The 72,089-nt window shown below is 40.3% G+C and overlaps 1 protein-coding gene across 1 annotated transcript; it reads left to right on the plus strand.

Annotated features, from left to right (window-relative positions):
* The first annotated feature begins 14,899 nt into the window (after positions 1 to 14,899).
* cimip2c (ciliary microtubule inner protein 2C) lies at positions 14,900 to 40,810 on the plus strand. Its single transcript, XM_063071064.1, has 4 exons — positions 14,900 to 15,038; positions 22,739 to 23,012; positions 27,909 to 28,021; positions 40,159 to 40,810. Exons 1-4 carry the CDS (start codon positions 14,965 to 14,967, stop codon positions 40,160 to 40,162), a joined length of 465 nt encoding a protein of 154 aa, XP_062927134.1. The 5' UTR covers positions 14,900 to 14,964; the 3' UTR covers positions 40,163 to 40,810.
* Positions 40,811 to 72,089: the final 31,279 nt, after the last annotated feature.

Raw genomic sequence — 72,089 nt, forward strand, 5'->3', positions numbered from 1 at the left:
TCCTGGGCAGGGTGCGGATCACCACCCGATGGAGGTAAGGGACAGAACCAACTGTAGGTAATGGTAATTCGGCCTGGCTTACCCAACGGAGGCTAGGGACAGGAAGGGACAGAACCAGCCGCAGGGTAATGGCAAGACAGCCTGACTTACCCGGCGAAGGCAAGGGAGAGGAAGGGAGCTAGGTACAGGGTGGCTCCAGGACAAGACTGAAGGCGAGACGAGGCGAGAGTTACCAGCAAGACCAGGCAAGGCTTCAAGCAATGCAAGGCGAAACGAGAACTTCAGGCGAGGCGAGAGTTACCGGCAAGACAAGGCAGGGCTTCAGGCGAGGAAACAGAAGGCGGAGGAAGGGATACAAGGAGTAAGGACAAGAACAATCCAGCAGCCACACCCTGGTCTCTGAAGGTATTTATGCAGCCAGCCCCAATGAACATCAGCTGACTCAATTAGAGCTCAACAAGAACAGAAACAGGGTAGACAGGAAACCCTGGAGCAAGGGTCGATGGACCGGACCGTGAACCGCAATACGGACTTTACAGACCGGACCATGACAATATTTACCCTGGAGATTGTCTCTTCTCTTCCCTCCCACAAAGTAGAAGATATAAAAGCCTGAAAGCACATACCATTGGTTCCTTAAGGTTGTTATAGGCGAGGGTGGTAATGGGGACAAGCTCCCACTACCTATTAAATGCTCCCAATGGCTTGTGACTCAAATAGCCTCTGACAACCAAGTGCAGCTCCTGGCCTTCACGTGTGGTTTAGCTACTAAGCCTGTCAGAACTGTTTCTACTGACAGGAGAAAGGGCAAAGGTGGGCTACTGGCGCCTTAAAATCAGTTGCTTCAGGTAGATGGGCCTTGTCATCTGTGGTTGACAGCTCACCAAGGAGAAGGAGAACTCTGATCTCAAACCTCTGCTGCCTTGCGGCTATACCGACTCATGGGGAAGGTTTTGGAATTAAGACCAAGGGAAAGATTTGGAGCTGGAATCCCTAAAGCAGTCCAACATTGAGTTCAATGTTGACTGGCAGCTCCTGCGACGCTACTGGTACCAAACTGTATCGGTCTCTGCCGTTCCTTTGGGTTCATCAGATGCATGGAGAGGGGGAGCTTGCTACACAGGCAACAGCTTTCTCTCCAGTTTGCGTATCTAGACAGCTAGGATACCCCATCGGTGGTCGACCCTGACTGATGGAAATCTCATTGCATTACATACCACCAGACTCGAGAGCAGCTTCTGCCCTGCTTTTACAAGGCTATTAAATGGTTTCTTAGTATGATTAGATGGACTCTTGATCTCACAATCTACCTTGTTCTGACCTTGCATCTTAATGTCTACCTGCATTGCACTCTCTCTAACTATAACACTTTATTTTGCACTCTGTTATTGCTTTGCCTTGTACTGTCTCAATACACCGTTGTAATGAATTGATCGGTGTACAGCCCAAGTTTTTCTCACTGTACATGAGTACATGTAACAATAATAAATCAATTTATCTATTTTCTCACTGCATGTGTTGGTTGTTTTATTCTGAGCATTCTTCTGCACATTCAGCTTTCAATGATTTTTTAAAATATAAAGTTCTCTTGGCAGTGTGGAGGATCAGCGAGATCTTGGGGTTCATGTCTATATACACTCGAAGCTGCTGTTCCAGTTGACAGTGTTGTTGAGAAGGCGTATGGTGTGTTGGCATTCATCAATCATGGGAATGAGTTCAAGAGCCGTGAGGTAATGTTACAGCTATATAAGGCCTTGGTCAGACCCCTCTTGGAGTACTGTGTTCAGTTCTGGTCACCACACTACAGGAAGGATGTGGATACTATTGAGAGAGTGCAGACGAGATTTACAAGGATGTTGCCTGGATTGGAGGGCGTACCTTATGAGAATAGGCTGAGTGAACTTGGCCTTTTCTTCTTGGAGTAACGGATGATGAAAGATGACCTGATAGAGGTGTATAAGATGATGAGGGGCATTGATTGTTGGATAGCCAGAGGCTTTTTCCCATGGTTGAAATTGTTAACCTGAGGGGGCATAGTTTTAAGGTGCTTGGAAATAGATACGGAGAGGATGTCTGGGGTAAGTTTTTCCCACAGAGAGTGGTGAGTGCGTAGAATGCACTGCCGGTGGTGGTGATGGAAGTGGATACAATAGGGTCTTTTAAGAGTCTCTTAGATAGGTACATGGAGCTTAGAAAAATAGAGGGCCATGTGGTAGGGAAATTCTAGGCAGTTTCTAGAGTAGGTTACATGGTCAGCACAACAATGTGGGCTGAAGGGCCTGTAATGTGCTGTAGATTTCTATGTTCTATGTTCTCAATTGAGTTCATGATGGAGTTCAGAAAACATAGTATGCCAATATCAAATACCCAAACTTCCGTAGAATATGTTTGAAGCTGCACCATTATGGAATTGCCTATCTTGCTTTGCAAATAGCGTGTATTGCTCATCTACCTGCTCAGGGTTTCAAAAACATGCAATGTTGGATTCAAGTGCCTGGTGATATTGTGCTACAGAAGAACATGATCATGATTGTTAACATGAGTGTGAGCTGGTGGAATGTCTATTTATTTCATTGCTGCATTTGGACAGCCTGAGGATTCAGCCACACCAAGGAGATAGAGTTTCCATCAGCCTCTCATATTAAAAGCAAAATCAGAACCTTCTCCACCCATCTTCTGCTGGGGCTACTCTTTCACTTTCCCTACATAAGGCTACTGAAGGCAGGTGACAATGAGGAATTGAGGTTGCTTTCAAGCAACACACATCAAAGTTGCTGGTGAACGCAGCAGGCCAGGCAGCATCTCTAGGAAGAGGTGCAGTCGACGTTTCAGGCCGAGACCCTTCGTGATCAGCCATGACTGCAATCTCAACTCCACATTCCACCATGATGAATGATGGAACAGATTTGAAGGGCCTGAGAGTAATTTGTATGTTCATATTCTTCTGTACTACTCTGTATAATTATCATAAGGAAGGCACTTGCTGGCTGTTGGCTTCATCCTGCCCATCTCAATCCCTTTCTCAGCATCATCAAAGCATTACCCCAGCAACCTCTCTGCCTTCTATTCAACAGAACACTGAGACTCTGCTCACTATTTTATGTTAAAAAATAACAGGTACTTTGGACTGTAATAATTTTTTGTGAGGTTTATGTACTAGCTTGTTTTAAATCAATCTTCAATAACTCATTAAGACATTTTTGTTAATTTGCACTCCACGTGGCTTAGATTCCGGGGCGCCTAGATGCGACTAGGTAACCCTAGGTAATTTCTCAGGTAAGGACATGCTCGGCACAGCTTTGTGGGCCGAAGGGCCTGTACTGCGCTGTAGGTTTTCTACGTTTCTATGACTCGAGTAGCAGCAGTACTCTCAATGGATACGATTAAATATTCCCATTTCAGCCTGATACAGTTAAAAAGCACAACTGCTTCTAAAGTCAGTACAGTTAACAAAGATGTCTTAATGCGTTTAAACGAACTATCGCTGCTTAAAGCCGACGGGAACAACATCGACTGCCCACGGAAAGCACCTCCGAGGAAGCGCGGATTACAAGTGCGTTTAAGGAAACGGGGTTTTAAACTCCCAATACCGACTATCCTGTTGGCGAACGTGCAGTCCCTGGTGAATAAAATCGATTATTTCAGAGCCAAGGGGGCTGAATCAGAGGGACATTAGGACTTCATGTGCCCTTTGTTTCACAGAATCCTGGTTAACCCCTTCCATATTGGATGCAGCGATTCAGATCAGCGGGTTTACTATACACCGTCAGGATAGATCCAGAGTCTCTCAAAAGCAGAGGAGAAGGAGTATATCTCATGATTAACTTTTCTTGGTGCACAAATATATCAGTGCTGTCCCAATTCTGCTCACCAGACCTGGAATATCTAATAGTACTTTTTACCTACCACGGGAGTTCTCTGGGGTTATTTTGGTAGCAGTTTACATTCCACCTCAGGCCAAAGTCAAGCAGGCTTTAGATGATCTGAGTAGTGGGATCAACATGCACGAAACAGTGCACCCTAATGCCTTCACCATCGTTTTGGGATATTTTAACCAGACCAGTCTGAAAAAAATCACTAAGCAACAGCATCAACAGATCACTTGCAATACCAGAGGAAACAACACACTGGACCATTGCTACACCACCATCAGGAATGCCTACTGTGCTATTCCACGTCCTCACTTCGGGAAGCCTGATCACCTGGCTGTACTTCTACTCCCTGAGTATAGGCAGAGACGGTGGGCTTCACAGCTGAACAGGTGAGAAGCACAGCTGAAACGTCTCAACCCAAGCAAGGCTGCAGGACCAGATGGTGTCAGTACCAGGGTGCTCAAAGCCTGTGCCCCTCAGCTATGTGGAGTACTTCGCCATATATTCAACCTGAGCCTGAGGCTCTGGAGGGTTCTTGTACTGTGGAAAATGTCCTGCCTCGTCCCTGTGCCGAAGACGCCGCGCCCCAGCAGCCTCAATGACTACAGACTGGTGGCATTGACCTCCCACATCATGAAGACCCTGGAGAGACTTGTTCTGGAGCTGCTCCGGCCTATGGTCAGGCCACACTCAGATCCCCTCCAGTTCGCCTACCAGCCCTGACTAGGAGTTGAGGATGCCATCGTCTTCCTGCTGAACTGTGTCTATGCCCACCTGGACAAGCCAGCGAGCACTGTGAGGGTCATGTTTTTTGACTTCTCCAGTGCATTCAACACTATCCGCCCTGCTCTGCTGGGGGAGAAGCTGACAGCGATGCAGGTGGATGCTTCCCTGGTATCATGGATTCTTGATTACCTGACTGGCAGACCACAGTACGTGTGCTTGCAACACTGTGTGTCCGACAGAGTGATCAGCAGCACTGGGGTTCCACAGGGGACTGTCTTGTCTCCCTCTCTCTTCACGATTTACACCTCGGACTTCAACTACTGCACAGAGTCTTGTCATCTTCAGAAGTTTTCTGATGACTCTGCCATAGTTGGATGCATCAGCAAGGGAGATGAGGCTGAGTACAGGGCTGTGGTAGGAAACTTTGTCACATGCTGTGAGCAGAATTATCTGCAGCTTAACGTGAAAAAGACTAAGGAGCTGGTGGTAGACCTGAGGAGAGCTGAGGTACCGGTGACCCCTGTTTCCATCCAGGGGTTCAGTGTGGACATGGTGGAGGATTACAAATACCTGGGGATACGAATTGACAATAAACTGGACTGGTCAAAGAACACTGAGGCTGTCAACAAGAAGGGTCAGAGCCATCTCTATTTCCTGAGGAGACTGAGGTCCTTTAATATCTGCCGGACATTGCCGAGGATGTTTTACGAGTCTCTGGTGGCCAGTGTGATCATGTTTGCTGTTGTGTGCTGGGGCAGCAGGCTGAGGGTAGCAGACACCAACAGAATCAACAAACTCATTCGTAAGGCCAGTGATGTTGTGGGGATGGAACTGGACTCTCTGACGGTGGTGTCTGAAAAGAGGATGCTGTCCAAGTTGCATGCCATCTTGGTCAATGTCTCCCATCCACTACACAATGTACTGGTTGGGCACAGGAGTACATTCCGCCAGAGACTCATTCCACCGAGATGCAACACAGAGCGTCACAGGAAGTCATTCCTGCCTGTGGCCATCAAACTTTACAACTCCTCCCTTGGAGGGTCAGACACCCTGAGCCAATAGGCTGGTCCTGGACTTATTTCATAATTTACTGTCATAATTTACATATTACTATTTAACTGTTTATGGTTCTATTACTATTTATGGCGCAACTGTAACGAAAACCAATTTCCCCCGTGATCAATAAAGTATGACTATGATTATGAGACTGAAGTCTGCAGCACCAGCAGTGAGGACCAAGAAGGTATGGACAAGGAAGCACAGGAGTGCCTACTGGACTGATTTGAATCGGTGGGCTGGGCTGTATTCAGGGATTCATCTTTGAAACTGGATGAGTATGCTGCAGTTGTTACCAACTTCACTAAAACCTGTGTGGGTGAGTGTGTGCCCACAAAGACTTACTGCATATTCCCAAACCAAAAGCTGTGGATGAACCAGGATGTAGGTCGTCTGCTGAAGGCTAGATCGGTGGCAACCCAGGCCTGCACCAGAAAACCAGGCATGATTTGCGGAGGGCTATTTCAAGAGTGAAGAGACAATTTCGAATGAGCTTGGAGGTGACATCAGATGCACGGCAACTCTGGCAGGGTCTGCAAGACATTACTTCCTACAAAGCAAAACCCCATAGTATGAATGGCAGTGATGCTTCACTACCAGATGAACTCAACACCTTCTTTGCACACTTTGAAAGGGAGAACACAACTACAGCTGTGAAGATCCCTGCTGCACCTGATGACCCTGTGATCTCCATCTCAGAGGCTAATGTTAGACTGTCTTTAAAGAGAGTGAACCCTTGCGAGGCAGAAGGTCCCAATGGAATACCTGGTAAGGCTCTGAAAACCTGTGCCAACCAACTGGCGGGAGTATTCAAGGACATTTTCAACCTCTCACTGCTACAGATGGAAATTCCCATTTGCTTCAAAAAGGCAACAATTATACCTGCGCCTAAGAAGAATAATGTCGGCTGCCTTAATAACTATCGCCCGGTAGCACTCACATAGATAGTGATGAAATGTTTTGAGATTGGTCACGACTAGACTGAACTCCTGCCTCAGCAAGGACCTGGACCCATTGCAATTTGCCTATTGCCACAATAGGTCAACAGCAGATGCAATCTCAATGGCTTTCCACACAGCTTTAGACCACCTGGACAATACAAACACCTACGTCAGGATGCTGTTCATCGATTATAGTTCAGCATTTAACACCATCATTCCCACAATCCTGATTGAGAAGTTGTAGAACCTGGGCCTCTGTACATCCCTCTGCAATTGGATCCATGACTTCCTAACTGGAAGACCACAGTCTGTGTGGATTGGTGATAACATATCCTCCTTGCTGACGATCAACACTGGCACACCTCAGGGGTGTGTGCTTGGCCCACTGCTCTACTCTCTGTATACACATGACTGTGTGTCTAGGCATAGCTCAAATACTATCTATAAATTTGCTGACGATACAACCATTGTTGGTAGAATCTCAGGTGGTGACAAGAGGGTGTACAGGAGCGAGATGTGCCAACTAGTGGAGTGGTGTCGCAGCAACAACCTGGCACTTAATGTCAGTAAGATGAAAGAGCTGATTGTGGACTTCAGGAAGGATAAAACAAAGGAACACATACCAATCCTCATAGAGGGATCAGAAGTAGAGAGAGTGAGCAGCTTCAAGTTCCTGGGTGTCAAGATCTCTGAGGACCTAACCTCGTCCCAGCATATCAATGTAGTTATAAAGAAGACAAGACAGCGGCTATACTTTATTAGGATTTTGAAGAGATTTGGCATGTCAACAAATACACTCAAAAACTTCTATAGTTGTACCATGGAGAGCACTCTGACAGGCTGCATCACTGTCTGGTATGGAGGGGCTACTGCACAGGACCCAAAGAAGCTGCAGAAGGTTGTAAATCTAGTCAGCTCCATCTTGGGCACTAGCCTGGAAAGTACCCAGGATATCTTTAGGGAGCGGTGTCCATTATTAAGGACCTCCAGCAGCCAGGACTTTGCCCTTTTCTCACTGTTACCATCAGTTAGGAGGTACAGAAGCCTGAAGGCACACACTTAGCGAATCAGGAACAGCTTCTTCCCCTCTGCCATCCGATTCCTAAATGGATATTGAAGCTTTGGACACTACCTCACCTTTTTTTCAGTATACGGTATTTCTGTTTTTGCACATTTTAAAATATCTATTAAATATATGTAATTATTTATTTGTTTACTTATTATTATGTTTTTATTTTATTTATTATTATTTCTTTTCTCTGCTAGATTATGTATTATATTGAACTGCTGCTGCTAAGTTAACAAATTTCACGTCACATGCCGGTGATAATAAACCTGATTCTGACTGAGATGATCTATTGCCGCCAGACTAATCCAGCCCCACCCTCCCTATCAGACATGTCACATGAGAGATCTAATGCACAGAGTCTATTTCCTTACCTTTTCCACCAGAGCCACACTCTACATGCAAGATTTTCAGACTACTAGTTTTAGAGCTCTTCACTCAACACCTAAGGCCTGATTGAGGTGGAGCCAGTTGCTTGCTGATTATACCTGTTCATGCAGACACCAGAGATCATGATCAATTCAGACCACCAGATATTGGAATTTCTATCTGCATCACCATGATGCCATTAATGCCTGCTCGGGAATCTGAGTTAAATGCTTGAAAATAAGAAGCAAGTTACTGTGCCTCCCCTTCTACTATGGTAGAGATCAGAGACAATGGCTTCAATCTTCCTCCAATTTCATTGAGGGAAACTTAGTCAGAAACAGTACCAAATGTTGGAAAAGCAGTTACAATATTCAGAAGCAGTTGAAAGGGCCAAACAACTTGATGGTGAAATTGGTAAAATCCAATTCTTTCTAGAACATACTGGAGCAATTCTACATTGCTGTCATCGGGAGCATGCTCACATTAATTATTACTATTTGGTTTGACTTAGCATCCTCTCACAATATATGTAAAGTACAATGAACTGTTGGGTCAGCAGAAAGGTCATTAGCTGTAGTCTACTATCACTGCAGGACTTGTAAGTGGCCAGGCCAAAGAAAATGGCAGAAAAAAAATCATTATGGACACTGCTGGGTGGGTAGCTTTCTATAATGGTTTTTTTTTCTGCCCATTCCAAAAGCTGCCTTTTGGAAAGCACTCGTCGTGGCCATCCCTCGAGGTTGAGGATGATGGTCTTCATTCTGTTGATCTACTTATGGGCTCTCAAGTGGCTTATGAGTCCAATCTTGGCTTTGAAAGTTCTTCTGCATTCAAGACAGGTAGTTCCAGATGGCAGATTGGGCTTCGGTCGTTGCTGCCTCTCTTTCCATTTTCTTCTCTTTTCTTCTAATTCCGCACATCTGTTGGCTTCGAAAGTTGCTGTTCCTTCTCAGATGATGGCTTGCCAGAGTTTCCTGTCCTTGGCACTGGTTTCCCAATTGTTGATGTCGATGTTACATTTCTTCATGTAATGGAAAGCATTACAGGGCTAATAAAACAAAAGAAAAACTTCATACCATTTTAAAAGCTTCTTCTCCTGGGCTGTTAACCTGATCAACCATTCTAGTTAGCTTCCACCCTTCTTTGTCCATGATCATAGTCAATGCAATGCATTGTAAACACCTTAAATCACTTTTCATAATGCTGGTCTTATATATTTACGCATATTACATGTCATATCTGCACTTTGACCTCTAACTTCACTTTAATATAATTTTTTATTCTTTATAATTGTTGAATTTTTTTTGCTGCATGACGTGCCAACACACCACAACAAATTTACAGAGTATGGCGAATATATTTAATCCTTGATCCTTGAGGAGCATTATCAGCAACATGTAGACACTAATAATAAACAGCAAGAAATTCTGCAGATGCTGGAAATCCAAAGGAACATGCACAAAACGCTGGAGGCCCTCAGCAGGACAGGCAGAATCTATGGAAGTCAATAAACAATAGATGTTGTTGGCCAAGATTCTTCTTTGAAACTGGAAAGGATGTGAGAAGACACCAAAATATAAAGGTGAGGGGAAGGGACAGAGGATAGCTAGAGGGTGATAGATGAAGATGGGTGGGTGGGAAAGGTAAAGGGCTGGTGAGGAAGGAAGAAGGAGGGGCAATGGGGGGGCGCAGTGATAGGCAGGTGAGAAGAGGTAAGAAACTAATGTTATCTTCGCAGACAATATCTCAGGCAGAAAGAATTCAAAGTGAATTCTTGGAAAAGAATGGAACCAGAGAATGCAGTGTCACTCAGCTGGATTATTCTGGTAAGGTGGTGAAGGTGGATATTTAACTCAACCAGATCGAAGTCTGCAGACAGTCAGGAAAGATAAAGGCGATTACCTTTATTGCAATCTTAATGGATATTGTCACTAACTGTGATGGGACTTCTTTCAGTACTTTGGCAGTGATAAAACCCCAGTACAGGCATCAATTGCAGTAAAGAAATAGTTTAGCTCTTTATTCCAAAAGAGTAACATCTTTTATTAATTGACTAAGCTTAGGGACGCAAAATCAAAAAGGGTAGCAAATACAGTTCTCATAGTGTTATATCTCAATGCACAGAGATTAAGAAATAAAGTGGACGATCTTGTAATTCTACAGGTTGTCAGGTGTGATGTTGTGGCCATCACTGAATCATGGCTGAAGGATGGTTATAGTTGGGAGCTGAGTGTCCAAGGTTACACATTTTATCGGAGGGATAGGAAGGTAGGTAAAAGGGATGGCGTGGCTCTGCTGGAAGGAATGGCATCAAATCAGAAGAAAGTTGTGACATAGGATCAGAAGATGTTGAATCCTTGTGGGTTGAGTTAAGAAACTGCCAGGGTAAAAGGACCCTGATGGCAGTTATATACAGACCTCCAATCAGTAGCTGGGATGTGGATTACAGATTGCAACAGGAAATAGAAAAGGCGTGTCAAAAGGGCAATGTAATGATAGTCATGGGAGATTTTAACATGCAGGTCGATTGGGAAAATCAGGTTGGTAATGGATCTCAGGAGAGTGAATTTGCTGAATGCATGTGAGATGGCTTTTTAGAGCAATTTGTTGCTGAGCCTACTAGGGGATTAGCTATAATGGATTGGGTGTTATGCAATGAACCAGAGGTGATTAGGGAGTAAGGTATTGCACCTTTAGAAGGCAGTGATCATGATAATTGGAGTTCAACTTGAAATTTGATAGGGAGAAAATGAGAAAAGGAGTAAAGGAAATTACAGTGTTATAAGAGAGGAGTTGGCCAAAGTAAATTGGAAGGAGATGCTGGCAGAGCAGCAATGACGTGAGTTTCTGGGAAAAATGAGGAAGGAGCAGGATAGATGTATTCTAAAAACAAAAAAATACTCAAACAGCAAAATAGTACAACCATGGCTGACAAGGGAAGTCAAAGCTGATGTAAAAGCAAAAGAGATGGCATACATCAAAGCAAAAATAAGCAAAAATTAGCGGGGGAGAGAGAGGATTGGGAAGCTTTTAAAAACCTACAGAGAGCAACTAAAAGAATGATTAGGAGGGAAAAGATGAAATATGAAAGCAAGCTAGCAAACAACATCAAAGTGAATAATAAAAGCTTTTTCAAGTATGGAAAAAATAAAAGAGAAAAGAGAGTGGATATAGGACCGCTAGAAAATGAGGTCGGAGAAATAATAACCGGGACCAAGGAGTTGACAGATGAACTAAATGAGTATTTTGCATCAGATTTCACTGTGGAAAAGACAAGCAGTGTGCCAGATGTTGAAGGGTGTGAGGAAAGAGAAGTAAGTGCAGTTACTATTACAAGGGAGAAGGTGCTCAAAAAGCTGAAAGACCTGAGGATACATAAGTTACGTAGACCAGATGAACTGCACCCTAGGGTTCTGAAAGAGGTAGTGGTAAAGATTGTAGAGGCATTAGTAAAGATCTTTCAAAAAATCATTGGGCTCTAGCATGGTGCCAGATGACTGGAACATTGCAAATGTCACTCCACTCTTTAAGAAAGGAGGAAGGCAGCAGAAAGGAAATTGTAGACCACTTAGTCTGACCTCAGTGGTTCTGAAGATGTTAGAGTCAAGTGATAAGGTTGAGGTTATGGAGTACTTAGTGACACAGGAATCTGCTGGAATTCTTCGAGGAGAGTACAAGTAGGATAGGTGAAGGGGATGCAGTGGATGTTGTATATTTGGACTTTTGGAAAGACTTTGACAAGGTCCCACACATGTGGCTGCTTACTAAGTTAAGAGCCCATAGTTTTACAGGAAAGTTACTGGCATGATTAGAGCATTGGCTGATTGGTAGGTGGCAGCGAGGAAGAATAAAAGGATCCTTTTCTGTTTGGCTGCCAGTGACAAGTGGTGTTCAGCAGGGGTCAGTGTTGGGACTGCTTCCTTTTACACTGTAGATAAATGATTTAGATGACTTAATAGATGACTTTGTTGCCAAGTTTACAGATGATATGAAGATTGGTGGAGGGGCATGTAGTGTTGAGGAAACAGGTAGGCAGCGGAAGGACTTAGATTAGGAAAATAGGCAAGAAATTGGCAAATGAAATACAATGTTGGAAAATGCATGGTCATGCACTTTGGTATTAGAAATAAATGTGCAGGCTTCTTTCTACACAGCCAAAATATCTAAAAATCTGAGATGCAGAGGGACTTGGGAGTCCTTGTGCAGAACACCCTGAAGGTTGTCTTGCAGGTAGAGTCGGTGGTGAGGAAGGCAAATGCAATGTGAGCATTCATTTCAACAGGTTCTGAATATAAGAACTGGGATGTGATGCTGAGGCTTTATAAGGCACTGGTGAGGCCTCACCCTGAATATTGTGAACAGATTTGGGCCCCTCATCCAAGAAAAGGTATGCTGGCATTGGAGAATGTTCAGAGGAGGCTCACAAGGATGATCCTGGGAATGAAAGGCTTATCATATGAGGCATATTTGATGGCTCTGGGCCTGTACTTGCTGAAATTTGAAAGGTTTGGGGGGGGGGGGATTTTTATTGAAACCTTTCGAATGTTGGAAGGCTTATTCAGAGTAGATGTGGAAAGAATGTTTCCCATGGTGGGAGAGTCTTGGACAAGAGGGCACAGCCTCAGGATAGAGGGGCATCCATTTAAAACAGAAATGCAGAGAAATTTCTTTAGCCTGAGAATGGTGAATTTGTGGAATTTGTTACCATGTGATGTTAGCATTCATTCTGAGAGGACTGGAACATATAAGATGATAGGTTCTTGATTAGTCTGGGCATGAAGGGTTATGGGGAAAAGGCAGGATGAGGCTGAGAAGGAAATGGATCAGCCATGATGAAATGGTGATGCAGACTTGATGGGCCAAATGGCCTAATTTTGCTCCTATATATTATGGTCTTATGGTTCTGGTCTTCTAAATAGATGTCCCTCTATTCTGAGGCTGTGGTCTCCCATTATAGGAAACATTCCCTTCACATCCACTCTATCTTGGCCTTTCAATATTTGATAGGTTTCAATTAGATTCCCACCTCATTCTTCTAAACTCCAGTGACTAGGTCCAGAGCCATCAAATGCTCCTCATATGGTAAGGCTTTCAATCCCGAATTCATTTTCATGAATTTTCTCTGGACCCTCTCCAATGCCAGTGAATCTTTTCTTAAATAAGAGCTGCAAAACTGCTCAAAATACTCAAAGAGTAATCTGAACAATGCCTTATAAAGTCTCAGCATTACATCCTTGTTTTTGTATTCAAGTCCTCACAAAATGGATGCTAACATTGCATTTGCCTTCCTTATCACTGATTCAACCTTCAAGTTAACCTCTAGGGAACCTTGCATGAGGATTCCCAAGTCCTTTTGCACCTCAGATTTTTGAATTTTCGATCCACTTAGAAAATAGCCCACATCTTTATTCTTTCTAGCAAAGTAAATTAAGGAAAACATTATAAGTAGGTGGGACAAACAAGTAACTAAATATAAAATACATTTTGTTAGTAAATGAAATGAAGGAAAATAACCATGAGAAAGGCACACAGGCAAGGACAAACATATCACTGAATGATAAAAATTAGTAATGATTCTCAGAGCGCATGTTGGTTGAACCTATAAATAACAAAATATTGTCATTTCTATATTTCTTCTGAAAGTATTGAGTTACATTTTGCAAATTATGTTGAATACATTGAAAAACATATGTGCAGTTCGAGTAAACAAAAAAGTTTGAATAGTTCTGTGGTCTAGAGATCATTGGCACCCTTGTAAATAATCTGTAGTGCAACTGCAAGGCACACTAATAAACTTTTTTGTTTATTGGCTTCTTTGCAAACTTTAATAGCACCCAAGCTACATCAAATCAGATAAAGAAGGACAAATCTGAACCCAGATGGACTTTCACTCCCAGTGCTTTTCATCTAGAAATGGTTGCAATTGCATCATATTTCAGATAACAAATGAATCTCAGACATACAGCAAAAAAAATTAGTACTGGATATCCAAGTTTCTAGGTAGAGTATTTTTAATCCAAGCCAACAGATGGTATGTATACTGTGGTGCTGCATTAATATTATTGTACTAAAGGAAGTACAACATATTTGATAACTTTCTAATTTCTAAAATTAGCATTACACCTACTGGCAACTGGTAACTTGGAGGCTGGATTTACAATGTAACTTGGTACTCCAGTAGAGTTTTCACAGTAGGGTTATCCAAGAACTTGGTGTCTGGCAAAATGCTACCAACCAGGTTTATATTTGCCTCATTTTATATACTGTTCAAGAATTGTATTTGAGCAAATAACTTTCATTGGAAACACAAGGCGATTCTACTGAAGCATACAAAATCGCGTATTTGGAATAAAATGAGATCTGATTTCCCCCCAACTCTCAAAATAAAATAAAATTCCCAGTAGTTTCTTGGGTATTTAGCTTTAGCTTAATTTTACTATTTTAGTGTGTAAAGTTTAAATTTTAAGCGCAAGTTCAGAAGGCTATTATGAATATGTATAGCATGTAATCATGTCAAAATCAGAATCAGCCGAGAATTTTTATAATTCCCCTTTAAACTGATTGATTAGCAATAACAATATTTTTTATTTGTTACTGCAATACTAATCGGTCTGAAAATTAAACAAAGTGATACAGGTTACAGCGATTTGGAAAAAAAAGAGGATTTGTTAAACATATCCACATGCAAGCAATGTAACTTGCAATGAGTGCGGCAAGCGACGGCAGAGACATACTGGCTATGCCAGCCCCGCTGCACAGGGAGAATTTCTCTTCCTGTAATGCTGCGGGCAGCGCGGTATGGTTGCCTGGTTACAGATTGTTACACACAGGACGGCGCTGATTGACAGCTCTCCCAGGGAAATGTCGCGGGCGTAAGAAAAAGTGATAAATAAAAGCAGGTCGTTGTGGTTAACAACATTTCCTTTCTGGAGTCATGGCTTCCCGGAGTGCTGGAACTCTCATAACTAACTACAATGCTACATATATTCCTCCCGCCTTAATGCCGGGGTAAGAAATCAGAGTGTTAAATCTGCAGATCTTCTCGTGTTTGTTAATATTGTCAGGCTTTGTGTTATTGGTTATATTGTGCAATCAGCGAATACAATACCAGATTAAAGAGCACATTGAAAATACTATTTTGGGTATGTTAATAAAAGCTAATGTTCAGAAGTTTTACCAAATGTTTGGTCATGCTAAATATTCATGTTGTAGCTGATAATGCTTCAGAAACCACCGCTGTTTTGAGATTTTCAGTCTTCTAGTCATTCCCACATTTAACCAGATTTGTCGTGCTCTGGTCGAGAATAATCATAAAGTTTTACCTTACCCATTAATAATGAAAGGTTTAGCATCTGTTGATTGAAACTAGATTCCATCAGTAAACTATACACTAAATACCCACTCTTAGATTCCAGTTAGAAGGTTCCTTAGTGTTAGATTATAGCCATTGGTTTAAATGGTTATAAATTTAATTATTCATTAAGTATTGAACAATTACATTACCTAAGTAAATTCATGATTTAACCTATCAAAAATACCTCCTCCATTCTCACCATTTGTCCTAGTATCATACACAAAATGCTGGAGTAACTCAATAGGTCAGGCAGCATCTATGGAGGAGAATAAAAAGTTAACTTTTCCAGCTGAGACCAAGTCTTGATGTTGCCTGGTCTGCTGAGTTCCTCCGGCATTTTCAGTGTGCTGCTCAATATTTCCAGCATCTGCAGACTCTCTTGTATTTATGATTTATCAAAGGTATGATTAACAAATTGATAGGCAACTAACACTGCTCTGGACAAATTCCATTTATGGAATAAGTATTTGCAGAAAGAAATACTGACTTTTGTAATTTAATGAAGGTTGCTTTTTTGAATACATAGTACAACCTCTGCAGTGATAGCTGTTATGTAGATCAAACAGATAAAAATAATGAAAATATTCAGAATAATTGAACATTTCAAGAAGAAGATTTTGTGTGCATTGCTCAAGAAGAAGAAATAGTTTTCACACTTACCACGGCCAGGAACCAGAGATTCTACTCACAATGTGCTGGAGGAACTCAGCAGGTCAGTCAGTATCAGTTGAAAAGATTAGTCGACGTTTCGGGCCGAAACCCTTCATCAAGACAGCATCTGCGGATTATTTTGTGTTTAGCAGAGGTTCTGGATTGGAATGCATTGTCTGATGGGGTAGAATCGTAGAAAAATACAACACAAGACAGGCCCTTCAGCCCATCTAGTCTGTGCTGAACGATTTAAACTGTTTAGTGCCATTGACCTATATCTGGACCATAGCCCTCCGTACCGTTACATCCATGTACCAATCCAAACTTCTTTTAAACAAACATAGAACAATACAGCACAGTACAGCGTCAGCCCACAATGTGGTGCCAACTTTTTTAACTCACAAGGTCAATATAATCCTTCCCTTCCAAATAGCCCTCCATATTTCTATCATCCATCTATTTTTTTTTGAAAAAGGGAATTGGTCAAATAACTGAGGGAAAATGCAAAGAATTAGGATTAATTGGACAGAGCTGACACAAAGAATAGGTTGATCATGAAGGTACAACACCCAGGTGTTAATATTTTGTACCATTTAGCATAAACTGCTACCAAATTATTTTACACCGTTGCTCTTGTTTTTGAGCATCTTTTGAGCAAAACCTTGGCAAGAATGCATTACAAAATAAAGATTCATCCATGAGGTCATTATACCCATTTAGAAGTTTAAGTGATGGGAGCCATTTCAGCTTGTCATGAGAAGACTAACGTAGAAATCAGTAAGAAGGTTTGAAAACTTTTGACATAGAGACCAAAAGATAAAGGTATTGATTATCTAGACGACATTAAAACCTTTACTGCAGTATTACATGGGTGGTCAGTATAAGGTCTGAGGTCCAAACGCTGAGATTCTCTCCCGTGCTGGACTTCCCAGAATGTTCACGCTTTTAAGACAACGCAGACTGCGCTGGCTGGGCCACGTCCGTCGTATGAAGGATGGTAGACTGCCAAAGGACATCCTCTATTTAGAACTAGCAACAGGCAAGAGGAACGTTGGTAGACCCCAGCTTCACTTCAAGGACCTCTGCAGGCGCGACATGAAGCCTTAAAAATCAACACAGAGTGCTGGGAGGATACAGTGGATGACCGCAACAAGTGGCGAGGTACTCTTCAGCAACACCAAGAGCAAGGCGAAAGAGTGATCCTGAGTCAGTTTGAGGAGCGGAGAGCACGGCGGACAGTGGACAACAATTCCACGATGCCCTACACATGCGGCAACTGTAGCAGAGCCTGCCGTTCCAGGATCGACCTCAACAGCCACAGTCGACGCTGCTCGACAAACCAGTGACTACCAGAGACGCAGTACCCATGGTCGACCACGACCGACAGAGGCCACACATAAGGACAAAAAACCTATCACAGAATCATTAAAATAGACTTTCATTTACCACAAAGTGAAAGATGGACTCGGTCATGCAAGTTGCTAAACTGGAATGCTGCAGGACAAGTGCAGTATCTGAAGGATCAGTATTGCAGCCCTTATAATTGGCTCTTGATATAATTGTTTGGGAATTTATAAAGTTTGACCATTGCTGATGACTTCGAGGCTGGAGAAAGGAGACTGCAGATGCTGTAATCTGGAACAAACAAAACATGCTGGTGGAACTTGTGGGTCTGTAAAGGCAAAAGAATCATCAGCATTTCCAGCCAAGATCCTGCATCAGGATCAGCAACCATCTGTTTGAAAACTTTTGATCAGGATAATGGCCAAGCCCATCAGGTACTGGGAAATGGGTTCAGAAACATGAAAATTAAATGTTAACAAGTCGAAATGAGTTTGCCGTCAGTGGTGGGTAAATTGATGGAAAGTATTCTTCGAGATGGTATATATAATTATCTGGATAGATGGGGTCTGATTAGGAACAGTCAACATGGATTTGTGCGTGGAAGGTCATGTTTGACCAATCTTATTGAATTTTTTGAAGAGTTTACTAGGAAAGTTGACGAAGGTAAAGCGGTGGATGTTGTCTATATGGACTTCACTAAGGCCTTTGACAAGGTTCCACACGGAAGGTTAGTTAGGAAGGTTCAATTGTTTGGGGTGGTAAATTGGATTAGTAAGTATGCAGATGATGCTAAGATAGGTGGCGTTGTGGATAATGAAGTAGGTTTTCAAAGCTTGCAGAGAGATTTAGGCCAGTTAGAAGAGTGGGCTGAAATATGGCGGATGGAGTTTAATGCTGATAAATGTGAGGTGCTACATTTTGGTAGGACTAATCAAAATAGGACATACATGGTAAATGTGTTGAAGAATGCAGTAGAACAGAGGGATCTAGGAATAATGGTGCATAGTTCCCTGAAGGTGGAATCTCATGTGGATAGGGTGGTGAAGAAAGCTTTCAGTACGCTGGCCTTTATAAATCAGAGCATTGAGAATAAGAGTTGGGAAGTAATGTTAAAATTGTACAAGGCATTGTTAAGGCCAAATTTGGAGTATTGCGTACAGTTCTGGTCACCGAATTATAGGAAAGATGTCAACAAAATAGAGAGAGTACAGAGAAGATTTACTAGAATGTTACCTGGGTTTCAGCACCTAAGTTACAGAGAAAGGTTGAACACGTTGGGTCTTTATTCTTTGGAGCATAGAAGGTTGAGGGGGGACTTAATAGAGGTATTTAAAATTATGAGGGATAGATAGAGTTGACGTGGATAGGCTTTTTCCATTGAGAGTAGGGGAAATTCAAACAAGGGGACATGAGTTGAGAGTTAGGGAGCAAAAGTTTAGGGGTAACATGAGGAAGAACTTCTTTACTCAGAGAGTGGTAGCTGTGTGGAATGAGCTTCCGGCAGAAGTGGTAGAGGCAGGTTCGATATTATCACTTAAAGTAAAATTGGATAGCTATATGGACAGGAAAGGAATGGAGGGTTACGGGCTGAGTGCAGGTCGGTGGGACTAGGTGAGAGTAAGCGTTCGGCACAGACTAGAAGGATCGAGATGGCCTGTTTCTTTGCTGTAATCATTATATGGTTATAAAGTACCTTCAATATTAGTAAATAAAGCTATGAAGTAAATGTGGTAACCCATTGCATTAGTAACAGGTAAAAAGTTGGAAAAATTGGAGTCATTAAATAGGTTATTGAAACCATTTATACAGAGTAAAATAACAATCAGAAAATTTACAATATGCCATTTGTACCTGTTGAAAATGATCAAGGAGCTTAATTTTGTCTTCCAGCACTTTGTCTGAAAATTAAGGATGCTAGTTCTAAATTTGATGGACTTCCTCTCTGTTATTTTTTTTGGGCAATGGGATCCTGTTACACTTCATGGGTGATAGTGTTTTCTTTTCTTCATTTCTATTCTAACCTTTCTACCAATTACTTGAAATTTGTATCTACTAGTTTTAGACCCTTCTGTTAAAAATCATTACCTTTGATTAAATTCCCTACATAAGTTAATCCTCGAGTTTTCATCAGCTCCTTATTTAATTCAAAGTCCCTTTGCTCCTTTACATCATTTGGAAAAGTGAAGTCATCAGTCCTAGAGAAAGTGAGCCTGTCAAGAAAACCAGCACTGCTAGTTTGCAGCACTATGTATAATACTGATTTCTATCAGGCAGGAAAGATACTGTAGAAAAGGAAAATCCATCGAGGTTGGTTGACAGGGCAGGGCCTCAAAGCTTGAGTGAGCTATGTTTGATCCTGACCTGGACAGTATTTGCATGTTCGTCTTGTGACTGCTTAGGCTTCCCTCAGGGTGCTTTTGTTTCTTCCCACATCACAAAGGTATGATAGTTGGTATGTTAATACGTTACTGTAAATTACTCTCAGTATAGGAGAATCAGGGAGCTGATAGGCATGCAAGGGGGTATAGTTACAGGGTAATGGAATCATTTGGAGAGCTGGCATTGACACAAAGGACTGAATAGTCTGAACATAAGAGAAATTTAACCTCCGCTCCCTTGACAACTGGCAATAGCAAACTAAATTTCTTTAAGCTAGAGATGATGGAAAGGAATGTTTGAATAAGTTGTTCAAGTGCCTCCAGTATACCAGGATGTTTAACATGTGGAATTGTTTCCAAGACCTTTGGAATATACTGATTTACAAAGACAGAGGCTTTACATAGTTTAAACATGTGCTATTGGATATTTTTCAGGCAATGGGTACTTTTGGCAGTGGATTAGAGTTGTACTTACATCGAGTTTACTTGTAACAAATGCACCGATAATTCACTGAGAACCCATTTTACATTTAACATACCTTCAAAATACTTGTCTTTTATTAAAAGATTACATTCTCTTAAAATTTCTTGGCATGTTAAATGACCTGGAATCTAAACCATTTTTGTTGATTTGTTTCAACCCTAGAACACAGAACAGAACAGCACAGAAATAGGGCCTTTGCCACACAGTGTTGTGCTGAACTAATTTAATTTAGTGTTTAAATACCCAACTAAACTAACCCCATCTGCCTACACAGAATCCATGTTCTTCCATTTCCTGTACATCTGGGCCCAAGAGCCTCTTGAACACCTCTATTGTGTTTGCCACCCCCACTACCCCAGGCATTGCATTCCAGGAACCCACCACTCTGAAAAAACTTGCCCCATGCATTGTCTTTGAAGTTAACTTAAATACCTGCCCTCTGGTATTAGATATTTCAACCCTGGGAAAAATATTTGCTGTCTATCTCTTTCATAATCTTAAACATCGATTAGATCTCCCCTGAGCCTCTGTCGCTTCTGAGAAATCAACCCAAGTTTGTCCAGCTGCTCTTTATAGCACATGCCCTCTAATCCATACAGCATCAGGTAGAACTCTTCTGTGCCCTCTCCAAAGCTTTGACGTCCTTGCTGTAATGGGCTGACTGTAACTGAAGATAAATTTCTATCTTTTCATCTATCTTCATGAATTATTTTCTCTATTTCGTCTGAGGGATGACACTGGTTGCTATGGAAGGGGACTCAGAGATTCAGAACATTGTAATCACATTTGTGTTTTTAATTAAAAGTAATAAAATTCCAGGTGGGCTTTAGAAGCCGTCAACACATTTAGTCAAAATTTAAGCCATTTGTTCTGATATGACTTTAATCATTCTATTTGAGTGCAGTATACAGCCAATTCATTTCATTTTTCTGAATCACATTGTAAAATTGTAATAGTTTAGGATTAATTTTCATTCCAATACAGAATGAAGACTCGGCTGGTGGCATAGTGGCATCAGTGCCGGACTTCGGGACAAAAGGTCTTGAGTTTGAATCCAGCCGGCTCCCCTGCATGCTTTCTATCCATGCTGGGTTACGAGCTGGTGATCTCTTTGGAAGCTCACCCGGCAGAAGGCAATGGCAAACCACTGCTGTAACTTGCCTCGTACGCGGTTCCCCACTACGTCAGAGAGGCGTGGAGGGTAATTGTCTTCGAACCAGAGAAACTCCGGATGCGACGTACCTTTCCTATACAGAACGAAATCTATGCTTCTAGTTTTGGCGTCCAATGTCAAATCAATTTGAAATGTTTATTTATAAAGGATATTTTATGCACAACCTTCCCGTATTTCTAACGTTCAGTTCTGATGCATCAAATTCTCCAGATCAACGAATCAACAAATTACACCCATTTGGAATGTTATTGCAACCCGTAGAAGCAAAATTTTTCTCTTTAGCCTGTCAAAATATTTGGAATTTTGGCATTTTCACACTGCTCATAATTCTCTAGTGATAAATGTTATGACTTTCAGTCTTTTGTATTTGTAATTTGGTACTCATTATTTTCTGGTCAGCCTTTCAGCATATGCTTTATGGTTGGAAGAGCCTTTCAAAATAGGTGAGCGCACGAAGTGCAAACTATAGACACCATGTTAATCAACACATACTTTTCCATCACAACGGGCAATACCTACTCCACTAAATTAGCGGTTTTTGTTTGCGATTGAGCACGATGTAAAGGGAAAGGAATTGTTACTGTTAAGTATTTCAAGATTTTAAGAAAAGTATTGTCTGTAATGTGGCAGTGCTATCTGAATTCTGTGCTGAGATTGACATGACTGCCTTTGTGCTGGCATCCAGATCTTGGCTAATATTTTGTCAGCATGGAGATGAGCACAACTTAACCAAAACTCTTAATTCCCTCCCTGCCAGGTTTTTCAGCATCAATGTTTTCCGCTAGCTCTAGCAATGTAGACACCAGAAATAAAAACATGCATGGTATAAAGAAACTCATAACTCATTTATTTCCCACCCAAATTCCACAAGATGCTGCCTCTGTTCTGACTTTTTGGCTAAATCTTTCCAGTTCCATTCTGGGCTGAATTATTCTCCATTCCAGAGCTCTCAGATCTCAACCTGACAATCTGCCTGCAATAGGACGTTTGATTGGATCACCATGTTTCCCTCATTCATTGATGTATAATGACAAATAATTGGGACGGTGTCCTTTCATCCTTGAGACTTTTTATGGACTGAACCAAACTATTTAAGATCTGGAATTGTTTGTATAGCTGGTGGATAAGGAATCAATTATTGTCTCCACTAGGAAATTGGATGGGCATTTGAGAGAGCGCAATTTTCAGGGTTTAAGGGAAAAAAAAAACGGGGGAGCAGGAGCAATGGGATTACTTAGTCAGACACAATAGGTTGAAAGGCCCCTTCCTGTACTGTAATAATCCGTCCATTTTACGCTATTGACATTATGTTCTTGATTCCAGATACCGTGGCTTTGTTCCAACAATAAACTTTACACATGGCGATACTTATGGAAACACCACCAGGAAATACTTTGAAGATTTCCGTATGTCAGCTCTGAATACAAGTCAGAGTCCTTACAGCAAAGGAGGGCAATTTCCAACCATTTATTCCAACAACCCATCTCTTGTGATAGAAAATAGGATGCGCAACAGGAATAGGTGGCTATATGCACCACAATGGTCTCGATATGATGTGGATTTCAACAGAGAGGAAGAAATGAAATTGTTTAATAAGGTAACAAAATATCTCAGAAACTAATGGAACAATTATACCTTTTGCACAGAAATGTAAAATTAGTTAGAATGGAGTAGGCAGTCTGTATGGATGTGCATTATCTACTGCCTATCCTGTGCAGACCCTTGCGTGATTTTCCTCAGACATTGCTGGTGTCTTTTATAAATATACATCAAGTTCCGGATGACTCCCCTGTGCTCAGAACCAACTGAAACATCATGTTTATTAAAAGCTTTGGACAACACAGTCCTTTGCCAAGATTTCTTTTAAATGAAAGATTTAAAATTTAAGTTTTCTTGCTGACGGCACAAGTTGTCTTTCATGGTTTGTGAAGTTTGCAGTTATGTCGGCGCTGATAGTGTTGTGGGGCCACCTTCTTGGTGTTCTCACATTCTTGGCCAAGAGTCAAACTAGCCGATTTCGTTACCCATTTATCAGAAGAGCTAAAATCACTTTGTAATGCCACAAAATGAAAAGTAAATGGGCTGCAAAGATTCAAGGGTAATACAGCAGTACATGCCAAAATGAGGGCTATAAGTACAAATCAAGCTCTCGGTGAATTGACAGTTATTTTCTGCTTAGGTCAACAAAAACCGTTAAACATGCTGCACTTTCTTAAGTTAAAGGAGAAGCTTAATTTTGGCATACTCAACATGTGAAAATAATTTCTAATAATTTTTAACCAGAAGAAAAGCCTGGGGAGACCAGACTGAGAACTCACCTATTTAAACAAAAATCAAATCGAGAGTTTTGTATCTAACTCTCATGCCACACGTAGATGGTGGGAGGGTAATGGGAGTCAGGTGGAGAGTTATTTACCACAGAATACCCAGCCATTTATTCTATCGGTCGATGATAACTGTGGATGTTGATTGTGTGGGTTTTGGCAAAGTTATTGTTAATGACTATTAAGCAAAGGTGGTTAGAATTTCTTTTGCCGGAAATGATTATTGATCAGAAATTGTGTGGTGTAAATGTTACTAGCTACTTGGCAGGGTCTGCCTGAATGTTATCGAGGTCTTGTTGCCTGCAGGCACTTACCAATGAATTATTAGGGCTGAAGTAGGAATAAATACTGCAATTAGCAATGCAACTTATTTTCAGCTTGTAATAGAGGAATACTACCACTTCTACTACGTTGACTCAGGCCTAGGGGGCCGGCGTCGGGCACGATGACGGACTCTCCACTACTCCCTCATCAGTGTGTTCAGTTCATCTACATTAGCCGTGCCGCTGTCTTCTAACGGCGTGTTAACCATAGTCTTGGGAGGGCGCCCAGGGTTCATCCTCCCGTGCTTGGGCTCCCATATGATGACTAGGCTGGCAGGTAGCTCGGGGTGGCGTAGACAATGCCCCACTAGTTGCCGTCTTCTCGCCTTGATTTTAGTGGAGAGCATTGGTAGGTCGTCATAGAGCTCGATGTTTGTCATGTGCTGTTGCCAACTCACGTCAAGAGCCATCCAGAGCATTCGTGTATAGCAACCATCTAGAGTCTTTCACATTGTCTTGGTGGGTGTCCACGTCTCACATCCATACGTGAGAATGGACTCTACGACTGCTATGAAGATCCTCTTTTTAACCCCTCTGGTCAGGTTCGAATTCCAGATTTCCTTCATGTCATTCATAGCCCTCCACACCAGCGCCTCCCGTATCTTTATGTCCTTCTCCAAACTCATCATTCTTGACCCGACCTACTTGTAGTCAAAGACTTTCTTAATGGTATCATTCTCTATGGTCGTAAGAGTACCTTCATCGCAGTTAAACGCCATGTACTCTGTCTTTTTAGCGTTTAGGTGAAGTCCAACTTTATTGCACTCAATTTCCACTTTTGTCAGTAGCTGCTGTGCTTCCTCCATCTGGTCAGAGAGCAGGACTATGTCATCTGCAAAATCGAGATCTGTGAGTGTAACTGGTCTGACCCTTTTGGTTCGCCCAGGTTTTATGGTAAAACCAAGCTTGTCATGATCTTTGGTAGCTTGACGCAGAGTGTAATCAGGGACGATTATAAAGATGTAGGGTGCCAGAGTGTCTCCTTGCAGCACACCAGCTAGGAGCTGGAACGCTGCTGTTTCTCCTTCTGGTGATACAACTTTCGCCATGGTTTTGGTATAGCTGGGCTCTATTGCTCTCAGTAGATGGTCTGGCACTCCGTAAACTTTCAGGATCTTCAGCATTTTACCTCGGTGAATGGAGTCAAAAGCTTTGCGAAAATCGATGTAAGTAAGCACGGCTGGTAGGTTGTTCTTCTTGACTTCCTCGATGATTCTACGGAGAGCAAGTATTTGCATTACTGTTGTGCGCTTCCGCCAAAAACCATTCTGATTGAATCTTAGCTTAGGGTCAATGGCGGTGCGAATCCTGTTCAAGATCATCCGATTGTACAGCTTTGCTAAGATGCAGGTCAAGCTGATACCGTGGTAGTTATCTGTCTTTGTGAGGGATCCAGACTTGGGGACTGGGATAATGTTTGAGAGTGACCACTGTTCTGGTTTGTCGCCTTTCATCAGTGCCGTATTAGATATGTCCAACAAGATGTCATCCAGGTTGCAGTTCTTCAGGACCTGGTGGTATCCCATCTGGTCCAATGCTCCTGCCCTGTTTGAGTGCATATTTAGCCTTCTTCAGTTCCTCAATGGTGAATGGGCCATCATCGATGTCAACTTGCGTTAGTATCATGGGTATGTCCTCTTCTTCTTCCCTGATCATTGGAGGCCTTCCCAGCAGGTTCTTAAAGTGGGTAAACCATGTCAGGACATGGTCCTCTGCTGTTTTACCACTTATTTGACCTGATGGGGACTTCTTCCATCTACTGATCTCATTGACTAGGTGCCATGCTTCTCCATGCTGCTTGTCTTCATTAGCAGCCTCTACCTCTCTAATCCTCTCAGCTAGTTCCTCTTCCTTCAGTCGGTCGTAGGTGGCAAAGAGATTCTCCTATGCTGTCTTGAACTTGTCTCTTCGCTCTTCTGTTTTGCTCCTTCTAAGTTCAGCATGACAAGCATTGATCACACTTCTTGCTGAGACAACGTCAGGATGTTTTGAGATCCGGCTCTTCTTGATTCGCTCCACAGTAGGCAAACTCTTTGTTCCATCTGTGCAGGTGTCTATGAGCCATTGATAGCGGTCGGTGGCAGTCTCTTCCTCCCCCCTTTCCAGTGGGCCGAAGCGATTTCTCACCTCCACTGTGTACTGAGCTTGAAGAACAGGTTGTGAGGAGAATGCCTTCCTGTCTACCTTCTCCTTGGGACCTGTGGCTTTGGGTTGCCGCAGACACAGTCTCACTTGCATTGACACTACTGTGCGATCAGAACTGGCCAAGTTGAAGGTGCTGTGGGTTTCTGTGTTGATCACACAATTACGCCATTTTGTTCTTGCGAGGATGTAATCGAGCTGTTTCCTGTTGATGGAGGCTCTGATTTCGTATGTCCACAGTTTACCAGCTCGCTTCTTGAATTGTGTGTTGGCGGCAGTGAGACTGTGTTCCTGGATGGAATCAACTAGATATTGTCCATTTCTGTTGGTAAAGTCTTGGTATGAGTATGGACCATCTTCCAGTCCAACCTGGGCATTGAGATCGCCGAGCACAGCCAGGAAGTTATGTGCTGGTATTGAATTGACAGCTTCGTGAAGCTTACTGTAGAAGGCCTCCACCTCCTTCTCCTCGCTGCAGTTGTGCGGGGAGTAACAGATGATGACAGAGGTCGCCGGGTTTCCGTCGAATTCTGCAGTAAGGATACTGTCACTGATTGAGACTACGCCCCTCAGTGCCTTCTTCGTCTTGCAATTCAACATCAGCCCTACTCCACCTTGTGCTGACATGTCGTCGGCTCTCTCCATGCGGACGAGGTGACCCCTCTACCTCTGTGAACCTTATCTCTTCATCAGGGTGTACATGACAGTGTTCTTGGATCCCCAGGATGGAGATCTCGTAGCTGCTTGCCTGTGATGCCAACTCTGTGCATCGAGGCAAGAGGCGGATGGTGTTTGTGTTGAAGGTTGAGATGATCGTTTTTACCTTACAACTCAAAAGAGGCGCAGTTCGCCCAGCCCCCTAGGAATAGAGGAATGGTCACTGGAAAGAGTAGCTGGTTGTGCTTAAGTCACACTTTCAGCAACTACTAGGCAGTTAAATGACTTATAATAACCTGAGACATTTTAGTTTGAGATGCATGATTCATCTTACTGATGAATCTTACTTACATTCCCATTGATTTGGAATTTACAGATTATTTGGTACATCACCTCCTCAATGAGGACTCATTATTAAGTCAAAATCTGTTTAAAATTCTACCAACTGGGAATGAAGAAATTAAAGTCATACAGCAGAGAAGCCGGCCTCAAGGCCTGCCCTGTCTGTTAAGCATTAACCAAACAACTTGTACATTTTTGGGATGTGGGAAGGAGATCCATGCGGTTACATGAGAGAACAAGTAAATGAACATAGATAGCAGCCAAGGTCAGGACTGAACCCAAGTCACCAGCGCTGTGAGCCAGCAGCTCTACTAGTTGTGCTATTGCGTCAGCCACAGTTTCTGTGCCAAGAAGGATTAATATCATTTGTTCAACTTGACACTACACAGTATTGTTAGAGAATTATTCAACAATCAGAGAATTATTTCACAATGTCAAACAGGAACCAGTGACACCACAGTTCAAGCAGTGATCAGTGTAGTTATAAAGCATGTGAGAAAACAATTGATTATATTGCAAATCAGAAGTGGTGGAATAAAGAAATTGGGTACAACTGTGTTGCCAAGCAATATTACAGAAAAACAAATTACTTAGGACAACCTAGGGCATATTACTGGCTCATAGGCAAACAATGAGTAAGGAATAACACTGGATAGTTTACAGCTCCATCTTTATTGAACTGTTAATGAAATGTACTTTCACTAGTTATCTCAGCAACACCGGGAGAACTACAAAGACAAGACAGGCATAATACCGAGAGTAGATCATTTTGTGCTGCCTGGAAAAGAGGAAGACACATTCCCTTCTTTACCTAATATGTGAGTATTACATGATGCAAGATCATTTGACTAATTTAAAATGATTTTATAGATTATTTGAAAATGAATTTAGTGAATTAGTTTAACTTCATGAAGTTGGTTGCTTATACTATTGTTTATTGTAAATTTGTAATAAAATATTCCAAATACACTTACCCTGTGTCACTGATCATATACATTTTCCAAAATAGAGGCCTCCTGAATGCAGAAATGAATAGACTGCAATAGGTGTAGTAGGAAAATCTCAGTTATTATTTATTTCAAATCTTCACTTTCAAGTGGGGCGTGGCCAGTGGGGATGCAAGTGGTGTTGGTTGGCAAAACGGTATTATCATGGGCTCTGTCAAGTAATGTAACTACAGTAATGGGACTACAGTATAATGTAACACACTGATGGAGGAACTCAGCAGGTAAAACAACATTTATGCAGGCAGAGGGAAAGATGAGATTTGGTTTCAGATTCTGCCCAAATGTTGACTATTCTTTAGCATCCCCAGATGTTGCTTGACCTGCTAAGTTCCTCCAGCAGCTTGTTTTTCACTCTAGATTTGAGGATCTGCTGTTTCTTGTGTGACAGTGGTAATATCATGGGATGTGTTATCATGATAACTCTGTATGATTTTGTCTGTATTCTCCATAACACTCAGTAATTGGTCATAGTTAACTGGCTCGCTGGCCCCATTGATAGAGAGTGAAGAGTCCCATAAGATTGGGTTAAACTAGGTACGTTGGCAATCTTTTGATAAGGATCTTAGTAAACGAATTAAATTTAATCGAAGTTTTCATTTAATTATGTTTTTAAACTTGCTATTGTGGTATTAGAGCTCAGTCTACAGATTGCTAGTCATGTAGTTGAATTTCTGGCATTGTGTCATGCGTTAGAGAGCAGTGGAAATATTCCAGCTTCCTGATTGGTTGATAATGCATAAGGGCAAAAAGTATTTGTAAATCAGATCCAATAGCATGAAGATGATTTTATTTTAGTACAAATGTCACTGAAAAGAAGACTTTTACTATCAATTTCATTCCTGAGGAATTTTTAAGAACGCATTGAAGGAAGGATAAGAAATGTCCTATGCCAAAGAATTTGTTTTATACAGAATTGTTACTTGAGTTTTGTCCACTCGTGACTAGTGTGGTTAATGCACGAGGTGTGACTCTAAATACTTAAGTACAACTAAGGAGGCCAAATTAAAATTCCACTGAAAGTCCAAGAATTATTTCCAAACATTAACCTACTCAAAAGGCACAGACTTTAAAGCTTACTTTCCCCTTGGATCTTTCAATAGTTTCTTGCCAAAAATTACAGTTGTTATCCCTGCAAGTAGCTTCCTTGCAATTCAATGAATTCCAAACATTCATTATCCCAGATATGTTAATTTTCCTTTATTTAAACTATGCTGCACCCCTGCCTTTGAGTTAATATCAATATGTAATCCAAATGAAAACAGAATTTGTATCTCCATGTTAAGAAATATTAAATTTTCTTGCTCACAAAAATGTGCTTTTGAATTGCAGCAAAACTAGAAATCAGGAACAATGCTGCAAATAATGAAAGGAAAGTCTTACACAATGTTACTAAATGCAGGTTCCATTTGTTTAAAAAATACCAATTTTTAGAGTATTGACTGTTAATGAAATCTAACAGATTCCATACAAATTTTATTGAGTTTTGACTCCTGTCTGCTATAGTTACAAGGTTAACATTTCCTAAAACGATGATATTAGTGAATGAAAGTACAAAAATATATAAACCCATGAGCAAATTTGGATTGAAGCTTGGTAATCATCCAACATGGTTCCTTTAGTCAAATCAAAATGAGAGTCTCAACTATGTTTGTGTTTTGAAGTACTTCCACCAAATGAAACATACATTTATTGTTTTTACAACTTTGAGAGCTCCTTCTGCACAGATAAACAAATTGGCCTAATTTCAGACTATTTAATATCTAGTCCAACGTTTATGGTCCAAACATTTTTATATTTATGATGGCAAGATGAAAAAAAAATGGATAGGATCTTCAAACCAACTACAAAGATTCCTCAAACCATTTTTATGTCGCATAAAATTAGAGGAAAATTGTTTAGAAAAAAGAGTATTCATGATATGGTATCCACATTCCTGCAAGTTGATAATAGCGTTTCCCTCCTTTCCAGTTTTGATGGAGGGTTTTTCACTTGAAATGTTTTCTCCATTCTGTTTGCATAGGCATCAAATGTTTCTAGCATTTTTATCCATTTCACATTTCCAGTATCTGTTGTTTTATTTGTTCCCAAAATGTGTTGCATTACTATGCTGAGAAATTGATTCTTTTCTCTAGGAATTTAAATCAGCTCTTATGGTACTGCATTTGATCAAGCCCATATGTATAGGGCCATTGGTACTTTACCTCCATCCTTACTGGAGCATCAATTAGTACTGGTAATTCTCCATAGTGGTTAGCAAGGTCCATTACTGCTCTAAACTAATATGCTTACACAAATGCAGATGGATAGATGATTACATTTTTGATCTAGAAAAATATCAATCGAAGATTATTCATGCTAAGTGTCATTCAAATATTTAAACAGTTTACATCATTTTATGACTGAGTCACTATCCAAACAATGGGCATTTTGGAATAGCCACTCGTCTTCTATTACTTTTGTAAATTTGCAGATGCATCACAAAAGTAGTTTGTTTTGTAATAGCTTGAGGATACAGATTTAATTTGACATCATATGTAGAGTTTGACTCAAAAAGTGACAAACAGCAATATTGGATGTTGATCAACATTACTTCAATAGAGAAACCGATCAATGCAGCAAACTTCAATGCTGAAGTTTTAAGTCAATATATTCCCTATTTCACTACAGCTGTTTGAATCATAATATTGTACTAGACTTTAACAGAAATGCACATTACAATGATCAGTATTGGAAGCTGCTAGTTCAGATTGAAACAAGAAAATTTAATTGTTAGATCCCTGTCCAGTTAAATTTTGATATCTTTATTGTAAACCTCTTCACATTGATTTAGCTTCACAATACTACATCTAGTATGGGATCTGAAAATTATTCCCATTCCTGTTGGCCAGTAAGATTTTGTGTATTTGAAAAAAAAATCACAAGATTACCAGTAGTATTTCCTGATTAGAGTAGCTCCTTTAAGGATAAAATACAGCTATGTTATTGCTTTGGATCAGTCTGCACATTTGATGGATGTGCAGTCATTTACTGTAGAGTAAAATGCCGGGCACAGCTGCTCTACCTTTTGGTGAAAGGCGGCCAGGCCAACATCTAAATTTGCTGTGAGACCAGAGCTGGTGCTTTGGCAAATGGATGTGTATCCACTCACAGTGGACGTCTACTCCATTATAACATTGGTTTCTTTGCTAAAGAACAATACATATGAAGATAATATTGATACAGAACAGGAGGCAGCTATCTGGCCCATTATGTACAGCTCTCCACTAGAGCCACCCACTAATTCCACCTTCCTGGGCTCTTCTCTATAGTCTTGCAAGTTTATTTTCGCCATATCCAATTCCTTAATGAAGACTATAATGAAACTTGCTTCCACATTCTAGATTACAACTATGTGCTATATAAAAAAAATCTTCCACTTTAATTTGTACCTGCAACTTCTAATCCTCTATCCCATCACCAACCCTTCCTATTTCCATGCTGTCTTAATCATTTTCCATTCGCTCTCACCCTAGCCTTCTCTTCGTAAACAGTCTCAGCATCTCCATTCTGTCCATGTACAGTAATTGTAATCCGACCCAGGAATCATTCATTAATTCCTGTAAATATTTTCTGGTCTTTCCTGAGTGCTTCCACATCTCTGTACAATTAGTTAATAATTACCAGCAGTATTGTAGAAAGGTTCCGTTCACTTTCCCTGGTTTTGTATGCTGTGCCTCTCTGGATAAATCCCAGCCCACCCTGTCACTTACGGCAAATTGTACCCTTGTATCCCTGCATCCTTTTAGAAATCTTACAAATAAGTTTGAGGAGACTAATCAGAATCAGATTTTCTATCACTGTTGTATACAAAATGAAATTTGTCCTGTAATAGTACCGTGCAAAGACATGAACATTAATATAAATTGCAAAATAAATCGTGCAATAAAAATGGAGCAATGAAATAATGTTCATGGACAGTTTAGAAATCTGATGGCAAGGGGGAAGAAGCTGTTCCTGAATCATTGAGTTTTCATGTTCAGGCTCCCATATCTCCATGCTGATGGAGTTTACAAGTGTGTGAGTTTGCTTAATGATGCGTTAACCCTTGAGAAGTCCTTGATTATGAGGAGGGTTGTGCCCTTGATGGAACTGGCTGAGTCTACAACCCTCTGTAGCCTTTTGCAATCTCTAGCATTGGAGCCACCATATCAGGCTGTGATGCTTTCAAATGCTACAACATGCAACTGTGGAAATTTGCAAGTCTTTGCTGAATAACAAATCTGAAACTCTTAAAGTAAAATCGCTAGTGTACCATTTTCATTATTGCTTCAATGTGTTTACAAAGTCAAACCGACATAGAACTTATACTATGAGTGCTGGGCAGGGTAATGATAACACAGGCCTAGGAGCATTAGTGCACAGTTCAGGAATGGCGAATCTATGGTATGCAAAAAAAAAAGGTCTGCACCCATATTTGACCCCACCCATAATAAAAAAAAGTAAATAATAATTTTCTTTACTGCCAAATAGAGCTGAGAACAGTGAGATGTTTCTATAGGGAACATTTCAGGTTGGCTTGGCATGAGCTGATGCTTGTGAGAACACGTGAGATTGGATGATGTGTCTTAATCCTGTAGACCTGGTGTACACTTCCTTCCTTCCTTTCGCCCTTAACTCCTGGTGGAGTCGTCAGGGCGCCGTCATGACAAGCTTTGCACTAGTCTGTTCCATCTGTCGCGGTTGTGTGCCAGAGCCTGGGTCACCGCAAATGATTTCCCTGTCCATTTTTTAATGTTGTCTATCCATCTTTTCCTCTGTCTACCTCTCCTTCTTTTCCCCTCCACAGTTCCTTGTAGAACGGTCTTTGCAAGGCCACTGAATCTTGTTATATGGCCGTACCATCTCAGCTTTCTTTTCTTCACCGTTGTGAGAAGGTCTTGATGGGGACCAATGTGGTGCTGGATGGTCTTGCGGACCTGCTCATTTGTGATGTGGTCCAAGTATGAGATGTCCAAGATGTTGCGATAGCATCTTATTTCCAATGCCTGTATCTTCCTCTGTAGCTCTGCTGTGAGGGTCCGTGTCTCACATGCGTACAGGAAGATGGAAAATACCAATGCACGCAGGAGTCTGATCTTGTACCTCATGGTGATGTTGCTGTCCCTCCATATTGTCTTGAGTTTGGATAGTGCAGTCATTGCCTATGTGGTTCTTGCCAGGACTTCTGGTCTTGATCCTTCATCACTGATAATTGCCCCCAGGTATTTGAACTGCTGCACTGTCTCAGTTTCTGATCATGGACCAAGATGTCTGTTGTGATGGCACCATTGGCATTTGCCATGAGCTTGGTTTTCATCAGTATTTGGATATTAAACAGTTTTGGCAAATTGACGTTTTGTTAATAACCATTATAATGACTGGCACCTTTTACCAAACGATCAACATTCTCTCACCTCCATTCATTCCTCTGTTCTAACATCTTGCTTTTTGAACTACATTGCATTATATGCTTGTTATCTACCTGTATGTAGGCAATTGTTGTCATTTAAACACATTGCTTGACATTATCAGCTGACTTTACATGACAAGAAGCAGTTTTCTTTCATACACTGTAAAGACCAAGGTTCAAACAGATTACTGAACTCCAACAAATGCTGTTAATTGAGCTAAAGCAGTTTGTAACTTCCATGCTATTTTTAAAGAAAACACGTAATTTTCATCTACGTGCAAGAACTTTTTGCTATTAATCAGCTTTAAAATAGGCAAACTGTACTTGATCAAATGCATTCTAAAAACGGTTATAACATTTAATTTTTTTTTATATGTAAGTGCTTGAATTGTTTTAAAAACTAGAAAAATATGCCCATATATTTCCTAAATAATACATTATATAGGAAACATCTAATTGGCAGTGTTGAAATTCAGTATAATTCAGTATAATTTCAACTCCTCAGAAAATAAAACAACTCATCTTGTTGACTTGACAGGAGGCAAAGAGTGGGAATAAAGAGGTCCTTTTCTGATTGGTTCACGACTAGTGGTGTTCTGCAGGGATCAGTGTTGGAACTGTTCCTATTCACATAATATGACAATGATTTGGTTGAGCTGAATTGATTATTATTTGGCCAAGCGTGTGGACAATATGTTGAGGAAGAAGGGAGGCTGCAGAAGGATTTAGACAGATTAGGAGAATGGACAAAGTAGTGGCATATGGAATATTGTGTAGGGAAATGGATGGTCATGCACTTTGGTAGAAGGAATAAAGGCATTGAGTACTTTCTAAATGGGGAGTAAATTTGTAAATCAGGTGCAAAATGACTTGGGAGTGCTCATGCTGGATTTGCTAAATATTAACTTGCAGGTTGAATCTGTGGTAAGGAAGGCAAATGCAATGTTAGCATTCATTTCAAGAGGACTGTAATATAAGAGCAAGGATGTAATTCAAAACACAAGAGATTCTGCAGGTGCTACCTAGATAGAATATGAGATGTTGTTTCTACAACCTGAGAGTGGCCTCATCATAACAGAAGAGGAGAGAATGTTCTGACATGTTGGAATGGGAATAAGGGTTTGAATTAAAATGTCTGGCCATTGGGAAATCTGGCTTTCTGCAGATGGAAGAATGGGAGACTCAACAAAGCAGTTCCCCTTTCTATGTTGGATCTCACCAACGTGGGGGAGTCCATATCAGGTGTATTGGATACAGTAGACAATCCCAACAGATTTGTAGGTGAAAGGAAGGACCTCAGCTGGAAGGACCTTTCGGGACCCTGACTGGCAGTGAGAGAGGAGATGAATGAGCAGTTATTGCACTTCTGCTTGCAGGGATAAGTGCCAGGATACGGGGGAGAGACAAATGGAAAAGGGAATCACGGAGGGATTGATCCCTGTGGAAGGCGGAGAGTGGTGGTGGGGGGGAGGAGGAGGTAAATATCTGTTTGTGGTAGGGTCCTGTTGAAGATGTTGGAAGTTGGGGAGAATGACATGTCTGATGCAGAGTTCATGGGGTGGTACATGAGGACAAGTGGAACTATATCCCTGTTAAGGCAGTGGGAAGATGGGGTGAGCACGGAAGTCCAGGAAATGGAGGAGATGTGGGTGAGACCAGCTTCAATGGTGGAGGAAGTGAAACCCCATTCATAGAAGAAGGAGGAAATCTCTGAGGTGCTGGACAAGAAAGCCTCATCCTAGCAACAGATGCGGCAGAAACAAAGGCACTGAGACAAGGGAATGGAACCATAAAACCATAGAACATTACAGCACAGAACAGGCCTTTTGGCCCTTCTTGGCTGTGCCGAACCATTTTTCTGTCTAGTCCCACTGACTTGCACCTGGACAATATCCCTCCATACACCTCTCGTCCATGTACCTGTCCAAGTTTTTCTTAAATGTTAAAAGTGATCTCGCATTTACCACTTCATCTGGCAGCTCATTCCACACTACCACCACTTTCTGTGTGAAAAAGTCCCCCCCTAATGTTCCCCTTAAACTTTTCCCCCTTCGCCTTTAACCCATGTCCTCTGTTTTTTTTCTCCCCTTGCCTCAGTGGAAAAAGCCTGCTTGCATTCACTCTATCTATACCTATCATAATTTTATATACCTCTATCAAATCTCCCTTCATTTCTCTACGCTCCAGAGAATAAAGTCCTAACCTATTCAACCTTTCTCTGTAACTGAGTTTCTCAAGTCCCGGCAACATCCTTATAAACCTTCTCTGCACTCTTTCAACCTTATTTATATCCTTCCTGTAATTTGGTGACCAAAACTGCACACAATACTCCAAATTCAGCCTCACCAATGCCTTATACAACCTCACCATAACATTCCAACTCTTATATTCAATACTTTGGTTTATAAAGGCCAATGTACCAAAAGCTCTCTTTACGACCCTATCTACCTGTGACGCCACTTTTAGGGAATTTTGTATCTGTATTCCCAGATCCCTCTGTTCTACTGCACTCCTCAGTGCCTTACCATTTACCCTGTATGTTCTACCTTGGTTTGTCCTCCCAAAGTGCAATACCTCACACTTGTCTGCATTAAACTCCATCTGCCATTTTTCAGCTCATTTTACCAGCAGGTCCAAATCCCTCTGCAAGCTTTGAAAACCTTCCTCACTGTCCACTACACCTCCAATCTTTTTATCATCAACAAATTTGCTGATCCAATTTACCACATTATCATCCAGATTATTGATATAGATGACAAATAACAATGGACCCAGCACTGATCCCTGTGGCACACCACTAGTTACAGACCTCCACTCAGAGAAGTAATCCTCCACTACCACTCTCTGGCTTCTTCCATTGAGCCAATATCTAATCCAATTTACTACCTCTCCATGTGTACCTAGCAACTGAATCTTCCCAACTAACCTCCCATTCGGGACCTTGTCAAAGGCCTTACTGAAGTCCATGTAGACAACATCCACTGCCTTCCCTTCATCCAATTTCCTGGTAATCTGCTCAATAAACTCTAATAGATTGGTTAAACATGACCTACCACGCACAAAGCCATGTTGACTCTTCCTAATAAGTCCCTGTCTGTCCAAATACTTGTAGATCCTATCTCTTAGTACTCCTTCCAATAATTTACCTACTACCGACGTCAAATTTACTGGCCTATAATTTCCCGGCTTACTTTTAGAGCCTTTTTTAAACAACAGAACAAAGAGCTATCCCACAGTCCTTCGACACTTCACCCGTAGATACTGACATTTTAAATACATCTGCCAGGGCCCCTGCAATTTCATCACTAGTCTCCTTCAAGGTCTGAGGGAGTACCCTGTCAGGTCCTGGGGATTTATCTACTCTAATTTGCCTCAAGATAGCAAGTACCTTCTCCTCTTCAATCTGTATAGGTTCCATGAATAGCAGTTTTACAGGTGATGGTGGGAAGAGGATGTTATGCTGAGGGTTTATGAGGCATTTTTCAGACTGCTCTTGGAGTATTGTGAGCAGTTTTGGGCACCTTATCTTGGAAAAAAAGTGCTGGCTTTGGAGAGTGTCCAGAAGCGGTTCATGGGAATGATCCTGGGAATGAAAGGTTTAACGTATCAGGAGTATTTGGCAACTCTGGGCCTATGCTCACTGGTGTTTAGAAAACTGTGGAGGGATCTCATTGAAACCTATCACATATTGGAAGGTCTAGATAGAGTGGAGGTGGAGAAAATGTTTCCTTTGTGGGGGTGTTTAAGACTAGAGGGCATAACCTCAGAGTAGAAGGATGTCACTTTAGAAGAGAGATGAGGAGGAATGTTTAGCTCGAGTGTGGTAAATCTATGGAAATCTTTGCCACCAACAGCTTTGGAGGCCAAGTCATTGGCTATACTTAAAGCAGAAGTTGATAGTTTCTTGATTATTAAAGGTGTCAAAGGTTACGGGAATAGGGCAGGAGAATGGGGTTGAGAGGGATAATAAATCAGCTATGATGGAATGACAGACAGATTCGATGGGCTGAATAGACTAATTCTATTCCTATGTCCTATGGTAGTGCAAGATCTAGTTCCATTTCATGCTTGAGCTAATAGTCTCAAGTAACATTTGTGCTGTACAGTTGAGAGATAATGACTATCTCCAGTTTGGTCAGTTTTCCTTGGCTATTCAGTGGCTATTCAACATTGCTGAAGTCACATTAGTATCTTGGATTAACCATTGTACCGGCCACATAAATACAATGTTTACAAGGAAAATTAGATAGTCAGCAACCCGAGTTACTTTGTTGCCCCCAAAGCTTTATACTACATCAGGAGTTAAAATTCTGCATTTGCCCAAGGAGATGAGTGCAGTTCCATAAAACACTGGATTTTCGTTAATTGGGACAAATCTAGCGGTACATTTTGGCCCAATTACGTGGCTGCTCCAATTAGCTGGTTTTATGGAAATAGTTCAAAAAGGTATAAAAAAAGTCAAAATACCCTTTAACTGAGTAACAAATTATGTATTTAAATGAAGTACAGAACAAGTGAGAACATTGTCCTATAAAAACTCTGCAGTTCCTAGTCATTGATGGATGTATGCTCTCGTGTATGGGGTGTCCAGGGAGGGGTTGCTTCTCTGGTGAAGGGGCTCGTGTTGTCTATTCTGGGGCAGCTCGCTCACCTTTGGTCCCCACCTGACACTCAGTTCTCACCTGTGGCTCCAAGTAGCTGTTTTCATGTGATAGCGGCTGTACCCCTGTTTGCTGCTTTGACAGGCAGTCTAAACCAGGGAAGGGTAGCTGGCAGGCCTCATACCCTAGTAAAATAAGGACATACCTGTCCTAGCATGTGAAGTCAGTTCCGGCGGACTGGGCGGATTAGTTCATCCGTGAGATGCATTCGGCAACAAGGTGGTTCTGCAGTGCTCCATAGAGAGCAAAGGACAGGACAAGGCATAGAGGTTATCCATGGCAACCAAGGAAGACCCCAGTTTGTGATGACCATTTGTACCACTGGACCTGGACTTCTGAGGTCGAGAGAGTGGAACTGTCCCAGTGCAATGGCTTTTCCACTTTAAAAACTCTCCCGCACAGGTTTCGCTGTCATCATTAGATGTGACAGACAACCAACATGCTGCTGTGTACTTTTGATTGACTGTCAATGAACAAAATGGGTGCTTTTAAACGACTGCCTTCATTCAATGCTTTCAATGATTAGATCCTATATATCTCCATTTTCATTGTAACATTCAAGATGATTGGTGATGTCTTCAAATTCTTCGCAGTTCCTAACTTGAAGTCGTGAAATTGTTTCATTTTCACTTCTGGCTGTCTCTGGCATTTCTAAGCCTGAATGCTTGAAACTGCAGTGAGCAAAATAATTCTAAATTGTCTTGCTTATTTCTCAACAACTGTCAGTGACAAAATTCAATGGTTTTGAACACAAACACATGTAACTGATACTACTTGCAAACAGTTTGCTGTAAACACAATGTAGCATGTAATGGCCACAGAACTTCATGCACCTGATGCTAGTTAGAAACTGTTTGGCAGCAGCCTGTCTGAATTAAGTGGCATAATGCTCCAAATAAATGAAGGGAATACTTGTTTTTTTCTCAATTAGTTTTTGTTCTTTAAGCATTGTCCCAAATAAGCATCTGCCCTGGTTAACTGATGGACCAATTAACCGGAATCTGCTGTATATGAATTCAGCACCACTCCGTGTATAGTAGCCTCCTTGCTTGGCAATCAAATATCTTGAATACTCTCTCCCATCACTGCACAACACAGCAGCTGTGTCTATGCTTTATAAGGTGCACTGCAGGTGTTTGCCAAAGGTTTTCACTGTCAGTATTTTCACCAAAAAGGCTGCAACCTCTTAAAGTGATGGCTCATCACTAGTTTTCAAAGGATTTTCCAATAAATACCAGCAATACCCAAATCCCATGAAGAAATAAAATAAGGGTTTATATCTCATTTCCAGTGTTGGTTTGTCTTCTCTCTCTTATCATCATTTTTTATCTTGTACATACACTCCTCCAGCCAGAGCAGCTTTCACTACCTTCTTTAGAAAGCACCAGTAATATTTCTTGATCACTTTAACCTGCTGACAATCTACCTTCTTATGACCTTGTACTTTATTGTTTAGCTACACTGCACTTTCTCTGCAGCTTTTATACTTTATTCTGCATTGTTATTGTTTTCCTTTGTTCTACCTCAATGTACTGTGTAATAATTTGATCTGTATGAACAATATGCAAGACAACCTTTTCACTACGTCTTAGCACATGTGAGAATAACAAACCAATACCAATACCTTGGTTTGCTTCTCCTTGCACTCCCTTTTAACTTAAAACATGCTTATTTTCCACTCTGGTACTGAGAAATTATTGATCTAATCCTGCTTCTTTCCCCATTTGTGTCTCCTGAGCAGTTCTAGTATTTCATTTTTATTTCAGATTTCCAGGATCTGCAATGATTTTTTATTATACACTATTTAATAAAGTGCTTTAATATGCATAACTTGCCTTTATTTTTATTCATTTCTGCAGGTAGCTTACTCCACACAACACACCAGAAATCTGCAATAAAACCAAGCTTCAGAGATCTGGGAGAAAAAGAGGACTTTCAGGGCAGATAATATTTACAGATCTGAGGAATGATTGACTTTTGAAACTCAATTTATTTTTTCTAGTTTTTAATCTATATGGTTTTAATTTTTATCCAAGTCCTAATTTCATTTTAAAGAGGTCTAATTTTAAGTGACTATATGATTGTTAAGCAGAAGTAATTTTGTAAATGACTATACTTAAGTTGCACTGTGCTTTAATACCTGCCAAATCACTGAACTGAAGATAAATCTTCAACTGCTGCTTTGGCATCCAATATGGTTGAAAGTTGTAACCATTTATCTTCTCGTTAGTAAGAAAAAAAGAGTTAATTTTATCCTAAAGCTTGAGTTCTCTAATGGTCAATTAACATTTACGTTTAACGGAAAGTGATGTTTCACCAGATGCATTTTTCTCTTACTATCAATATGTGTCACCTCTCAGGAGGTATGCCAAAGCAGCTGAGACAATAATTTAATTGTTACTTTATGTTTACTGCCAAGTAAAATACACTGTGATTTAAAACATGCCTCTTATTATTGGCTTATGTTTATGAGGATGTTTAGTTCCTTGGAGTTGCATGTTATTCAAACATTTGTCTTCAAACTGGAAAGTTTCTAGCTTCCCATTGATGACCAAAGTCTAAAAGGTTGCCAATCCTCCTGGATTGTTATGGCATCTCTAAGATTTGTAGATTAATCCGAGGATTCTGCAGGGAGTACCCCAGGATAAAAAAAAACATAAGTGCATTGAAAGGAAATTATGAATTACAAAAAAAATTGCTGGCGACGGGAATATCTCCTGGAGTATTGAAGAGTCTGGTCATCTTTCCAGCTGTTATGAGAATGGATGGTTTGGGCAACAAATACCAGGAAAATGCTGTAAGAGTTAGAGTCTTTGTATAAATCCAGCCAAGGCTGACAACTCCACTTGTTAACAGTGCGGAGAAGCCAAGCTTGCAGTGCGTCATAACATCAGTTAAATAATTGTTTTTTTTTACAGTAGATGGAAGGCAAATTCTGATGTCTAATAGAATTAGCTGGAAATTAGACTTCATACATCTTTTAATGAGCACATAATGAATCCAAGTCAAAATCAAATTACCAACATCATGCATCTCAAGGATACTGAGCCGAGACTCTGGCAACCCCTAAAAATGTGTTCTCCATACTTAACCTTATCCCTTTTAAGCAAGACATATAAACGGTAGTGGTGAGGATCCTTCAGCAACATGTGCAATACCTATCACTTGAAAGTTCGATCCTTAACATAAACATACTTAAAAACACTTCCAGTGAGGACCGGATGAGCAAGGATGTCTACGGTTGCTCCCACAGTTAACTAAACTCATTTGAACTGCTACTGACATCAAAGTTGCTGGTGAACGCAGCAGGCCAAGCAGCATCTATAGGAAGAGGCGCAGTCGACGTTTCAGGCCGAGACCCTTCGTCAGGACTAACTTAGTAAGTTAGTCCTGACGAAGGGTCTCGGCCTGAAACGTCGACTGCGCCTCTTCCTATAGATGCTGCTTGGCCTGCTGCGTTCACCAGCAACTTTGATGTGTGTTGCTTGAATTTCTAGCATCTGCAGAATTCCTGTTGAACTGCTACTGGTTGAGAAGAACCACAATATTATTGAACATAAATAAATAGGTTGTCAGTGGGCTCTGACAAAAATCACCACGAAAAATGCTTCAAAATGCCTCGGATCAGTCCAGATGGACTGGGATAATTCCAATTGTTTTCTTAGTTTTAAACCACAGTAGTAAGTTCAAGAGGTCAAATGTCCACCAGCTGAGCACTGCATACACTAAGTAATTATAATGATAAGTACACAATATGTAATATCACACCAGATGCATTTGAAACTTTGAGCTTTAAATTCTGCGGCATTTATTTGTTTGGATAATGTTGCGATAGGGAGTAAAATGACAGAGAACAAAGCCTTAAAGCAGAGCTTGAGAGAAGAAAGCAACAAGCAAGACCAGCAGAATACTAAAGTTGGAAAACTTTAGGAACAGAGTTACTTTTCTGTGGTAGGATTGTGGAGCTTCTCCCTTGTCTGAGCAGAAATATTGCAGAAAGATGGACCTCCAAAAAATGCCAAAGTGGGATGCATAGAAAATCTAATACTTTGTGAACCTATTCATACACAAACTAGATGAAGGAGCATCAGCAAATAAGATATTTTCTTTCAAAAATTAGAAGCAATTTATAGTTGCATTTACTATTTAGTTAACACAATTGTGATATGAAATTTGGGCCTACGACAAAGGGCAAACCTGTCCAGAATGTGCATTATGTACTTTCAATATTATGAGGCAGTGTGATGTGATGTACAGTCCAACTGGAAGCTTCAGGAACATTGATGCTGCCCTAATGAATATCGCTAGGTTAATGAACACGGAGCCTCTGCCCAATCCCAGGATAGTTAATAGAAAATCCATTTTGTGTGGAGAGGGTTTGCTCAAAATTAAGGAGACAGCGAAAAAAGGACGTGAATCAGAAACAGTGAGAGAGCGCCAAGCCTGGTTGATTCTCAGGCTTAGTTAATTTTATCCTTTTATTATTTTCCTATTTCCTCCATTCCTTGGTGACTCATTGCTTACAGGCCAACTGTTCTATATTTTGCAGCACAAAGAATTTTCTATGGCTGAAGGTAATCTCAAAAAGCAGCTTAAATTCTGACCTGTAATGGGAATAGCTTGTGACATGCAAAGGGAGAGTCCGCTGGTTGTAAGCAAAATGACAGCTACAAACATTTCTGGGATTTAGCTTAAAATGTGAAGCAGCATGGGCAAGGGAATGAATTGTATGCCCATTCTCATTTATTAAAGCAGACTTTTCTACGTGCTGTTTCTATAATTGTTCCTTCCTGTGTATGGGTGAAATTTCCAGGGAGACTAATTGAAGGTTACACATAAAGTATCATTTTGTGGTTATATTTTCACTCAAGTGTCTTTAACACCTCAATAATTTAAAAATGAAAATATTCAAGGCTTGATGGAAGTGTGAATATACAGTAGTTCTTTAAAAATGATCATTGAAGTTCAAAGGTTCAAAGATGGTGCCTGCGTACAACACAGTTACAAATTAACCATCATTTATTTACATTAGTCAATAGCAACATGCAGTTCTGGAGGCTTTTCCCAGATTTGCTGGGCAACTTTTACAGATGCCATTTAACATTCAAAGAAATAGGCAGATATGAATAATAAACACACAGTGCTTCTTTTTAGCCTGAGAGTGGAGCCTTTTTTAATGGAATGAAATGTACACTGGAACTGGATCAAAAAAATTAGAAACTGGTGTGTATGTGCTTCTATAAATATTATTTTAGATTGTTTTTATATGCATGTCTCAATACAGCGGAAATTCCACCTGCAGAAGTGGATAGAAGAGAAGGTGAAACAATTAGCCATAATACTCTGCTTTGATTTTTAGATGATCTGTGGAAGATCCAGTTTGTTTTCCAAGTGCTTTTATTAATGCTTGAAAAAATAGTTTATATATTCGATAAGGTATTTGATAAGTTTCTTCCCCAGGCCATTAGGCTTCTGAGCTCCTCACCACATCGTTTTGGAAGTGTTACTGGTTAACTTGTTTTGTATTCATATTTAATATTAATGCACTTTAGTTTATTTTTGTGTGATTCATCTATAGATTTTATTCATAAATTATCGTGTGTAATGTGTGTTATGTATACTACTGTACACTCTGGTTCGGAGAAATGCTGCCTTATTTCCACATACCTTATTTGGTTATATATGTTATATACATGTATATAGTGAAATGACAATAAACTTGACTTGACTTCAGTCCAAAAGACTGAAGTAGGGTAAATACTGAAAGGCTTTTGGAATTATTGAAGGTGCTTCAATTTTATTCGCAGTAAAATACGACTTCCATGGTGAGTGTCTGCCCCCAGACTGAACAGGGAGGGGCAAGGCAGAACACCTTTATTCAGGGCTCTGTGGGAGGAGCCACAGGGGCAGCCAGCAGAGGGGCGTGTCCAGACAGTTAACCCAGTTACAACATATATATGGTTTACCACAGTGTGTTTATAACATTTGACACATTAATGGCCTGTTAATTTATGTAAGGACATAGCTAGACACTTACAGAATCAATTAACTGTGATATCAGCAGACATTAAAATCTGCCCATTGCATTGCATTCCAAAACAATTTCTGTTTATATTCCTTACTTCCCACCTCTATCTTGAAGCTGTTCCATACAAGTTAAAAATAAAGCATCATTGTCTTAATCAATTTGACATCACACTGTTGACTTGTACCAATTACATGAAATGGCAGGGGAACTCAAATGATACTTAATTTTTGTCAATAAAATTTGTATTCATCTCCCAAAATTAACACTTCAAGATGCTATACTCTAGCTTCAATTCAACTATGTTTGAAACCACAGAGAAAACACAAAATCTGTCAAAAAACTGGATTTAAGGGAATTACGATGTGGAAGAGGCTTCCATAGGTTGAGAGGCTCTGTGTTTCCTGAGATTCAGTCTAGCATCAAGTGAAGAAGATTAGAGATGTGCATGAGCACAGATTTACAGGTTATTAATCTTGGTTTGCAGGTTAAAAACTTTTATATTATGCAATATGATAAAATCTGTTTGGTAAACTTGGCAGATTTTTGTTACAAAGGATAAACTGATTCACCAATGCCATCTAGTGGAATAGAGTATGAAAATACTCAAGGATTTGCAAATGCTTGAAGTCAGCATGTCAGGTTGCAACTTTGGAAAGAAATACAGAGTTAATATTTCAGATCCTTTATCAAAGAGTCTTGCAACTGAAATATTGGCTAGTGGAATAGAGTTAAGTGGACAAAAAAGCCATCCAACATCTTTCCCCAATAAGCTTATCTCTTACAGATTCAAAGGATGTTAATTTTGCTATTTTGTTCCAGTAAAGATAATTTCTTTTATACACGCAATAAGGCTAAGATGTTGAGCTGTACAATAATGACCCAGTGAACTAAATGAAACTGATTTACGGAAATAAAGTTATGTCCATTGAGATATCAAGAGAAAAGTGAAGATAATAAACAGGCATTGAGAAAAAAAGAACTAACTCTTATTGTGAACAATCTTCAAACAGCCAACAAGACAAAGATGATTGCCCTTCTCCTAGCTACATTTCGTGGCCACGGGCGTGCTTAGACAGTCTCTGCAAAGATAATTTGGAAGCTGCTGTGTGCATCTCTCCTAGAGGAGATACACGTGTTGCCATGAACAAACCCCCGTGAGTAGCATTGCTAGTATTGAGTTGAATTGAATTGACTTTATTACTTACATCCTTCATATACGTGAGTAAAAATCTTTATATTATGTCTCCGTCTAAATGTGCAATGTCAAGGATCAGAGTAATAAGCTTCGTTTTAATATCCAGCAGGTACCCTTAACATAGAAATGAGATGGACTAACTTATTTTCAAGAACAGCAATTGTTTAGGTATCAGATACAGTCACCATATCCTCAAGCTAAGGAAGCACAACGTCCAGGTGACAGTGGACAGTGATTGTTTCAGCAAGAACACCTCAGATAATTACAATAATTATAACAATCTCAGCATATCCCACCCAAAACACTCTCAGTGCACCTGAAAACCATGTAATCTCCCAGAAGAGGTGAATAAACATGTCAGAATTCAAGTTGATGAGGGAAAACACCCATCTGACTCACTCAGATGATGATAATTAGCATGGGGGACTACTTGACTAGTTGGCAGAACGCAGTTTCTAACTTTCCAATGAACATTGCAAATTTACTGCAAAGGTTAATAACAGCCCGAGGAGTTTATATCATGACCCGAATCATTGGCTGTCTATTTCCCTCCATGAACCCTTCCTGACCTGCTGAGTTCATCTTGTTACTACTAATTCCAGCATCTGCAGTGCCACAATTATTGAGCTTTATTATTCGAAGTCAACTCCCACCTACCGCACTTCTCTCTTTTCCCCTCGTTCCTCCTCCTTCCTTCTGATCTTCTGGTGATCCCATTTTTATCTCTCTTCCAATTCCAGTCTCCCCTCCATTATTGTCCCTTTCCCCCTTATGGCTCCATCCAGCCACTTCACACACAGGTTCTCTGCCCCCACCCCATATTGGTTCCAACTATCATTCACCTCTCATTGCCTCCCATTCACATCTCCTTATCTGAATCCAGCATTAATAGCTCTTTGTGTTCTTGCTCATCTCCCTCCAGCAGTGTCCCCATCTTCATACTTTACTCCTCCCACCTGGTTCCATCTGTTAATCTTAATCCCCTACCTCAATCTATCATTCCCCAGCCAGAGTCTTCTAACTCCACGTTTGCTGTCCTCCCTTACCTGGCATCATCTGCCTGCTGCACCCCTCCATAGTCCACCTGAAATCCTGAAAAACAAGCATGGTCCAGGTTAGGCCAAGTATTAGTTGTCGCACTGCATGATGAACATTGCTAACTAGTGTATTTTCAGAAAAACAATTGTGCTGTTTAATGTTTAAAAATGTTCAAAGGAAAGCAGAACACTTATTAAACAAGGAAACACGAGATATGCAAGCTCTATTCAACTTTCAGCAATATTAGAGAAAATGCTTTGACTTGAAACGCTGCTTCCTTAACTCGTTTATTTCTTGCAGATATCTGCATTGTCCAGAACTGGATAAGGGGATGCTCTTTGGTGGTATTGGCCCACTATCACCACTACGATACAGTCCCCAGAAGGTTACTGACTACCAAGCAGGATACGATCAAACAACATACTTTTGTGAAGACAAATAACTGACTGCAAGAAATAAAAATTTCCGTTTTAACTAGTTTAGAGCCTGAATTGTAATAAAAAGGTGCACATATTCCTTATTTTTGTCTTTTTCTCCTCTGAGCCTTAGGGAATGAATGGTTCATAATGTGGTAGCAATCATTTTATACTGCTTCTTCCGACCCTGATAATTGCCCATTTACAAACTAAGTCAATAAATCAAGTGAGAGATGGGAGAAAATGGAGAAAGTGATATCAGAGCAATTTTATCAGATCAAGTATTTTTCCATTTCCATCCTAATGGCATTTTGTCCTCATATCAACTCAACTACCCTGGTCAAGATAACCCATATCAGCACTGTAGGAGCAAACTAAAAGGGTGCACAGAGTTGGTGTTGAAAATAACAGACAATTTATTAAAGTTTATTAAAATTTATTAAAAACTGGTGTGCAGCAGGAGAGCAGTCAAAACTGATCTGCCTGAACATGAGTTTGGTACAGTTTTTCCTGTATAATCTCAGTTGACAGGATTACTAGTAAAACTACATTTTGACAACAGAAAGCTCTAAAAATACTTAAGTAACAGAGTAGGTACTGAGTGCAGAATAAAATATATCCACATTTTAAAAGGAATCCAGTTTTTTATTACAGCAATGGGTGTACACTTTAACACAAGTTCCCAAAACTTGGGTGTCATTACTGCTGTATTTCATGTCTGTTTATCTAGGCTTTGTTGGTGGCTCCCTGTTACCACATGAGCACAATCCATATTCCTATTTACTAGTTATTAGCTTTTACTATTCTTTTTTCCCTACACCAAGCACAATAAAGGTTAAGATGCAAAACAATCTTTCCCTGAAAATTGGCAAGCTAATGGGGAGAACACATGGCCACTCTTAACAGTTCAATCCTGTCCTAAGTTAAGGAGAAAGATCACTGTTACTGGTTAAATACAGGAAAAAAATTAGGATTAAATCAGAATGATATGGATTAAAAGAACCGAGACAGATTCAAATGATGTGAATGCACAGTGAATGCTTGAGATACTAATTACTTTTGGGATACAACACAATAGCACAATTAGTATATACCTTGGATTTGTGCATGATTGGTGGTAAATGTTCCAGTTGGAAAATATTCAACAGGGATAAAATAGCACAACATTCTGATGTTTCTATGAAAGATGACAGTATAATAGAGCAAAGAGGAAGGTGGAAATTCTACATTGAGATCAAAATGGTCAGTTTTGGCTTTTCTTTTGGACAGCAGAAAGCATATAGATGTAAGACTTCTACATTCAAATTAGAAGAAAATGTAGAGTTGGACGACAATACACTCAGTTGCTCAAAACTTTGGAAATTGGCCACGTAGCAGTAATGGAGGGGAAAAAAAACACAAAACCAACATTTCAGATTAATCAGTAAATAACATTCTGCTGAAACAGATAGAAAAGGGAAGCAAGAAATAAAAAGGACAAAAATAGTGTGGAAGGCAATTATAAAATATATAAACAGCAGAATCATTTCCAATATTTCTGTGAAAAGGTGGTTGTCGTAAGGTATAAAAGTGTTGAATTTGATGTCCAGAAGTTTGCAGTGTGTCTTCCTTAAAGGTGTGTGTTGACAGCGTTACTGTGAAGACGACCAAGGAGAGGAGTTAGTGTAGAGGAGGATGAAAGTGGTAGATGTCTGGAAGCTTGAAGACATACAGTACATGTAGATTTATGTCCAAAATACTGACGATTGTCTTTTCTGGACTGCATCCCCTTTTCATTGATCTGGCCAGTATTTAAATCTGCTTGATGAATGTAGGCTACAATGGAAAACAGAGCTGGATCTGGTTCTAAAATAAGTGAAATAGTAAGGAATACAAAAACTGATAACAATAGAATAGTTTGGTCTAACATAAAGAAAAGATCATAGAATCATGCAGCACAAAAACAGCCCATTTGGCCTGTCTTGTCCATGCTGACATGATGATTTTCTATGTGAATTTCAATTGCTTGCGTTAGGAAATATCCTTTTACTATTTACTAAACAGCTGTTCAGATGTGTTTTATGTGTTGTACGTGTATTTTCTTAAAGACAGAAGTGATTAGAACAAAAGATATTATTGAGGCACAAAGTGAAATTGAGTAGTGAGCCAAACAAAGAAAAAGTACAAATAGGTGAGTTTTGTGGCAAATTATTTTTTATGGTTAGATGCCAAGTGCCAAAGATGGTGTAATCAATGGAGAGACTTTCAACACGTTAGGCACAGAATGCTGAATACAGGAGCTTCAGTAGTTGGGAGCAGAGAATACAATAATACTGGAGTGAGAAATGAAAGCTTCAGAGACTAGGAAGGAGAGTGTTGTGAAGACATTTAAACACAAAGAAGATCCTAGTTTACAGATCTTAAGATCTAAAGTAGCGAATTACTTCTGGCCTTGAGCAAGGTGTATTTGATGAAGGACAGGATTCACAGTTTTAAACAACTTTGGTTTACAGAAGATAAAAGATGGACGCCTAGCTAGATTAACGCTGCAATCATCAAGCAGAGGTGATTTGGGGAGTGTCTCTCCAGCTGCAAATAGAAGTGAACGCTACCACAATATGAAGTTGTGATACTACTCCCATGCTCAGTTGTTTCTGAGGCACATTTACAACATTGGTCTGTGCTTGTATTAAATGAATGTGAGGTCTCATATTTGCAAGGCAGAAAATCACTGTCACATTCACTTTGGAAATGAGACATCAATGTGTTAGAGCTTTCTATGGGTGCAATTGTGAATGACACCACATTAATATCAACCAATGATCTAACTCATGCAAAGCTGTAGCCAGGCCACAAAATAATAATTTCGGAGAGCTGTTATAAAAGTAGCCATTATTGCTGGATCTAAGCAGGCTATTGTATCTATACTGTTAGAGTGAGAAGGAGAAGTAATGCCCTTTAGATCACCGTTAACCCTTGTATATTTTTTGGATCAACTGAGAAAGGACCTAATACCAAATGGACAGGAGAATTGAACGTTTACTATCTCCACCTTCAAGAGAAGTGTACTTCAGCACCACAAAGGACAAAATGTAAAGAAAATCATTTGTACCATAGCCCCAACTAATGATATTAGTTTCCAGTTTAGGATTAATCCATACTTGGTAGCCTCCACAAGAAATAGATTGGCACAATAGCATAGTAGTTAGCATAGCACTTTACAGCATCAGCAATTGGAAGAGTGGGGTTCATTTCCCACCAATGTCTGTGAGGAGTTGGTATGTTCTCTGCATGCCTGCATGGGTTTCCTCTGGGTGTTCCAGATTCTATCCACATTGCAAATTTAGGATCAGTAAGCTGTGCACGCTATGTTGACTCTGGAAGCGTAGCAACACTTTCAGGCTGCCTTCAGCATATCCTCAGGCTGCGTTAGTCATTGACAGAAACAACTTATTTCACCGTATGTTTCAATCGATGTGTGACAAATGAAGCTAATCTTTATAATCTATATCTTTAAATGGCTAGCTTTGGACAAGAGACCTTTGCTAAACTCAATTTGTCCATTAGACACCTGCTCCCTCAACCCTTTTCCTCACTAAGTTGCTGACAACACAGCTTCCCTTTTTAGTGTCAATAGTGCAACCACTTCACAAGTCTCATATGAAAACTTAGCTTGTTAGCCAACTTTACTAACAGCCATGGAACTCAGTGACGAAAAGGTCACCTTTCATAAACAATATGCATCTAGGATCGGGATGATTTGGGGTTCAGCCTAACAGGAAAGTTGTGATGTTCTGATTAAAGACACCTCAATTTGAGCTGATGCTGTGTAACACTGCCCATACACAATTGTCGGTCGGCATGGAATAACAGATTGTACACTGCATAAAAAAATTATTAAGAAAACATATTTACAAACTTAAGCTTTATGTAACAGTTAGTAGGGAAAAACCACATTGCAACAAAATAAAAACTTGGCATTTTTCCACAGAAAAGGCAAAAGGTATATTGCAATTGACAATTATTCACTCTCCCAGGTTTAAAACTTCCCTCCTCACTACTAAGACAATGACAAGCATCCGATCACACACAAAGTCAGAAAACAGGGAATTTGCAGGCTGACAGCTCCAGCAACAAAAAATCTACTCTTATGTCAAGTTCCTCTAAGTCTGCACACCCTTGTTCTGAAGATTTGCACCTAATTATCAATTGGTTTAATTTACTGACAATAGACTGCTCACCCTAAAGCGTTATCAGACTCATCAAGATATTCAAAATTAACCCCAGAGATAAAAAAAACTGTGCCTCATTTTAGCCAACTGAAAATGTACATTGCTCCTCCAATCCTAACTTCTTTATTGCACAAGGAACTCACAACTCCTGTATTAGCCCAAATTCAAGCTATATGTTCTCTATCCCTACTGTATGTCCAATAGACCTAAACTCACTTCAATTCTTTTATTGTAGAATAAATGTACCTGTCGTCACCATCTCAAGCTTAGCTTATCTACATGACTCACTGGACTCCCATTATATTCTTTGCTGCACTATGGCTGCCCCTCATTTCAGTGATGCAAAATACAAACACTGGTGAGGTCATCAGTCTTCCTCAATGCAAAACACCCCAAAGTTCAACAACTTCTGTCCACTGACAAAAGTTTTCTCCAATATTGTTTATGAGTATTTGACACCTTCCTGAGAAAAGTCTGTCTTACAACTCCTTGACTGAATCTAACATCAGGTCAATGTCCCTTACAAACATGAAGTGACTTAAATTAAATTATGTGACAGTGTTTATGGCAGTATTACCCTCCTTGGATTTTCAATTCCTTTGACCTCTCTTTTCGATTAATGGTCCAATCACTCTCCTGCACTGTAGCTTCAAGGATACCACTTTTACCCATCCAATCACCTCATCTCTAGGACGCAACATTGTCTCCCAGGATACACTCTAACTCTGGCCCAAACATCTCACATGCAGGGGGGCACAATTTAATGATGGGGAACACCCCCAATGCACTAATGATAAATAGCCACAAACTTCCTACCATCTTTCAATCTCCTCACAACAGCCACAGTTCCCTTTTGAATACTCAGTCTTGACAAGTCATTTCACCAACTAAAGTTTGGGATGAGAGAAAAGAGCATGGCACAGGTACTGCTGTGAGGTCCACTCTCTTCTATTAGTAGGATTTTTCTCTTCCTAGCTATTATTTGCAGTTAAACCAGATTACTCACAATCTTTTGCATCGTTGAGCCGAAGAAAGGTTTCCAGTTTCCACAATATAGCCAATACACCCCCACATTGCAGAAGGAGCACAGCTACTAATGATACCGTTATTCATGCTTGTCACTTTAAAAACTTGTTTCACCAATAAATCATCTTGTTCATCGCTACCATTAATTTTAGTGCATTCTAAACTCTGCACCTAGGTTCAATTATCCATTCTTCCACTTACAGTCTTGTTAGATACAATTTTCATCCTTTTTGGTTAAATTCTTCCCCATTAACTTAATTCCTTCCAATTCAACAGCACTCCAAATTTTACTCTTGCTTCATGCAGCCTCCTTCCTTTGGCCCATTGTTAGTATTTATAACTTCAACACATTAGAGCAGACTCAAAATTTTAAGTCCTATTATCACTACTCATTGCATTCTTCCTTGTCCAAGATTCTTTTTATCCTTTGTAATTTTGACAATGCAAACATCTGTTTACTTGTAATATTTCAAAAATCTGCTGATTAAAATGCCTTTTTTGGTGATTACTTGCAGAAATTCTTGGTGTTAATAATTACATTATACCATGATAATTAAAAAAAAACCTTGGAAAGAATTACAAAGAATGCACGACAGCGGCTATATTTCGTTGGAAGTTTGAAGAGACTTCCTACGTCACCAAAGACTTTTGCAAATTTCTACAGATGTACCATAGATAGCATTCTAACTGGTTACATCACTGTCTGGAATGGAAAGGCCTCTGCACAGGATTGGAAAAAGATGCAGAAAGCTGTAAACTCAGCCAGCTCCATCATGGGCACTAGTTTCCTCGGTATCAAGGACATCTTCAAATTGTGATGCCTCAAAAAGGCAGCATCCATCATTAAGGAGTCCCATCATCCAGAACATGCCCTCTTCACAGGTACAGAAGTCTGAAGACACATACCCAATGTTTCAAGAATTCCTCCCCTCCAGCATCGGATTTCTAAATGGACGATAAACCCACGTACCGTTTGTACATTACCTCATTAATTGGCTCTCTTTTTGCACTACTTATTTAATTTTAATGTATATTTCTTATTGTAATTTATAGTTTATTATTATTATTAATATATATTGTAATGTACTGCTGCTACAAAACAACAAATTTCACAACATATGCCAGTAATGCTAAACCTGATCGTTCCATATTTAGTTCTTCCATATTTACAATGGAAATAGCCTCAGTAGTCTTTTAATGCTACAACTACGTCTTCCAATAGTGGCTTCGCTAAGTACCACCACTATGCTTCTGCCAAAACACAAGCTCTGTAAAAAACAACTCTACTTATCAATTTGTTTCATATTATCATTTACATTTAAATGGCAAGTGAAGATGTACATGAAAACCCCTAATATTAAAACGGAAGTTAAAGTATCTCCAACTGCAACACTATTAAGCAGCATCTCCCCTTTAATAAGATGTTCACTGTTGTTCAAATTAGGTAGAGCAAAAATGACTCACTTCCTTACACTCCAAAGCTTTTCTGCCAACCAGAAGGTGCAAGTCAGTTGTGAAGAAATATTATTCACATGTCTAAAGGAGGGCAGCTTCAGCAGCAAGAAGCTTGACATCATTCAAGAAAGAAATATGTAGCTGGCACCCTATCCACCTTCCTAAACATTCATTTTCTCAAGCATAGATGCAATGCCTACCTCTGTTACAAAATGCATTGTTGTTACCTGGATTCACCAACAGCGTTACCAATGCCCATAGTCTCTACTTCCAAGGTAGGGTACACCACAACTTGCAAATTCCTGTTCAAGACACATACCACCCTGACTTGAAAATGTAACACTTTTTCTTCATAGTAACTGAGGACCTATTTTAGGATGCCAAAGAGTGACATGGAAATGCTTTCCTAACAAGGTCTACAGTGGTTTAGGAAGGTGTCTTACTGGCACTTCTTTATGTTACTTCTGTTATCTTTGTTTTCCATTGCATTGATTCCAACATCGTCAACTTTTGTTCCTCCTTCATCAAGTAGACAACCAAATTTTAGAAAGAGAAGAGAAAATGGTTAAAGCCTCTTTAAGTATCTCATTGAAACAAAATATTATGCAAATCAATATGCTACTTGCTGTTGTTTGTATTTTTCTGATGAACACTATGGGAATGCTATGCTGCTGCCAAAGTTCATGGAGGCACTTGTGGGCTGCCTCCTCTAGGTTAGGTTGTTAAGCAAATGATACATTTCACTGTGTGTTTTGCTGTATGCGTGATAAATAAATGTGAATCTAATTCAAAATGTAATTAGGTGTGGGCATTAAATGACCAACATCCCTACAGCATCCTCTTCCCAAGAAATGATAAAATCTAGAATTTAAAGGTGGTTAAGATTTTCAGAAAGCAATGTAACAAATTATTTAAAATTTGCATAGCTACTGATCGACATTCTCAATTTTGTGAGTTTTGTCTCGCCTTGAGGCTCCTGTTTCACTCTTTTTTTCAGCATACTCACTACAGATGGCACTGTTGTACCTCATAATGTACATCTCAGTTGCCTGTTCCGCCACAAAGTGTCTTTCTGGCTTAATAGTTGGATTACATAGCACTGTGAAACTCAAGTGCATGGGACTGGAAAACAATGTTCCAGGCGCAGGTCTTTTAAACATTTTATGCACTGCCACTCAATGCCTGGTCACAAGCTGCATCAATACATATCAGATCTATAAGACGCTGGCATAGTGGTGTCTTGCAGATGCAACACTCAATTGGAATTGAAACTACCTCAATTTCTTTTCTCCCTGTTCTGCAAGCATTGTTGCCTGCTTATAGAGACTTTTAAAATTGTACAGTTTTGCTGTGTGAAAAAAAAAACTACTCAGTCAATACTGTATGCTATACAAAGGCTGGTTACTACCAGCTGCCAGATAAGGGCTCAAATATTTCTGTGCTGGTGCTGCACCGAGGAAGTGCATTTAGGAGGGGAGGACATATCCTGAGTCATGACTGAAAAGCAAGCTCTCTCCTTGCCTTAAGTCTGTTTATTAAACCACAGTCCTATCAATGACTTTCTGAGGAGTAATTTACCTGGCAGTGACCTTCTAGAGAGGAATTGTGGTCAATATCTGTAAAAGGTCAAGCATAACACATAGATTATATAGCAAATAAACTGGCCATTTAGCCTACCAGTTAGTGCTGGTATTTATATTTCATTAAAGCATCCATGTTTATAGCAAATTTGGAAGGCCATTTTAGTTTTGAAGTCTGTGCCAATTTTCACAGGAATCCAGCTCTTGTTAATTCTCCCTGTAACCTCTCCTTTCCACATTTCCATCAACCTCCTCTGAAATCTATTACTCACTCACAGTGGCAAATGAACTGCCTGAGCCATCTTTGTGACATAGGAGGAAACCAGAGGTGTTTACTCTTTCACTTTATACTCCTCACCTGCTGCTGCTTTTACAGACCAAGACTATTTTCAAGCACCAAAATTTCACAAAACCAACCAGATTCCAATAATAAAGAAAGCAGACAACAGTGGAGGAGTGATGTAACTACAGAGAAAACAACAGTCAGATTTTCTTGTAAAGTTTAATGGCACTGGCAGACCAACATAAGGGCATAAGGTGAATTACCATCATCTACTGAATTGGAGTGCAGAACAAACAGGCAGGAAGTATGCCCACTATATCCACCCCCCCCCCCAAATAATCTCAAATAGTATCAAAAAGTCTAATGCTTTTCAGAAAGTCAAGTATACAATTATACACATTATGATGGCAGTAATATCCTAACAAACTTACAATGTTGAACAGTGTCTGTACCAAAAATCTCAATTTAGAAATTAGATGTTTCCTTTGTACCTCAGGAACTACATTCAAACAATATATCCTGCACCATTTATTGACAAGTGCACTCCCTACAAATGCCTGTATCAAGCATATTAATTGTGAACAGGCAATCATTCAACCTAGTATGTCCAATATGTAAATATAACGTTTCCCCCCCTTTTATACCCATCTTGCTGTTGATTTCCCACCATCCTTTGAATTTTATTTAAATATCCCCCTTTCTTTTCCTTATCCCAACTTTGCTGCCCCAGTAACTTTTTAATTATGGCTTTCATCTCCCCCTTATGCAAAGGTACACTACCTTTATATCCTTAATTTTAAGTGATTGCTTGGCTAAAATCAATGCCACCTCGTTTCCTTCAATGCCAACATGGCAGGAACCCATATGAATTGCACTGAATACACAGGCCCGGATGCTGCAGCTTCAACAGATGTTGTCCAATATCAAGAAGAATGTCTGGCCTACAATTAGAAATACCTGTTTTAATAGATATCAAGACCAGGAATGAATCAGAGCACAGAAGTACATAAGCAGGGTGTACTTTTTCAATACATTCCACTCGAACACACAGCATTTCCACAACTTTCTCAATATGTGAGGCACCCTGTATAAGTAGAGCTATGTTCTCTTCCACAGTTGCTACAATTTCACCTAACGCCTTCTCCATAATTGCCATAATCATGTTCTCCACCACAACTATCACACTAGTTTTCATCCTTACACACAGCTGCTCCATGGCTAAACTTCTGGAATTGAAAACATCTCAGAGGGGCAGCACATAGACTTGAACCATATAACTCATAGAACCTAAATTAACCCTATTCTGTAACCTTTTTGCCATCAAATTTAACCAACTATTTGCTCCAACTCTGCCAAAAGGCTCTTCTAATAGTTTATGACAACAAATTTTCCCATGACTTACATTTTTTTTAACTTGGTCCATCTAGAGGTGCTTCAGAGATTACTCACCAAAGCCACTGTCATTTTACTCAGAGTTACTCTCCTTCCTCCCACAGCTTTTAACCCCAAAGATTTCTCACATTGCTTACCATCTTTACAAAGTATTAAAATATTAAGTGGAGATTTGTGACAAATATGATTATATGATGTATATGTACAGTATCTAAAATACATCTTATGGAGATGTTTGTTTTGTGCACACAATATCTCCTAATGCCTTTTTTCAAATCCTTAGTTAATCTAATTTGTTTGATATCAGAAACATGTTCACATTCAAGACTCAACAAAACTTTAAACTCTTCCTTTCATTTTTTTAAAATTTAAATCCTGTTTACTGCCTTCATCACTGGGCAATAAGCCACCACAATCCTGAATCGGCCACTTATTTTTCTGTTTCTCAGAAACCTACCATCCACCTTCCTCCATACAACTCTATCACCCAATACCATCTCCAGTTTGCTACCTCCATCTTCACAGTCAATTCCTGCCATTTCTACCCCCCCTTCCTGCCTGTGAGCAAACTCCCAAAAGCAGAATCAGTCTTTTGCTGCAACTCCAATTCAGCTGCATGTGGTCTGAGAGCCAGCCCAGCAATGACAATACACCACTTTGTTTTCCTGAAAGCAGCCAAAAACTCCTTATTCTGCTTCTTCTGAGGTTTCATTGTGGTTGGCAAACAGCTTTAAGGTGCATTACCACCACCTTCTGAACTGGAGTGTGGGACATGATATCCAAATCCAATGTATTTATATTTGTATCAATTCTATTTAAAAAACCTGTATTCTTAAGGAACTGCACTATATATTTAAAGCAATAATCCTGTGATCCTTTCTGCAACATATTGTTAATGTTAAGTTGTATTTTATTCTGTGATAGTTTTAAAATCAAACGTCCCCTTTCTTGATTATATATTAGAAACATAGTAAACCTACAGCACAACACAGGCCCTTCGGCCCACAAAACTATGCTGGACATGTACTTACCTTAGAACTACCTAGGCTTAGCAATAGCCCTCTATTTTTCTGAACTCCATGCACCTATCCAGGAGTCTCTTAAAAGACCCTATCGTTTCCACGTCATATTGAACACCTCACTAGTACATGCTTCACAATTTCTTGTTAACAATACTCACACCTCTCATTATTGTGTTTCTTCATTAAAAACAATGTGCTATTTAACCTTGTGCTCCCAAATCTCAATCAGATATTATCATAAACATGAGAAAGTCTGCAGATGCAGGAAATCCAAAGCAACGGACACAGAATTCCGGAAGAACTTAACAGGTCAGGCAGCATCTATGGAGGGGAATAAACAGTTGACATTTCAGGTCGAGGTCCTTCTTCAGGACTGAAAATGAAGGGGGAAGATGCCAGAATAAAAAGGTGGGGGAAGGGAAGAAGACTAGCTGGAAGGCTATTGTTGAAGCCAGGTGGGTGGGAAAGGTAAAGGGCTGGAGAAAAAGGAATCTGATAGAAGAGGAGAGTGGATTAGAGGAAAAGGGATTATCACCTCCTCCCTCCAGTTCTTTCCTGCATTCCTTGACCATCCCTCTTCTTTCTGGATATTATAAAGATGTCTTCCTATTCTCTCTTTATCCCATTGTTTTCTCCACTTTTTTTTGATTTCCACTTTTAATAATACTTTTTTATTTCTCCTTTATTGTAATTCATTTTAATGTCCACTTCAGCTCGAACAGTTGCCTCCTCTGATTCCTACTAATACCAACATGTGCTGGAATACACATAAAATATACAGAGTCCCATCTTTTTAAGTCTGTAAAAGTTTGTATTATCTCACACATAATATCTGGTCTTGCCTCTGAATGTAAATAATGGCCTACTCCTGCACCTATTTTCTATGTTTCTATGTTTCTATGAATCAGACAATATTACAACTCTCGTTGGTCTCACTTTCTCAACCCACTGTAAAGCTAATAGCATATCTGTCATTTCACCTGTATTCACTGAGAAATCATCAGTTATCCTCATATTAAAACCAGGCACTACAAATCCTACCCCTAATCTACTATTATCATTTTTGAAGCATTTATGTACATTTGTAAATATCCTTAATAATTATTTCAAAAGTACAAAGGTTAATTTATTATTAAAGTATACAACTCTGAAATTCTTCTTCTCCAGATAGCCATGAATCCATTAGATTGCCAAAAGTCCACAGTCTAAGTCCACATCCAAAATGTATGAAACCTGGGCAATGTTCTCCCTCTCCATAATAGAGTGATCTCACCAGTGATAAAAAGGCAGTCTCCCTGCTCCATAGCAGAGTGATCTCACTAGCGATGAAAAGGCAATCTCCCCTCTCCATAGCAGAGTGATCCCCCAGCGACAAAAAGGCAGGCAGGCAGCCGGTCTTTTCGTCATCCTCTTCGCTTTAATCAGTGAACAATGGAACCTTTAATCAGTGAAATGGAGTCGAACATCGGCTCACCAACTTCTTGCTACGAGGTTCCCATACATTGTCTCTGCCTCTCGGAACCCCCTCAGAGACTGGAGAGTGCTGAAACATCTGAACGATCCTCTAAATTGTGAATCATTGGCTCCAACAGTTCCAGAATCACATTCTAGATGAGAAACAAATGTAAAAGATGCAAAAGAAGTGAAATACGTGGTTTCATGATTTAACCAGAAGATACCGACCAAAAGAGCATTATACACAGGCACTGTCTTGACGGGAAGATTTACAAAAGATTCATCTATATCTTAATTTAAAATCACTTCTCTATTTTTCTATCTTCATTCAAATAATTTAAGATCCACCTCTGGTGCTTCACACAACCACAGAGGCAGCACAGGTAAAGGCACTATATCACTTGCTGCCTTCTTACTAATTCCCGTCCTTTCTGCTTTTCCTTCAATAGTCCATGTAAAACTTCTGATTTGCTTTCTTGCCTTTTCCCAGCATGGATCTAAAAGCTGTGTAGTTGGATGATCTTCTCCATGCTTTGTAAGTTTAACCAGTATATTAACACAAGCTGTGTTCTCATTTCCAGAGGTGCCTCTCCAAACTCCACCTGCATTGCCATCACTGGTGTTGTCCTTATTTCCCCACCGATTAACCTTAATGCTTGACTTTGAATTATATCCAGTTTATTGAGCACACAATGTGATGTTGATCCATATACCATACTTCTGCAATCCAGTATTGATCTTATTAATCCTATATATACATATTACTTTCAAGGATTTCCTATCAGCTCCCCATTCTTTCCTATTAAACACCTCAGAACATTTAGCACTTTTTTACTTTTGGTTATTTCTTCCTTAATATGTGTTCACTACACGAGTCTTCTATCAAGACAAATTCCTAAAAAATATTAAAGGTATCTGCACTTCCTAATTCCACACGATAAAGTTTTAGCTTTAAGTGTTGTTTTATCTTCTTCTTAGTGAAAAAACATTATTTTGGACTTTGGACTGGTTCAGACTTCATTAGAAGGGATGAATGCAGCTGGCTGTATTAATAACACCTGTAGGTGAGGATTTTTCACTGAGCACAGAAATCATTAACCGTAATCAATTAGCTTAATTAAAGGTTTTAGCAGAGAAGTGCGTTGATTAAAGCCAAAGCACCTATGACTAAGCACCAACAAAATACCATTCCATACTAATCAAGTCAAGAAGACACTAATAGTATGACTTTCCTCCAATTCACAAGAGATCCAGTAACAAGTTACTGTAAAATCTGAAAAGGTATATACTCGAGAATTTGTTGGTGCCAGACTGGTGGATTTTCTATGTTATTAATTTGAGTTCTCTAACACAATTTAATTTTGTTCTTTATAAGTCAGCCATGAAGGAATGGTACATCAGACTCGATGGGATGAATATCATGATTCTGCATCTATGCCTTATGTGAAACACCACTTGTAACGAGCAGTAACCAGCATCGACTCCTTTATTCTGACTCTTTTGCCACCTGCCAATCAGCCAATGTGTCGTTCCTCACAGTCTCATTGCACACTGCATCGGCTTGTATATCAACTATCCCATCTGCAGCCCTATCACTCCAGTTCCCATCTCCCTGCCAAATTAATTCAAAAACACCTCCAGTATCTCTGGAAAACCTGCCCACAAGGATATTGGTGCTACCCAAGTGCAGGTGTAACCCGTCCTTTTTGTTTAGGTCATATCTTCCCTGGAAGAGATTGCAATGATCCAGAAATCTGAAACCCTGCCACCTTCACTAATTCTTCAGCAATGCATTAATCTGCCAAATCATCCAATCTTTACCCTCACCGCCACATGGCACAGGCGGCAATCCAGAGATCACTACCCTTGGATTCCTGCTTTTCAGCTTTCTTCCTAAATCCATATATTCTCTCTTCAGGATCTCATCTCTTTTCCTACCTATATCATTGGTACCAATATGTGCCATGACCTCTCGTTATTCACCGTCCCCCTTTAGAATGTTGTGGACCTGATTCAAGACATCCCTGACCTTGGTACCTGGGAGGCAACATACCATCTGGATGTCTCTTTCACATCCACAGAATCTCCTGTCTACTATTCTAACTACATAATTCACAGTCACTTTTGAACTCCTCTTCACCTGCCTTTCCTTCTGAGCCACAAAGCCAGACTCAGTCCCAGAGATGAGGCCACCTTGGCTTCCCTCTGGTAAGTTTTCCTCCGGCAGTACTCAAAGTGGTATACATATTCATGAAGGGAATGGCCACAGAGTATTCTGCATTGGCTGCCCATTTCCTTTCCCTCTCCTGACAATCATCCAGCTACCTACCTCCTGCAAGTTAGGGGTGATTACTTCCCTGTAGCTCCAAACTATCACTTATTATTCCCCGAAAGTTATCCAACTGTCGCTCCAGTTCTTTCTCACAGTTTCTAAGAAGCTGCAGCTCGATTCAGTTTGTGCAGATGTAGTTATCAGGGAGACTGGAGGTGTCTGTCACAGAATCCCCACATCTCACACGAAGAACATAGCACTAAGGATCCATTCTGAATGCACTAACTACATGCTAATAGACAAGAAAGAGAAAAATAAACTTACTAATAACTTACTTAGAGCCTCTAGCTGTTCTCTCTGAAACCTGTTGAACCAAAGCCTCTCACTCTAACCCTGGCCCACTACAACAAAGGCCACCTCAACTCTCCATGATCTCCAACTCCTCAGACAAGTCCTGACAGGCCTTACTCGCTTTTTTAAAAACTATAGCTCTATAAATGGTTACACTTTTCTAAAGTCTTCTCCTGTAGTCTAAACTACATTTCATCAGACCAAGATGACTGAAGAAAAGATTTTAACTAACATAAATCTTAGATGATTCATATGAAAGGAAACAGACTAACTCAGCCAGAATCAGTGTTATTATCACTGACATATTGAATGCTGAGAAATTTGTTATTTTGCAGCAGTGGTACAGTGCAAGACATAAAAATAAATGTTATAAGATGCTTCCTTTCAGGAGTAGTGACTTCAAATATCCGTGGAGAATGACAAGGAACATCTTTAAAACATTAAGTCACATAGACTGCACTTCCAGACTACTAAGAGTGTGTTCTTAGCTCTGCCTGAAATCCTATGAGAAACTGCAGCGAGACTTCCTGCGCTCCTTAACAATGTGCCAGGCATTTCCACAGCATCTCAGGAAGCTTTCCTTCATGTGCATTCATGCTGGGCTTTTGTGCTTCCCATAAACGGAATCAAATTCCCATGCCATCCCAAAATCGTGCTGCATTTTGAAAGGCTATGGTCAGAAGATCCCATGAATCAATGGGATATTGACACTTTTTCAATGAGGTACTGAAAACATAAGACCATAAGAAATAGGAGCAGAAAGGCCATTTGGCTAATTGAGTCTGCTCCACATTATCATGACTGTGTAATGGGCTTGGCTGATCAGACCCAAAAGCCCCAACCATTTCCAGTGTCCAGGACACGTACAAGCACCACAAAGTAACTTAAGCCTCATCTATTGTCATAAAACAGAAGGCACAAATAATCCACACTAAATACTACGTAGTAAGATTTCCATAAAGATCTCAGGGCTCATGATTCTTAGTCAGCACTCAATTGTTGCTGTCGCTGGGGGACTTGTTTCCGCTGTTGTTGGGGGATCTCTGAATTCCAACTCATGAATCACCCTGTGTCTGCCATAGGCATTGATCGTACACAGAAAACAGAAAATCTGTAGATGCTGGAAATCAAATAAACACAAAATGCTGGAGGAACTCAGTAAGCCAGGCAGTATCCATGGAAAAGAGTGAACGGTCGATGTTTCAGGCCAAGACCCTTCATCAGGACAGGAAAGAGAAGAAGAGAAGTCAGAGTAAGAAGGTGGGGGGAGGGGAGAAAGAAGTACAAGGTGGTAGGTGATAGGTGAAACTGGGAGAGGGAGAGGGGTGAAGTAAAAGCTGGAAAGTTGATTGGTGGAAGAGATAAAGGGCTGGAGAAGGGGGAATCTGATAGGAGAGGACAGAAAACCATGGAAGAAAGGAAAGGGGGAGGAGCACCAGAGGCAGGTGATGGGAAGGTGAGGAGATAAGGTAAGAAAGGGAAATGGGAAAGGAGAATGGTGAAATAGGGAGCAATTACCATGAGTTCAAGAAATCGATGTTCATGCTATCAGGTGGGAGGCTACCCAGACAGAATATAAGGTGTTGCTCCTCCAGTCTGAATGTGGCCTCATTGTGGCAGTAGAGGAGGCCATGGACTGACATGTTGGAATGGGACTAGAAAGTAGAATTGAAATGGGTGGAGATCCTGATTTTTCTGACAGATGGAGTGTAGGTGCTCAGTGAAGTGGTCTCCCAATCTATGTCAGCTCTCCCCACTATATAGGAGGTCACACCGGGAGCACTAGATACAGTAGATGTCCCAACATGCACACAAGGGAAGTGTCACCTCACCTGGAAGGACTGTTTGGAGCCCTTAATGAGGGTTAAGGGAGGAGGTGTAGGGGCAGATATGACCCTTGTTTCATTGGGAGAACAGATCCAACCAGTTCCCCTCTACCACCACTCTCTTCCATCTGGCGGAACTGATCCTCACTCTCAATAATTTCTCCTTTAGCTCCTCCCACTTCCTTCAAACACTTGCATGGGTCCCAGCTATGCCAGCCTTTTTGTCAGCTACGTGGAACTGTCTATGTTCCAAGCCTACATTCCCCAACTTTTCCTATGCTACATCGGCAACTGCATTGGTGTTGCTTCCTGCACCCATACCGAGCATGTTGACTTCATCAACTTTGCCTCCAACTTCCACCCTGCCCTCAAATTTACCTGGTCTATTTCTGACACCTCCCTCCCCTTTCTCTCTCTTTCTCTCTCTCTCTCTCTCTCTCTCTATCTCTGGAGACAGTTTATCTACTGATATCTTTTACAAACCCACTGATTCTCACAGCTACCTCTTCCCTACCTGTCACTTGTAAAATTGCCATCCCCTCCTCTCATTTCCTCTGTCTCCAGTACATCTGCTCTCAGGATGAGGCTTTTCATTCCAGAACTAATGAGATGTCCTCCTTCAAAGAAAGGGACTTCCCTTTCTTGTTCTGTTTTCTATGGGGGAAGTGAGGTTTGGGGATTAATGATTGGAATGGCATTCTTTTTTTAGGTGGGGGTGGGTTTGCTGTTCCTCTCTGGATGACTTTCACATTCTTTCTTTGTTTCCTGGCTATCTGAAGAAAACTGATCTCAGAGTTGTGTATGAATAATACAGTGACACTAAATGAACCTTTGATCCATTTACTTTTGATCCTTTAAATGCTATTTGCTTACTTTTATTGCTTACACGATTTGATTTTTTATTCTCTCTCAGCATTTGCGTGTTTGCCGGTCTTTTTTTTAAAGGGTTCTTTTGGGTGTCTTTGTTTTGTGGCTGCCTGTAAGGAGACGGACCTCCTGGTTGTATAATGTATATATACTTTAATAATAAATGTACTTTGAACTTTGAGGCAAGTTTTTTTTTACATAGAGAGTGGTATGTGACTGGGACATACTGTTGGGGAAGGTGGTGGAAACTGGTGGGATTACAATGCTGAAGAACATTTAGAAAGGCACGTGAGCTGGTGTGGAATGAGGGGATACAGACCACATGCAGTCTGATGTGCAGTTTAAACTGGTACCATGGTCAGCACAGATATCATGGCTTGAACTATTACTAAACTCTAATGTTCTCTGTTTCACAAATGACTGGATCACAACTTGGAGCTCTGCCTCTGTATGTGCACATATGCAAGATGTGATATAGGCAGTACAGTTTTCTATTTATTTTGAAGAGTAATTCCATTGCAATAGAAATCTTGTTGATGACATCCATAAGAGAGGAAGATTGAGGGAAGTTTTTCCATATTGACATTGCCTTGTTTAACACAGACTGGGTCTCCTGTGGACCTACTGGTCAATGGAAAAGATGGTAGTTATTCAATGCTGATTTCATATTCCTGTTTTGGAGAAATTTTATTTCTAGGGTGTTTTCTATGCAAGAGTGTAGCATCAAGAGAAGAAAATGAGCAGCTGTGATTTTGTGAGCCTCATCGCAACAACATACAGATTCTTGATGATTTAATGATCAGATCTTATTTAAATTTGAACCCAAATTAAGTTAAAAGAAAGAGAGCATGATATGTTAAATTATTTCAATCAAATCATTTGATTGTGCTAAATTTTTTTGACTGACGCTATTTTCAACATATACTCAGTGGCCAATTCTGCTCCTGTAGCCCATCCACATCAAGGTTTGAGATGTTCTGCATTCAAGGATGCTCTTCCCCACACCACTGTTGTAATGTGTGGTTATTCGAGTTACTGTCAGCTTAAAGCAGTCTGTCTGTTCTCCTCTAACCTGTCTCTGACAAGGCGCTTTTGCCTACAGAATTGGATGTTTATTTTTTTCCACACATTCTCTGTAAACTTTAGACCTATGAAAATCCCAGGATATCAGCAGTTTCCGGGATACTCAAACCACCCCATCTGGCACCAACAATCACTCCACAGTCGAAGTCACTTATATCACATTACTTCCCCATTTTGATGTTTGGTCTGAACAACTGAAACTCTTGACCATATCTGCATGTTTTTATGCATTGAATTGCTGCTACAACAGTATCTGATTAGATATTTGCATTAATGAGCAGGTGCAGAGCTGTACCCAATAAAGTGGCAATTGCCTGTATTATCATCGCCATTGAAGGAATTTCATCATTTTGAGTAGATCAAATTTTTGTTAGGTGTGGTCAACTAAATCGAGTAGGTTCCACATTTGCTCTCTGGAGTACTTGTCCCTGTTGTGTATTTAATATTTCACTAATATTTGAATAATCATATATATATATATATGATTATTCAAATATTAGTGAAATATTAATATATATATATATATATAGAGAGAGAGAGAGAGAGAGAGAGAGAGATATTAAGAAATTCATGTTTGTTTAAATAATTCACTATGGGTTATGTCTATGTATGTGAATTGCATATGTCATGGTGCTACCATTGGATATGTGCACGTCTCACTCAAAGTAAACATGAAGATAGAATCAAATTTCAGACTCCTGTGTATACCTTTGAATTAGTTTAATGTTTTGATTTCACAACACCTAACGGTGGTGATGAGGTATTTTAAAAATGGCCCATGAATTGTTAATGCACAATGAAACATTCAAGTAAAAAGAAAAAGCATGGTGAGTAAAAAAAAAACAGGGCAGCATGTGCAGAGGCAGTCATGTTTTTTTTTAAAAAAAGCAGAAAATATAAGAATTCACAGGTTCATGTACAGTGAGTACTGGGTGATAGTAATCATAAAAGAAGATCAGAAATGGCTGGCTGCTTTGGAAAGATAGACATATTCGATTGCTTAGTGGGGAACTGGCTCATGTATACTAAGCTAATTGAACAATATTTTGAAGCAAATAAAATCATCAAAGAGAAACAAGAACGAATTTTGCTGAGTGTATCGGGTTTAAAGGCATACAGCTTGGTTTGATTTTTAACTGCTCCAACCAGACCAGCAGAAATGAGCTTTGCTAATGTTGTGAAAGTAATGCAGGAACATTTAGAACCAACGTCATTGTTGATTGCAGGATGTGATGAGTGGAATCAAAAAGAAGGGGAGTCTATTTCAGCATACGTGGCTGAATTGAAGAGATTGCCTGGACATTGTCAGATCAATGATGGGCGTAATAACATACTGAGAGATTGTTTAGATTAAGGAATCTTACAAGAAAGCATTCAAAAATGGATCCTAACTGAAACACAACTTACATTTAAATGACCCGTTGAAATAGCTGTATCAATGGAAACAGCAGACAGCAATGCTATTGAGTTGCAGTCAAGAATGAAAGTGAGTGTGAACAAAATTGCAATGTCTAAGCAGAAATCTGACCTAACAAATTTGGTTACCTTTATGGAAGGAGTTCACATACACCAGACCAATGCAGATATAAAGATGTAACATGCAGAAAATGCAACAAAGTAGGACACACACAAAGAGCCTGTTTGGGGCAGACAATAAATAATAGTCTTCATGGGGAAGAGAAAAGCTTAAAAGTTAAGTTGCAGTTTCAAAAAGAAAACTAATCTGAATGCTTTTGATGAAAAGTTTGATAATGATGAGATTGGCACAGTACTGTGTTGCTTTGAGATTTACAATATTAAAATCTCAGATATGACTTACATCAGAAGTGAATGGGAAATTAATTACAATGGAATTGGACATTTCAGTCATTCCACAAAATGAATTTGAGAGGCTTTTCAAAGATACGGAACTGAAGCCTGCAGATATACAACTAAGAACTTTACTGGAGAAAATATAATGCTGGTGAAATACGACAGCCACATTGAGCTTGTATGTGGTAAAAACATGAGGATCAGCATTGTGGAGTATGATTGGCTGAGACAACTACAACTTGTTTGGAGATCTGTCCACTGTTTTCATGCCACATATCCTGCAATGAAGCCAACTGAACGCATATTAAGAAAGGTACTGGATGATGCCAATTCTGCCTCCATGCCTTCAGGATAATGCCAAATCTGCCTTCAGGAAACATGGCCCAACGGAGGACTAACAGATGCTGGCACCAACCTCTGTGCCTCTGGTTGGAAAGCATATTGTATTATGGGAGAACCATGCTGCTCAGAGGAATAGTGAAAGTGATGAAAACAGTTTACTGACTACAAGAGTTTTTGTAGTCAACATATCTGAGAAAGATTCCAATGTGTTAATCAGGCAGTTACTTGTGAACTGTGGCTTGATTCTAAGCTGCAAGAGAATGTTACAAGCATTTGGCTTTTGTGAGTATAAAGAACCAGAATCTGCTCTGCGTGCATTGAAGTTATTGCATGAACTTCAAGTGGGAGACAAAACTCTGCTTGTAAAAGTAAATGCGAAGACCAGTGCCCAGCTGGGTGAATGGAAGGCTGAAAAGAAAAGTGTCAATGGAGATATGAAAACAGGGGATTCATCAGATGATGTTGTGGCTGAGGAGACCAAAAGGAGAGATCAGATCATAAAAGGAGCAATAGAAGGATTACTAAGAGATTACTCCAGCGAACTAAATGCACCTTCACAAGATCGAGATGTTCAAACTAGAAGGAAGGAGAAGAAAGGTGTCCAGAGATGTCAGATCTACTTTTTGCAGTCTGAGATTCAACTGAGATGGTTTTCACAGCCACAAGTCTCTCCTTCCAAGCAGAGTGATTCCCCCTTGTCAGGAAAGATGTTATCCCAACTAAGAAAGCCTCCACAGTGATTCAATCTTTAAGCTTGAAAGCGACAATTTAAAATTTATTATGCTGTGGATGTCTGTATAGCAGTGGTATTATATTATATAGTATACTGTGTTGAGATGCACTGTATATTGAGTTGGTGTTTATAGATGAGCAGGGAGGAGTATTTAATATTTCAGTAATATTTAAGTGATCTTGCATGTCTGTATTGGATGATTAAACATTCTTGCTTCTTTAAATAATTCATAATGTGTTTTAAATATGTTAAATGAATACATCATGACACTACGATGGGATATATACCTTTACCTCACTCAAAGCAAGCATGAAGTTAGAGTCACATTTCAGAATTCCGTGTCTTCCTTCAAACTAATTTAATGTTTTGAAAATCCAAAACATAATAGTCCCTACCCAAGTTCCTCAGATAATTATGTTCCTCTTTTCTCCGACAGAGTAATTTTAGTTGCTCTGTTCCAGCTACAAGGTAGCTCTGAATCATCAGCACACAACATGGATGGTGAATACCAACACGGTTATGAATGTGACAGAACTGTGCTCGGGGTTCAGATCATGCAGGGAGTTTCCTCACTTTGGATCTGCATGTTTTTGCGCAAATTTCAAATCACTTAATTTATCACAGATTAGCTTTACTTTCAAAGTGCTGGAAGCTTTTCCTAGCAGTTAATTGTTTACTAGATGCAGCAGTTAATTAAAACAATGTTTTTGTCACTATCTGAAAGATAAAAGGTGGTGAGAAATCAGTTTATAGGAAGGAGATTGAAAATCTGCTCAGTGGTGCTGCAGTAACAACCTCTCACTAAATGTCAACAAGAACAAGGAGATGATGATTGATTTCAGGAGGAGATTCAGGGCCCACACCACCACACTATCAGGCTCTTGAACTACAGGGGATAACTTCACTCAACTTCACTCACCCAATCACTGAACTGTTCCCACAACCTATGGACTCACCTTCAATGACCCTTCATGTTTGCCTGTCCTGTTGGGTGTGGTCTGTAATTGTGTTTCTTGGATTTACTGCGCATGCCCACAAGAAAACAAATCTCAGAGTTGTATATAGTGACATATATGTAGTTTGATGATAAATTTACTATGTACTTGACCAAGTTTTTTCAATTATTGGATTGTCAAAGAGCATGTTATTTTTTGCTTTGTATGTTTTTCAACAAAATAAAGACAGAGAGTATGTGTGTGAGGCTAGTTTTCTGTGCTTGTGGTGTCAGATGTAGGAAGTCCTAGAGACCCATGGCCTCCCGGACGACCACATCTGCACCAAGTGCGTCGAGCTGCAGCTCCTTAGAGATCGCGTTCAGGAACTGGAACTGCAGCTCGATGACCTCCGTCTGGTCGAGGAGAGTGAGGAGGTGATAGAGAGCAGCTATAGACAGGTAGTCACCCTGGGACCACAGAGAAGTGGGTAACAGTCAGGAGAGGGAAGGGCAAGAAGCAGGTACGAGAGAGTACCCAGTGGCTGTCCCCCTTAACAATAAGTATTCCTGCATGAGTACTGTTGGGGGGGGATGGCCAACCTGGGGGAAGCAACAGTGGTTGCGCCTCTGGCACAGAGTCTGGCCCTGTGGCTGAGATGGGTAGGGAAAGGAAGAGGGTGGCAGCAGTGATAGGGGACTCTATAGTTAGAGGGTCAGATAGGCGATTCTGTGGATGCAGGAAAGAAACACGGTTGGTAGTTTGCCTGCCAGGTGCCAAGGTCTGGGATGTTTCTGATCACATCCACGATATCATGAAGTGTGAAGGAGAACAGCCAGAGGTCATGGTGCATATTGGTACCAACAACATAGGTAAGAAAAGGGAGGAGGTCCTGAAAACAGACTACAGGGAATTAGGAAGGAAGTTGAGAAGCAGGACCTCAAAGGTAGTAATCTCGGGATTATTGCCTGTGCCACGTGACAGTGAGTATAGGCATAGAATGAGGTGGAGGATAAATGCCTGGCTGAGGGATTGGAGCAGGGGGCAGGAATTCAGATTCCTGGATCATAGGGACCTCTTCTGGGGCAGGTGTGACCTGTACAAAAAGGACGGGTTGCACTTGAACCTGAGGGGGACCAATATCCTGGCAGGAAGGTTTGCTAAAGCTGTTGGGGAGAGTTTAAACCAGAATTGTTGGGGGTTGGGAACTGAAGTAAAGTGGTGGAGGAAAGGGAGGTTGGCTTACAAATAAAGAAAGTTTGGAGACAGTATGAAAGGGAGGATAGGCAGGTGATAGAGAAGGGACGCGCTCAGTCTGATGGTTTGAGACGTGTCTATTTTAATGCGAGGAGTATCATGACTATAGCAGATGAGCTTAGAGCGTGGATCAGCACTTGGAGCTATGATGTTGTGGCCATTACAGAGACTTGGATGGTGCAGGGGCAGGAATGGCTACTTCAAGTGCCAGGCTTTAGATGTTTCAGAAAGGAAAAGGAGTGAGGCAAAAGAGATGGGGGATGGCACTGTTGATCAGAGATAGTGTCACGGCTGCAGGAAAGGAGAAAGTCATGGAGGGGTTCTCTACAGAGTCTCTGGGTGGAAGTTAGGAATAGGAAGGGGTCAATAACTCTACTGGGTGTTTTTTCACAGACCACCCAATAGTAACAGGGACATCGAGGAACAGAGAGGTAGACGGATTCTGGAAAGGAGTAATAATAGCAGGGTTGTTGTGGTGGGAGATTTTAATTTCCCAAATATTGATTGGCATCTCCCTAGAGTGAGGGGTTTAGATGGGGTGGAGTTTGTTAGGTGTGTTCAGGAAGGTTTCTTAACACAATATGTAGATAAGCCTACAAGAGGAGAGGCTGTACTTGATCTGGTATTGGGAAATGAAATTGGTCAGGTGTCAAGTCTCTCAGTGGGAGAGCATTTTGGAGATAGTGATCACAATTTTATCTCCTTTACCATAACATTGGAGCGGGATAGGTACAGACAACTTAGGGAAACATTTAATTGGAGTAAGGGGATCTATGAGGCTATCAGGCAGGAACTTGGAGGCATAAATTGGAAACAGATGTTCTCAGGGAAATGTACCGAAGAAATATGGCAAATGTTCAGGGGATATTTGTGGGGGGTTTTGATTAGGTACGTTCCAATGAGACATGGAAAGGATGGTAGGGTACAAGATCCATGGTGCACAAAGGCTGTTGTAAATCTAGTCAAGAAGAAAAGAAGAGCTTACGAAAGGTTCAAAAAACCAGGTAATGATATGAATTTAGAAGATTATAAGGCTAGCAAGAAAGAGCTTAAGAATGAAATTAGTTGAGCCAGAAGGGGTCATGAGAAGGCCTTGGCGGACAGGATTAAGAAAAACCCCAAGGCATTCTACAAGTATGTGAAGAGCAAGAGGAAGAGACATGAGAGAATAGGACCAATCAAGTGTGACAATGGAAAAGTGTGTATGGAACCGG

Source organism: Mobula hypostoma, chromosome 2, assembly GCF_963921235.1.
Source record: "Mobula hypostoma chromosome 2, sMobHyp1.1, whole genome shotgun sequence".
NCBI classification, from domain to species: domain Eukaryota; kingdom Metazoa; phylum Chordata; class Chondrichthyes; order Myliobatiformes; family Myliobatidae; genus Mobula; species Mobula hypostoma.

Coding starts and splice junctions, on each gene's coding strand:
- cimip2c (XM_063071064.1), top strand. CDS start 14,965: ATGGCTTCCCGGAGTGCTGGAACTCTCATAACTAACTACAATGCTACA. Junction 15,039..22,738: donor CCTCCCGCCTTAATGCCGGG/GTAAGAAATCAG, acceptor TCTTGATTCCAG/ATACCGTGGCTTTGTTCCAA. Junction 23,013..27,908: donor AAATGAAATTGTTTAATAAG/GTAACAAAATAT, acceptor TACTTTCACTAG/TTATCTCAGCAACACCGGGA.